Source organism: Hippocampus bargibanti, linkage group LG03 (genome assembly GCF_051943395.1).
Source record: "Hippocampus bargibanti isolate YZ-2025 linkage group LG03, ASM5194339v1, whole genome shotgun sequence".
Lineage (NCBI taxonomy): Eukaryota > Metazoa > Chordata > Actinopteri > Syngnathiformes > Syngnathidae > Hippocampus > Hippocampus bargibanti.
The window spans coordinates 26,776,849-26,848,937 of NC_142736.1; the positions used below are offsets into that span (position 1 = coordinate 26,776,849).

The window sequence follows — 72,089 nt, forward strand, 5'->3', positions numbered from 1 at the left end:
ACCAACAGTCCTTATGGAAGGTGACTCTCCTTCCATAAGCCATCAACGACCATCAAAAAAGTCAATAAAACTTTATTTTACAGCAATTTATTGCTTTAATTATAGTCCTCGTGTAATGCGCCTCTCTTTCCAAACAGCAATTCCCTTTGACCTTCGACCTCCAACGCCATTCAGTCAAGCCATAAATGACCATCACAAATGTAAATAAAGTGACTTTATGATACAATGCAGTGTATTTCTGTCATTACGATACAATAGCACATTTATTATACATAGAATAAGATATGTTGTGTGTAGTTTTAAGGCTTATTTAGTTGAAAAGTATATTTTATGGAAACCCGGGAACGGATTATTCCCATTTTAATGGTTTCCTATGGGATTTTTTTTTTGAGATACACACTTTTCGCCTTACACACCAATTAAGTTTGTAAGTTGAGGTCTCACTGTATATATACAGTAACATGAGCTTGAATGGCCCATTGCTCAACTAAAGACTTTATTTTATACAATTTGTCAAATACGCCCTGCATTTTTGGGGTCCACCACCACCATTACCTAGCAAATCATGACATGGACCATATAGTCAAAGTCAGCTTTATTGTAAAATATGCTAATATGCATGACATACAGCACAGATGAAATTACTGTTCTCTCGGAACCAGCGTGGAGGCACTTGTAATGACTTAACAAACATAATAAACACGTTCATATATGGTTCATATTCCTGACAGAATTTGATATGGTTAGATAAAAAAAAAAAAATCCACGCATTCTGTTCATACAGAGAGATAAAAATGATTTTGATCAATGCTTTCCATTTTCCCATACTTTGACAACATTTCAAACTGTTTATTGCAAATGCAAATGCTTCTCTTGCAATAACTCTGACCAAAGTTGCCACAAAGGCGCACTTCCTGCAGCTTTGCCCATATTTGCACTTCCTGTGTAATTACTGGCCTGAAAGAGATTCATCTGTCATGCTGTCAGGGAGACAGGTATCAAGTGCCGTGATGAGTGTGACGTCAGTAATCCCGCAATAACCATATTGAAACGGCTTTAGGTTGTGGCGCAGCTTTGATTTTAATTTCATTTTTTAATCATCTCGGTCCCTGGAATTCCTAAAGGTGAACTCATTCATGATTACATTTGCACTCATTTCTATTTAGCTTTCTTGAGCCAGCGACAACACAAGTGGGTTTATCATTTAAATTATTCTTCAGTCATTAGCGTCTGTTGTCCTCTCACTCAATGGAAGAATACAGAGACTGAACAAAAGCCCCAGTGCCACACCATCCACTGTTGGATGCATTTCCACATCTAACCCTACAACAGAGACTCTCATTAGGGCCGGCCCATAATTAAACTCGGTTTAGCATATTGGGGCGAGGGCACACAAAGGTTTGTTTCATCACAGAGGGATCACAGCACTTTGCCTGAGCGGGATCATTAAAGGCACCAAGGTACGTCACAGAGGACAAAATAGAGAGATTTGCTGACCGGAATCGACTGGTTCTTGATTGGGAAAAAGAAGGTTTATATCAGGGGTGTCAAAGTCATTTTTTGCCGCGGGCCACATTGTATTTATGGTTTCCTCTCGAGGGCCGTTATGAATTTGGGGAACCATTAGAATGTTTAAATCCCTTCAAATATTACATATGGAGCACACAGCAAATTAATGAATAACTCGTTTTCAAATCAGAAGTCAAGAATAATGACTTTTATTGTGGTTGATATCCAAAAATATGAAAATTTGGCTCAGATTTTAGCAATCACTATGGAATTTAAAAAGTTTGATTTGCTTTCGCAGGCCGAAAAAAATGTGGCGGGCCGGATTTGGCCCGCGGGCCTTGACTTTGACAGCTGTGGTTTATATTGTTCATTTGCTTAACAGTTGAAAATTCGGCCTTAGTTAGACCTCATGTGGAATTTTAGATGATCTTTCTGCTACTTCATCAAAGATTATCCAGGACTTAATGTCAACGAGAAGTTTTGTTTCTCCAAGAAAGGCCCCAGCTCAGACTACAAATGGCCCAATCCCATGCATACGTTCCTGAGATTTCACAGCACGCTTACCACCAAACATCATGGTACCTCTACTTCCGGATAGAGTGATCGCTGGCACGAATGGCTGCCGCTGCTCACCCACAAAAAAAAAAAAAAAAAAAAAAAAAAAAAAAAATCATGTGACTGTAAAGTGTACTTAAGGGTTTTGAAAGGCGCTTAGAAATTATTGTTATATTATTATCATAGCATGTTAGCATGTCAAAAAGCAGTCGATGACTTCAATTCCTTTTGAATGAGTACGAATACCAGGATGGTTACCAGGCTGATACGACATTATAACTAAGGAAAAGTTTCTCATACCAATACCGGTTAGCGATGCCAGTCAGCAGCCCCCATTTATTGCCACTCTCAATTCAGGAAGCAAATGAGTTTTTCACAGTGAACTACATCCATGTCAATCCTCTCAAATGCCCATTCAATTGTTAATTGTTGTATTTATACATCCACTCATACATTTTCCAGACTGCTTTTTCTAAAATACCCAAAACACGCAGGCTGATATTTTTAGTCAAATGCAAAGCACCAATAAAAATGACTTAATGTGTCCCAAAACTACTTTAAATTGAAACCGGAAGTGGCCAGTTTCAGATGGTCCCGCCCCCTTGTTCGTGACGTCACGCCAGGATACTCCAGAAACAAAACAATGGCTTCTGAGAGTTCAGATTTGGAGAAGATGCTTTCTTGTTACTCATCCAGTTATGAATATAATTCAAATAGTTCTTAGGAGGAAAGCATAAATGTTTGCAATCGATTAAAGAAGTCCTTCCGTATCAATTCGAGCCGTCTGGACCCAGAAAATGCACAAGATGGCGCCCAGGCTCCGTTGGAAATGAGCTGATTTGTCTGCTGAGAATTTGTGTCCACTTTTATGGTGTTACTGCAATTTGTAGTGTTCGTCCAACCCACAACGATTCACCATCGCGTTATTTATGTGTTTTCCTTCTAATTCCGCCATCAACATGGGTCAACACAATGTTTTCAGACCTAACAAAGTACCCAAAATGCATTGTGTGTCGCTTTCTCGGTCAGGGGCGTTCCTGATGTGACATCCTCATCATCTCGAAAACAAGACTTTCTGAATATTCAGCGCAAGTCTTAAAACGTAAAATATAGCTATATGCGGTGGAATCTTATTAAAATACGCTCAGTAGAAGTCATTCGAAGTGATTTTACAAATTATGGACACAACTTGTCCCGAGGTGTCGGTTGTCCTTTAAAGTAAAAAAAAATATTGAGGAATATCTGCAATCGGCTGGCAACCAATTATGGGTGTCCCCCGCCTAGTGGTCAAAGATAGCTGGGATAGGCTCCAGAACCCCCCGCAATCCATATCAGAAGTAAGATGTCTGGAAAACGGATGTATGGATTGGAGATGGAGATGTATGGATAGCATAAAAATAATAGCAAAAAAATATAGCAAAAAGTGACAGTTTACAATAAATCCTCGAATTCTAGAATGAACCATATATAAAATAAAATATAACATAAAATACTGAGAGTGCATCAAATATGTTGCGACCAAATATTTTGTATTGATTTGTCCTAATATGGCACAGTGCCATTTTTTCTTCTTCACCGTAATTAACAGTTCAACCTTGATGGAGGTCTGCACTCAACTGAGTGCTATTCTAGTTTGAGTGATAAATTAAAAAAGGCTGGGCGGGGGATGTAACGCATGTACCTGTGTGTCGGGATTTATAATTTAACCTTGCCCCCTTGTCGACTCAATGATGCCCCACAGGATCCAGCGCCGAGCTTCTTCCATCTCATAATTGTGCCCTCAAACAGCCACTGTAATGAGGTGGTGATTCTGCTCCGTGACTGTCACTAATAGTAAAGCAGATTTTTTTATGACCCCTTATTATAGACGCCATGAAACGAGAGTGCGGCAGAAGATTGGTGATGCATTCTGCGGGTGACATTTGACAAAGGTCACGGATGAGATTTAAACGTGCGCAACGGACGGCCCGCCCGCTCCACAGGTAGAAGTGATTTTATTCATATGAGGTGGCAGCTTTTTTCAAGCATCCTGTAATCATTGTTCAAGTGGATGAAAAGGAAGCTGGGTTCACTTTGACTTTAAATTTCTTGTGACGTAATCAGTGGCGGGTGGGCGGAGGAACATGCGTGTCCAATTTATTTTGAATTTGACCTTGTCTCCGTTTATAAACAAAATTGGATAAATTAGCCTTAAAGGACAACCGACACCACTTTTTTTGTTTCCTAACTGACATCAGAAAAACGTTTTATAGCATCTAAAATACCCAAAAGTCAAATGCAAAACACCAATAAAAATGTCTTAAAGTGTCTAAAAACTACTTTAAATTGAAACCGGAAGTGCCCAAGACATTCTTGCCTTGCTCGAGTATCAAAACAATGGCTTCAGATTCGGAGAAGATGCTTTCTTGTTACTCATCCAGTTATGAATATAATTCAAATCGTTCTGAAGAGGAAAGCATGCATGTTTGCAATCGATTAAAGAATTTATTCCGTGTCATTTTGAGGCATCTGGACTGAGAAGTAGCATCCCAGAAAATGCACAAGATGGCGCTCAAGCTCCGTTGGAAATGGGCTGATTTGTCTGCTGGGAATTTGTGTCAGCTCGTATCAAATAGTAGTCTTGGTGCAACCCACAACGATTCACCATCGCGTTATTTATGTTTTCCTTCTAATTTCGCCATCAACACGGATCAACGCGAAGTTTTCACACCAAACAAAGTACCGCAAAATGCATTGACGTGATGAAAGGACTGCTACAGTGTGTCCTTTCTCGGTCAGGGACGTTCCTTCCGTGACGTGACGTGAGGACTCATCACCAACTCAAAAACAAGACTTGCGGAATATTCAGCGTGAGTCTTAAAACGTAAAATATAGCTATATGTGGCGGATTCTTTGTAAAATACGCTCAGTAGAAGTCATTTGAAGCGATTTTACAAATTATGGACACAACTTGTCCGAAGGCGTCGGTTGTCCTTTAACTGGATCCCAGCAACATATGAATAGTCAACAGTATATGTATTCAATACACAGAAATATGTGCAAATGGCAAAAAGGTACCTATTGTCATGCTTTGCAAGGTGGTGGTGTACCCCAAAAAAGCAGGCATGAGGTAAAAAAACTAAGGGTCCAAAGTAGCAAACAAAACCATGATAAGACGAAACAAACCTGGCAGGGTGAAACAAACAATGACCAGACACTGAATGGTCATGTCGGGTGTCCTTTCAACTGCCACAAATTAAAACGACCAAAACTTGTGCAGCCTCAGGCGGGGCCCTACAGTGCCACCCGTTGGTCGCAAACCGAAATGTGACATCTATAAACTTTAGTTGAGCAATGGGCCATTCAAGCTCATGTTACTGTATATACTGTATCTTAAAAAGTGTCAAAAACAAATATAAATAATATAATACCTGTATCGTTCAATATTGATATGTCTTTTGTCAATGGCAAAACTATGCATGGATACAGGAAACAAAATAACACTCTTTATGCTGCAATGAGGGGATCATAACAACCAGTGATAATTTACATCTATCATGACAACATACACAAACTCTAGTACTTTATTTGGAGCCATTAAAATGTGTTTTTATTATTCCTACCAAGATATTTGGGTCAGATTGTTCGTCAGATTGTAAGGTCACCACCTGGCTACAGTGTATATACTGTACGTACAAAGCTGCACCAATATGTTTTTGAAAGGTGATCTGTCATGATCTGAGGCTTTTTAGCGACATCCACTGCTGTTTAAACATCAACCACGTTATGATTTAGAAATGCGGCGTGCTGAAAGACATGTGTTCATTATGGTAATTTAGTCAGTGTGGATGCATTTTTAACAGATTATATTTTATGTTTTGGGGTCAATGTGTGTTACAATTACAGGCTGTGCTCGTCGAGCAAAAGAAGTCAGGTTAAATTTTTAATGGCAGGGCAATGCGGCACATTGCAGCGTGAAAGTCATAATCATTGGCAAGTTTTGACAGCAAAGTTTAGATGTTAATTAAAAATTAATGTTGTACTTTAAAATATCGACCATTCAGCTGATTTTTATAATGCTTGTCATCATTAGTTACAGATGAGATGAAGCCTCTTCAAAGCTGACTATGCGTGAGAGATGAGATACACCCATGAGTAGCATCATTTCATACTCCTCAGCGCTCTAAAAATATTTTTTATAGTTGTCTATTGATGACTAAAGTGTCATTATTTGCGTTTCAGTTGATATAGTTTGATGCGTTTTCCCATGTTTTCCTCAGGTGCAAAATTTCCCTGAAAAAGAGAGATTGCTCCCTCCCACCGCAACAAATAAATACATACATACATACACACACACACACACACACACACACACACACACACACACACACACACACACACACACACACACACACACACACATACATACATACTGTTAGGTTAAAATATTACAGGGTAATATTAGCATTTTACGGTTATCTTTAAAATTGTAAATATTCATATTTACCATACATACATACATACTTTGTTTATTTATAAAGAAATAAATAAACAAATACATAAATACTAACAAAATAAATATATAAATAAATGAATAAATAGTGTTCTGAAATATAGAAAAAATGTGTTCAAATAAATAAACTTCTTTATTTTAAATAAATAAATAAATAAAATAGTACATAAATAAATACATACACTCATAAAAATGAATAAATAACAATAAAGAAATAAATACATACATACATACATACATAAATGAATAAATAAAAAATAATCAATAATAAAGAAATGAATACATACATACATACATACAAAAATAAATACATAAATACATTAATGTGTAAATACATAAATAGTGTTTTGAAATATAGAAAAAAATGTGAAGAGGTGTATCGTGAAATCCACCCGACACTCGTTGTCTTTGTTATGGTTTCATTTTGACACTTAACTTCAAAAATGTTATAAGTCCTGCCACCATACCGCACTCTGACCTCCATGCAATAAACGAAACTGCTCATGTCCTGAAAGGATGGTATAATAAGTTGGATTGGCAACCACTGTCTGTATATTATTCATCCCGATTTCTTGCTCATTCATTTTTTTTCCTTTTCCTGGCCCCCCTGAGTCATACTAATTGTCATCTAAATTTGAATTTCTTCGGAGGGAAAGTTGAAGTTAATGGTTCATATCGAGTTCCTGCAAGGGCTTTTAATGTGCTAAATGCAGCAATGTGGATCATTTTGTTCACGAAGCACAAAATTTCATAGTCACATGTGCCTTTAAACTGTCCTCGGGGTGTTATCAACAGGCTGTTTCAAAGAAATATTCTTGCCTTCATCTGGATATAGCCAATAAAGAACACAAATAGAACTGCTAATCTTTGCGACATGACAGATGAGTGGTCAGCAGATCCATCCACCTTCTCAACCTGAGGTTGAAGGTTACTCGGACTTCCTCCTACATTACATCAAATGTCTGAAGACACCATATTGGGTGAATTGTGGGCTAGAAATAATAATAATAATAATAATAATAACAACAATAATAATATTAATAACAATAATAATAATAATAATAATAATAATAATAATAATAATAATAATAATAATAATAATAATAATAATAATAATAATAATAATGGATTTGGAATGGATTTAGAATTGAATTAATTTACCTTATTAGTCTTGCAGTGGAGAAATTTACATTTAACAGCAAAAAATTATGAAAGGAACATGAAAGGAAAGAATAAAAAAAATAAAAAATAATAATAATAATACATTTTCGTGTCTTAATGGCAGTTGCAAACTGATTTGGTACATTTTTGCCACTTATTGACATGGAATGGTAACTATAAGGGACTTGTGGAATGTGGACAACTCAGTTTTACATTATTGCTTGTTCTGTAGCCACAAAGGGACATATGTCTTCTTGTGCCGGTCCCAAGCCCGGATAAATACAGAGGGTTGTGTCAGGAAGGGCATCCGACGTAAAAGCTTGTCCAAAACAAACATGCGGATCAAACTTCTAAAAATGGAGGCCACTGATTTGCTGTGGCGACCCCTTGAAGGGAAAAGCCGAAAGGAAAAGAAGATTTCTAAGCGCCTTTGAAAACTCTCAAGGACACTTGAAATAACACAACTAATCCATTTCAGAAACAAACTAATAACTTATCTGGTTCAATTTGAATTGGTGTATAAAAAGGCATTTTCATCATTGAAAATCAAAGGATAAAAAAAGTTTTTGTGAAGGACAACTGCAATCATAAGAGTCCATTTAAGGTCTGAGACAGCAAAACAAAATCGGATATGAAAGAAAATGGTTGACACATGGACCTGTAGTGTCAATTCCACTCTTGCAAGACCACAAATTCAGGGTTTCCGTTGTTGTGTTTCCAAAACAAGACGTTTTATTGAATTTATATTCGACAAATCTGAGCGCTTTTGAACGGTTTAATTCTGAAGCGCAACCAGTTTTACACCAAGTACTGGACAATGGTGCCCTCTGGTGCTTCATTTAACTCGGTGACAGTTCCACCACGTTTACTGTGTTTTGTCATTTTCATGTCAGCTTTGCGCTCGACCTCATTTGGTTACCGACTTGCAACAATACAGTGTTGTGACTACTATGAAAATGGCTGCCTTTGCAATCAAATGTATGTCAGTTTATCCCAGTCTTTTGGCTCATTTGAAATTTGGTTTCTGCTCATGATCAAACTTCCCAATATATGCAACGCAATAGTCTCAATCACATTTTTTACGTTATTTATTCCAGCAATAGTGAATAAAAAATACCAGTAGCGGACCGTCAAGGCCTGCAAAGCCTTCTCTGCCGGCCTGAAATATCTGAATCACAGACTAATGTGAATTATATTTTGTCCATGAATTCTTATTAAATAATTCCCAATTGTCTTTTATCTTCTTTTCATTGCTTTTCCCCTGTTGTGCTGCTTCCACGTGTTTTTTCGTATTTAAGCATTTAACCAATCACATTCCAGCTATTATTTCTTAACAGGGTCAGAAATCTACCGGTACGACTTCGCAATCAGTTCTGCAGGCATTGGAGCATAAAATAAGTGTTGATGAAACTGTTGCTTTAACCAATCAGATTTTGAGTTGGCAACCCAAGGCCTGCTCGAGTTTTCGCAAACTATGATTGGCTAGTCACATGATTGTCAAGTCACTAGCCAATCATAGTATCTGGCCAGTATGCTCTTATCACTAGCTGCTAGTGATAAGAGCATACTGGCCAGAGCTAGCACACTGTATCTGTAGCGAGCTGCATAAGCAAATATATTGTTGTGTTGATTTAATAGAGGTTTTTTCTACCCACAATGCCTGAAGGAGTAAAATAAATTGATTTGGTTGCTGATATACTGTTCAAGCCATTTTTAAGAAGGACTTTTCAAAAATACATGGACATCATTTAAGAAAGGTTGGACAGCTCTGAATCTAGTAAAAATAGCAAATGATATTGCAATTTTATGAGGTTATCATGAATCCACACATTCATAGTTAAAAATACGAAGTGTTTAATGACAGTATTTTTAGGTTTCTTCAAATGACAAGTTATTTCCTGGCCAACGACATCCTCTAGTGGACGTGTAGTAATATCCCACCACACTTGTAGCTGTGGAGTGATTCAGACGTAGGACTACTGAAGGCCTAGGAGTAACATGCGCGACCCACCATTGAAAAATTAATTTGCACTCCTAAACCAAAGTGTCACGTACATTCTTATATAATGTGAATGGACTGACATGTGCTTCCCTGCAGTAACCCATGACTCATAAGCAGATACTCATATACAGACTAACAAACCAATTAAGCCAACTTTACTTGTCACTGATCTAACTTTCATTGCCAAGAGTGCCGTCCAAAATATGTACCGACTGACCAGTCCAGACCAGAATGAAGCCTGCTTTTCGCCTTAATAATAATAATAATAATAATAATAATAATAATAATAATAAAAGCGCCTTTCAAAACTCTCAAGGTCACTTTACAGTCACAGGATCAGTTTTTCTGTGGGTGAGCAGCGGCAGCCACATGCGCGAGTGTTCACTCAACCTGGAATAACTCAGATAGAAAGTTAGCTGGCTGGCTAATAGCCAGTTATAAAGCCAGATAGCTAATAGCTAGTCAGCTAATTGTTTGTAGTTAGTCGGTTGGGATGGCCTCCACCCGACCATGAAGGTAAATCACAATCTGTGCTGCTTTTATTTAAATTATATTTGGCTAATCTGGAGAACTTCATCCATGTGTTACTCTCCATGAGACTTGATAACTGTTATGGTTCTCCGTCTGGACCCCCCTCAAAAGAGCATCAAACACCACAGCTCATTTAGAATGCTGCAACTTGGATTCGGACCAGAACAAAGGCTATTGACTGGCTCCCAATCAACTGTATAATAGATTGGTCAATAAATCACGGAATGGATTTGAAAGAAATCCAAATGGAAGATAAACAAGGTTGGCATATTTGAGTCCATTTGTAGAGTCTGGGTTTCAAGGCAAACATGGTGAAGAGGCATTTTGGTGTTATGCTGCACAAACGTGCCATAAAATGAAGTCGAAATGCTTTTATTTTATTTTTCTTATTTTAACTTGCTCTCATCATCCGAGTTCTTTGTTACGCATATTACAAATTTGACAATATTTTTTTTTGGTGGGGTGCCTGGGTGATTCAGTACAGAAATGATAACCACATCCACCTAACAGAACAAACGTGGTGAGAGCCAACGTTTGTTCCCAGGAATGTGTGCACTCTAATCCCAGAAAAAGACACAAGATGTTTTAGCAGAGCTCCTCTGGTCCACATGAGTGGTCCGGGCATCCGACGCTCCTGCAAACTCCGGAACTGGTTAAAGAGAGGCTGACGCCTGTTTGCATAGCAGCAGCCATTTACAGCGACGAGAGCAGGTCAACTAAATAATCGACAACAATGCAGGCAGAGGCGCTTCCAGCCCTTCCTGTCTATGTGGTATGCTAAGACATCACGAGAAGTTAAGAGCACACTGTCAAGCCATGTGGAAATGGAGACGCGTGTTTAACTCTTTGCTGCCTTGAAAATGTCTAAAATTTGGTTACAACTTCACAATCAAATGAAATGCAGAACAAAATGATCAATTTTGGCTCGAATTGTGTAGAATTGGATTGGATTAGCCTTTATGAGTCTTGCAATGGAGAAATTTACATTTCACAGCAGCAAAGTAATGAAAGTAAGTGCAAAGGAAAGGAATATGTAGAAAAACAAAATACAGGAGCTTCTGTAAAGACAGCCACTCTCCCGGCGCCTTCTTGAAGTCCAAACAACAACAACAAACTAACGTCTGTGTAAGCTCTCAGTCGTACAGGAGTGGTCCATCGATGAGAAGGTTTCTTCAGCCGTCATCTGTACAAAAGTGAAGGTTTCGGACGTTTCGCCTCCTATCCAAGAGGAAGAGGAAGAGCCGGACACAGCTATCCTGTGTCCGGCGCCACCATGTCTGGACATTAGGGATATATAAATGGGGCCGATACGACCAGTCAGACTTTAGTTCGCTGACGAAGCCTCTTGGATAGGAGGCGAAACGTCCGAAACCTTCACTTTTGTGCAGATGACGGCTGAAGAAACCTTCTCATCGAACAACAAACTAAAGAACAAATAATGTGACACAACACAAAAGACACACAATTCAATCTTAAGCACTTTCTGCACTCTCTTTGTTGTATCAAGCAGTTCTAGATTAAAGAAAAAAGGATTAAAGCATCTTTTTCACCAGTGGATCTGGGACATCATACAAAACAATACAATACAATACAATACATCCTAATTCATATAGGAATTTCACAACATCTTCAGCTGCAACAAAGCGCTTCACATAATAGTCAACACAAAGCAAAATAATAAACACAGGAACATAAAAACATGGACAGTTATTCAATCTTAACAACTTTCCTCATGTACTCTATGATGTTTGAGTACAAGAGAGGATCAAAGCGCCCTTTTCACCAGTGGATCAGGGACGTCATGGTGGAATGTGCAAATCTACTATAAGCAATTCAAGGCGTAATTCAATAACTCCCAAAAATTGAAATAAAATCAAGAGTAAACTGTAAGTTATAGTAAAGTATTGAAGGAGCGTCAGTGCAGAGCGCCAATGTATATGTGGAACTGTCGTGGCTTGGAATTGAAGCGGATTTATGTGGGACAGGTGATGTGAGACAATCTCTTCGCGTCAATGGATGCTACAGCTGCGTGTTTGCTTTCAACATTTAGCTTGTAGTAGACGTGCACATTCCACCATGACGTCCCTGATCCACTGCTGAAAAGGACACTTTGATCCTCTCCTCTTTCATCTAGAACTGCTTCATGTCACAACAAGAGGGTACAGAAAGTGCTGGAGAATGAATGACTCTCTGTGTCTTTGTCTTGTCATATTATTTATTTATTTATTTATTACTTTATGTTACTTGAGTGAACGCTGGCGCAGAAAAATATATATATATTATTATTATTATTGATGAGAAGGTTTCTTCAGCCGTCATCTGTACTTTTTGGCACAGATGACGACTGAAGAAATCTTCTCATCGATGGACCACTCCTGTACGACTGAGAGCTTACACAGACGTATTATTATTATTATTATTATTATTATTAATATTGGATTGGATTTGCCTTTATTAGTCCCACAGTGGAGAAATTTACATTTCCCAGCAGCAAAGTGATGAAAGGAATGAAAGTAGAAAAACAAAGTATTTTTATTATTATTATTAAAGTCTATACTCCTCTTTGTTGAAAATCCTATAAAAGATATTTAATCTTTTGTCTCTACTTGTCTTAGAATCATACAATAGAATCTTTTGATTCTATTGTATGCCTTGTAGAAATGTCAATTTGCCAGTCAACATGACTTTGAAAGTGCACTAACTTGAGAAGCCGGTGGGAAGTATGCTCCACGTTCAGAGCGGGTGCGGAAGGTCAACGTAGCGTGCGCTGAATGGATGTGAAGGCCGTCTGACTCAGCAGCTCCTATGCTGTCTGTGTGCTCGCTCCACAGTGTCTTTATCCCCGGTGACGGGACATTGCCTCGGGCCTGCAAACACACCTCGCAGTCAACCCCAAATCCGCCCAGACTGAGATTTGGATTTGTCTCATTGAGCCAAATGGATCGCACCACCATTTGTTTGCATCGCACTAAAAGTGAATGATGAATGATGAATCAGGCGACATCACCGGTATGGTCTTAGTTTTCCCCCCGAAATTTAAGAAACATGGAGCTATTTGACTTTTAATTCATATAGGATAGACTTGGAAGAAAGGGAATACAATAGACAGGGCTTCCAAATTTTTGTGCTATGATAGTTTCACTGAATTGGTTCAAAATGTATTTTGTTGGACATATCTTTGTTTCTTGACGTGTGGTATCAGGCAAAACAATGAAATACTTTTGTGGCAGAGGGTAAACGAAACCTGTGTGTCCACTTGTTGCTTTCACCACGAAGGTGTAATCATAGCTTTGCGTTCAACTCATCACTACAGTGACACCTTGGCTTACGAACTTAATTGGTTCCCAGACAGTGTGTAAGGTGAAACATGTGTATCCCAAAATATAATTTCCCATAGGAAACAATTAAAATGAGAATAATCCATTCCCAGGTCCCCATAAAACATACTTTTCTACTTTCCAATTTTCTAAGCCTTAAAACTACACAAAATATACCTCATTTTATGTACAATAAATGTGCTATGGTATTATAATTAAAGAAATAAACTGTACTGTTGTGATGGTCGTTGATGGCTTGATGGAATGGAGTGGCCGGTTTCATCAGCATGAAACACTTGATGAGGAACGTAGCCTTCTTCTTTCACCATCTTGAGGAATGATCCCTTGTAGGTGATAATTGTATCTAGTTCCTCATCAATTATTTTCTTTTTAGCTGGGTTGATAGCTTTTTGCATCAAGTGTACAGATGGCTTGTGCGGGTTGTTTGTGGAGCCTGATTGATAGGATATTTTAACCTTGCAGTCTACACTCTGCTTTTGAACTATCAAAGTTGAAACTCTATACATGAATATGAATACAGTGAAATCTTGACTTATATCCTGACTTTCATTTTGTCAAGTTATGGGGGAACAAACGAAGGTCTTTCAGCGCTGTTCTGCAGGAAAAACTGTCAGACACACAAATCCAAAACACTCGAGGAGCATAAAGAAGAGGGAACGGCACGGGAAATCTAAGTTCCTCATTATGTCTGTGTAGGCTCTCAGTCGTGCAGGAGTGCTCCATCGAGGAAAAGGTTTCTGCAGCCGTCATCTGTACTTCTTTGAAGGTTTCGGACATTAGCTTAGAGCAGGGACCTATCAGAGCAGAGGATTACTTTTGCTAATTTGCCTTGATAATAGTAGCGATCGGCAGCAGCATTGTCGTTGGCTATCAGCAGTTGAGACGAACTGGATTTGAGCCAATTTCACAATAAAAAAAAAACAAATCCCGTATAAAAGTAGTAATACGCCGTACATTAGTTGAAATGATAACAAAAACGTATAAAATATGTGGAAAACTTATAAGTTGACAGGTATGATTGAGGGGAAGATAAAACTCACGGATATGCTTCTGGAAAGACAGTGTTATATTAAAAATATTCATGTTATAAATAAAATAGGTTTTCATTTCTCTTTATATTTGGAAATAAATTTTTGAGAAAAATTAAGAAAATATGGTTAAAAAAAGGTTTATAGGAAGATGAGTTGACTCGTTTTTGCCGACAAAGGTATTTTCAAGGTAAAGTTATAAAGTGAAACCACGAAAATGGGAAGAAAAAATAAATACAAACTGTTTTCATAACCAACACTTCTTCTTTTCCTTTTGGCTTTTCCCTTCAAGGGGTCGCCACAGCAAATCAGTGTCCTCCATCTTTAGAGGTTTGATCCGCATGTTTGTTTTGGCCAAGCTTTTACGTGGGATGCCCTTCCTGACACAACCCCCTGTATTTATCCGGGCTTGGGACCGGCACAAGAAGACTTATGTCCCTTTGTGGCAAAAGAACTACAGAACTCGCTCAGTAAAAGGCTCCCAAACACAAAATGGTCGTCGGCACAGCAACATTCAAAAAAAGCAAAAACTATACTCACCATTTGATGACAACCAACACCAAAAACAATATACAGAACCAACAAATTTTAAAAAATAGTTGGAAAAAGAAATGTTTTTAACAAAAAAACTGTTGGGGGAGGTTTCAATTTACCGCCAACGTTGAATAAATGGGACCTGACTGTGTGTAAAACCATGCGTGCCAGACAGTTACCAAAGCAGTACGACAAGACCAGTACAATAAAGTACCAAGTGGATTGTGGTATGAGGGTGTGTCCGTGCCCATAGCGTATTAGGCTAAGAGGTACAAACAGGTTCTGAGAGCAACATGTTCTGTCACCCACTTCCCTCTTTGGGCTTAGTCACTGGAACCGCTCTGATGGAGCTCCACGCATGCACAGGCTAGTCCCGCAGTCAAGACAACCACAACGTCTGCACTTTCTGTTCACCCAGAAGCCCGTGAATGCAGGAAACCTGCATTCCCGCACCTGCCTCGGGCGCTCATTGCTATGCTCAAAGGACGGAAAAAGGGCAGGGGGGATATTGAGAGAGGAAACCATGCAGGATGGACAAGAGACTTGGACCCCTTTAAAAAATGGACATAGTGAGGAGGGAATGCATACCATCGAGGTAGACAGGACAATCCTTGCCTTCACGCACATTCTCCTCCAAACATTATGATCCCTCCAGAGACAAGCATATATTCGTGGTGGAGAGGAAGGGGCAAATCGCATGCCACTGCCTGCACTTGTACACCACTTAAAAATGACGAGCATAAACGTACTGTATAGCTGTCCATGTTAAGCGCTTTGTTACAGCTTCAGCTGTTGTTAAAGCTCTATATAAATCATTATGTATTGTATATTTGTGCTGCATGGAACTGAATAGCATCTATAAACTATATTTTTCTTTTGACGTGACATCACGTCAGGAATCGTCACCAACTCGAAAACAAGACTTCCTGAATATTCAGCGCGAGTCTTAAAACGTAAAATATAGCTATAAGCGGTGGAATCTTTGTAAAATACGCTCAGTAGAAGTCATTTGAAGTGATTTTACAAATTAAGGACACAACTTGTCCATAGTCGGTTGTCCTTTAAATTGAATCGAACTGTACATGAGCAGTGATTTTATTTGGTATCATTTCTTACTTAGTTTTGGTGGACTAACAAATGATGGCAGTATGAAAGACAATAGCAATAAAGCACTTGTACACGTGCTCAGTAGTTGTAAAGTACTAAAAGTATGCGTCCACTCCAGTGTGGCTGGTACACATAATGGCTAAAGATCTGTGAAAATGACTCACATGTGTTTACACTTGCAAACTGCCCCGAAGGCACAAAGCAAATATTTTCAATGACATCTCTTCCTGTGACGCCGAGCTCCACCTTTCCTAAGCTCGCGTTTGAGAGAAATAATGCAGACAACATGGCTATAATATTCCATATGCGTGCAACTGGACCTTGCGTGGGCTTAGAAAAGCCGGAAAGCAAAAAGAGCGGTGCCAATGGCCAGGATGACAGCGCGGTCTCACTTGGTCAAACGGTTGGAATAGCTGACAGTTGTGCGCATATTGGAATTCAACGTGCACACCTGTGAGGGAAACACACCCGCCTAGCCTGTCCTCTCTGATCCCGCTGACTTGCACACGTCAGACTGAAAAGGACTGGAGTACTTTTTTTTTGATAGCATGGGGGCAGGTTGGGTGACCCTTTGGACCAATAGCATGGAGTAAACGTTCTTACATAGGAGCAAGGCGGGGCCATGCTGAAATAAAACTCCTGAGTGGGGTGTGTCTCCAAAAAGTTTGTCGGCAGTCAAACTGTGAAGAGCAGAAGACTTTTTTTTCATTCTATTTTTTTTTTTAACCGGTGCACCCCGACAGCCTTGAGGAGCTTCTCGACAGGACTCCAAAGCCTGAGATCGGACCATTGAGAGCAGATATGGTGGCTCCAAAAGGGCCTCTGATTTGGGACGACATTTTCCACACTTTTATTTGTTACTTTCTCATCACATGTGTGACGTTGCCGTTGTTTTTTTTTTTTTTCTAGTCGCTCACATCTCCTTATCACTTTTCCAGCCCAGCTATTGATTCTGTATCCGTTGGACGGAGAACTGATAAGGGCATGTGCATGACAATCCCATCATCGAGACAACATCAGGTCCTAATCGCTCACCGGAATCACAATGACACAAGAACCACAACATTATTTTGTTTGTGTCTTGTTGAAAAGGATTTTATAATGCGTTAAATGCTGCAAAAAAAATTGATTATCACGCTTTCAAGGCGTGTTCAGTTGTTCGTCATTTGTATTATGTACAGTATATATTGTTGTAATACCAAAACGTGATCTATTTTACTGTAGTATGTTTGAGTCTCTTTGTACACAGTAAATTTTAACTACTGCTCAAATATGCTCTAACTGCACTCGGTCATTGAAATTGCTTGCATTTTTGCACTGAGAATATGATTTGAAGGGGTGGGGGGAATCCCTTCAGGCAGTTCAGGACACACCTGGCGCTTTGCTCATATTTGTCCCAAAAATGCGAGCGAAATTCAAGCAATTCCCTGAGTTTTATTGTATTTTTTTAAGCTGAATTTTGCACGGTGCTTCTTTAGACTTGAACATATCATTGGCTCCCCCCTGGGACCAAATGGGATGCTAAAACTTCACCGCCGTGCCACCTTAATGCGACTATCACAATGCACTAAGGGCAGTTGATGCAACAGGAACAGTGGAGTGCAAAAATTAGGTGAGTCACGTTAATGTGAGATGCAAAACGGCAACTTGAGTGTTGACAGCCAAACGCGCAGTCTTTGCATAGTTGTGCTTTTTTAACGAGCGTGCATTTCATACTTTACCTAGCATGCAAGAGCGAGCATGTTAAATGGGTTAACTGACATGTGATCTAACTCATATGTTATGTTTTTTTTTGGTGGGGGGGGGGGGGGTTCAAAAAGGAATCATAATTTCTAGTAAGGCCCGGACTACTCCACTGAGTTTATATCAGTGCTGTCAAAAGTGTAGCCTGGTAATGATTTATATCCCGTGTGACAATTTGTTACTGCTTTATTGTCTAAAAAGAAAAAAAAGCAAGCATCACATTTCAAAAACAAAAAAACATGGGACTAGAATTCATTTTTATACAACAATCATACCTCGGTTTACGAACCCCTTGGCTTACAAACTTTTCGGTTTACGAACGTTACATTTATGACAATTTTACCTTGGCATAAGAAGTATTTTTCGGGATACACACGGAGCTGCCACAATGAGTGATGTGTCATTCGCGTACGAGCCCGTTCTCCTAACAAGAAAATGGTGGCCGACTGTTTTGCCCTCTGTTCCCCAGCCTTCGGTTAAAGCCACGTGATTGGTCAAGAACGCAGCAGTGAGGGGGGGGGGGGTGTTAAACATTAAAGAGACAGGCAACGACAGAGAGAGACTGAGAAAACACACACACACACACGAAAGGGAGACGACAGAGCTTAAAACAAAAAACAAAAGTGGAAAAAAGTGAAATGGTGAGAAAATGGATAGAAAACAGTGAAATTTGGACTACTTTCAACTTTGATACTTTCCCCCCATAGCTTGACAAAATGTGAAAGTCAGGATATAAGTCAAGATTTCACTGTATTCATATTCATGTATAGAGTTTCAACTTTGATAGTTCAAGAGCAGAGAGTAGACTGGAAGGTTAAAATATCCCATCAATCAGGATCCACAAATAACCCTCCACAAGCCTTCTGTACACTTGATGCAAAAAGCTATCAACCCAGATAAACAGAACACAATTTATGAGGAACTAGATAAAATGATCACAAAGAAAGCACCTACAAGGGATCATTCCTCAAGAAAGAAAGTTACGTTCCTCATCAAGTGTTTCATGCTGATGAAACCGGCCACTCCATTCCATCAAGCCATCAACGACCATCACAAAGGTCAATAAAACGACTTTATTATACCGTAGTTAATTTCTTTAATTATAATACCATAGCACATTTATTATCCATAAAATATGGTATATTTTGTGTAGTTTTAAGGCTTAGAAAATTAGAAAGTAGAAAATTATGTTTTATGGGGACCTGGGAACGGATTATTCTCATTCTAATGGTTTCCTATGGGAAATTATTTTTTGGGATACACACTTTTCACCTTACACACTGTCAGGGAACCAATTAAGTTCGTAAGCCAAGATATCACTGTACTTGATTTAATTAAAAAAAAAATCAGACAAAACACTAGTTTGCTCTAAGAATGTTTTGTAAACTCAAGATGACGTTGCAATTCTGATTTGGACACTTGAAGTACCGGTATTTAAATCATTCTCACAAGAGAAATAGCCGGCCGTCTTGTCGTCACACATTTTGTGTCTGATTCAAATTTGTTGAGTGTCTTTGATGGTCTCCATCATCAATTCGGAATGTTATGTTTGCAACAACATCCATCTATCCATTTTCTATCACATTGGTCGCAATTAGATTCACCTGTGAACTAGAGCCTATCCCAGCTGAGGTAGTGCACACCCTGGATTGGTCACCAACAATGTCATATTCACACCTCTATCCAATTTAGAGTATTCACAGTGATCCTCACATGCATATTTTGGGAAAATGAGAATGACAAGAAGTTGGAGAAAACCCCCAAAATTGGTAGTTCAACCTAATGAGGATGAGTACAACCGAAAATAGATTCATGGAGGGCTCCTATAAGCTTAGGAACCATAAGTATGCACACGCCAAGCATGGCACCTCCACAATGGTGTTGTTGAAATAAAAGTGTGTTTATTTCGAAATTGAAACCTGTGAACTGTCATAGCATGAAGCCATTACAGCCTGTACAGACGCTCCCCAACTTACGAACATTCGAGTTACGAAAAACGGTACAGTACCTGTATGTCGAAAAATGTTCCGTCAGATGTAGTATGTGTAGATTAGATTTTGTATTGCTCGCCTTTTTCCGGCCGAGCTCGCTTACGGTTGGCTGCGTACTGCGCACACGTAAGCACACATTAGATTTCAAGGGCTGGATGTTTATGTGACGGGCACCAAGGCTGACCAATCAGCGCCCGGTTATGCTCAAGTGTTGCCAACGGGTTCAGGCGCCAGTTGACGTTATGAGAAGCCACCGAGCTCGTTTACAATTGGCTGTCTAAACTATGTGGGCGGGGAGGAAATCCCTCTTCCAAATTGGCGTTGAGGATCCCGCGATACATAACAAAAAGTTTCACGCACACGCATGCGGACACATTAGAGATTTCAAGGGCTGGATGTTTGTGACGGACACCAAGGCTGACCAATCAGCGCCCGACAATGAAAAAGTATTGCCAACGAGTTGAGGCCCCGATCTGCTGAGATCGCTTACGATTGGCTGTGTAGAGTATGTGGGCGGGAAGGAACTCCCTCTTCCAAATTGGCGTTGTGGAGCACGCGATGCTTAACAGAAAGTAATGGCACGTAATTCGGTAATGACATTACCAGCAGCTTCAGTAATGGCTTACTGAAGACGCAATGATATGTGGTCGTACGACAGTAGGTGTGAATTTATTTTACGACTGTTCGAGCGTGTGTTTTATACTTCCCCGTTGTGTTTGACTTCCGTACAAACACTGAAGCACCTTACAAATTCACCTTACGGACGGACGACCACTCGGATCGTATCACAAGTTAATTAAAGCTGTAGTTTTGATTGTTACAACTTTTAAAGAGTCTTAGGAAAACTTGAGGCAAAGTGGCTGCAAAAGTGTCCACACCCTCTTAACTGGTTATGTGGTTGTGTTCAGAATTCAACAGTCACACTTATTCTCATTATAAATGTCAGTCAGCACACACCTTTTCAAGAACCTCTCATTCAAGTTCATTAGTTGTTTGTTGGCTTTGGCGAATTGCTTTCGACAAAAGGCCTTTGGCTCCTTGCTCACACATGCTGCTAATTAGAACTGTTCATAATTCCCTCCACCAGGACTGAAAGCCCAGTGCCAGCGAAAGAAAATCGGGCTGCTGCCTGACAACATTTGCTTGACCAAAGTCCTTTAGCATCTTAACTGTGACCCTCCGCGCAGCATTTGACCTCACATCAGTTATCTTTTCATACTTTTTTGATGGCAATGACACACCATTTTTCTCCTTACCTGATCACCTTCTTCAGTGTGATCTACGATGTCTTTTTTACACTTCTCGTTAAATGTGTGCTGACTGCCATTGAACATGAGTTTGATTTGTAAATTATAAACACAGCTACAAAAGAGGGTGTGACCCTTGTGCAACCACGTGACCTCGGTTTATTTTCACTTCCATTTTCTCACATTTTGTTATTGTATGTTAAAGGACAACCGATGCCTCTGGACAAGTTGTGTCCATAATTTGTAAAATTACTTCAAATGACTTCTACTGAGTGTATTTTACAAAGATTACACTGTGTATAGCTATATTTTACGTTTTAAGAATCGCACTGAATATTCAGGAAGTCTTGTTTTTGAGTTGGTGATGATTCCTGACGTCACACGTCACGGAGGGAACACCCCTGACCGAGAAAGCATCACACAGTGCATTTTGTGGTAATTTGTTTGGTCTGAAAACTTTGTGTTGATCCGTGTTGATGGCGAAATTAAAAAGAAAACACATCAATAATGTGATGGTGAATCGTTGTATGTTGCACCAAGACAACTATTTGATATTCGCTGACATAAATTCCCAGCAGACAAATCAGCCAACTTCCTTCATCGATTGCAAACATTTATGCTTTCCTCTTCAAAACTATCTGAATCATATTCATAACTGGACGAGTAACAAGAAGGCATCTTTTCCGAATCTGAAGCCATTGTTTTGATTCTCGAGCAAGGCAAGACGTCTTTGTGTGATGTCACGAACTGGGGGCGGGACTTTCTGAAAATGCCCAATTCGCAGCTCAATTTTTTGCAGTTTTAGCACACTTTAAGTAATTTTTTTGGTGTTTTGCATTTGACTAAAAATATCAGCCTGCGTGTTTTGGGTATTTTAGAAGCTATAAAACATTTTTCTGAAGTCAGTTTGGAAACATAAAAATGGTGTCGGTTGTCCTTGAAGAAACAACTGTTTTAACTCATTCACTGCCAGACATGTGCAAAAATATGTCCACTCCAGTGCCATGGCTTTTGTTATTTTCACTCAAATTGCAGGACCCACAAAATATTGTGTTTTATGACTGCATAAACATTCAATACAGCATTAGAAACCTTAGACGCTCTTCTTTCATCAGAAAAAAAGAGTTAATTCCAAAATTATATGGGTCTGGAGTTATATGACCTTGAAATGAGGGCGGCTGTCCAAAATACAATGCAATACATACATATCGGTTTATATAGCGCTTTAACAACAGCTGAAGCTGGAACAAAGCGCTAACATGGATAAAAGGGAAATGCAGGCCCCTTTTGGAAAATTAAAAAGAAACATTGCCGGAGGCCATGGTCAGCGCTTTATCGGCACTCAATCATGAATAAATTCTACGTCATATTTTCTATTCCCAAATAAATTTGTGAATGGTAGTGAATGAGTTAATAGTTTCCCGAAACTAAAATTTTGGGCGAACTCTTTTTTTGTCTCCTTGTGTTTTGGATTTGTTCCAAATAATACTCTGGATTTCTTTACATACTATTTACACTTCAATCTGTGTTTATTATCTCATCTTTTCTTTTCATTGTGACACAAATAATAGCACACATCCCTGCAAAATTTAAATGCGTGGGTCTCATTAAAATGGCAAATTAAAAAAAAAGGCAGTACACAATAATAACTGAGCATCATGGAGACACCAACTTCAGGCCAATTTGACCATGTTGCTGCTGAGGGCCCACAGTCGCTTGCCAGCACTATCATCCATGGCTGCTGAGGCAGGAGTCTTGAGGGCACAGTCACTGTTGAGGATACAAAGGGGAGGACTAATTACGCAAACAATAAGTATTCTTTTTTTGGCTTGCTCTGTTACCTTGAACAGACGCTCCCCACCTTACGAACGAGATACGTTCCGAGCGGTTGTTTCGGAAGGTGAATTTGTTCGTAAGTTGCTTTAGTGCAATATTTTGTATCGAATGTATGTTTAAAGGACAACCGACACCATTTTTTTTGTTTCCTAACTGACATCAGAAATAACGTTTTATAGCATCTAAAATACCTAAAACACGCACGCTGATACTTTTAGTCAAATGCAAAACACCAATAAAAATGAATTAGTGTCCCAAAACTACTTCAAAATGACCTTGGAGATGGCGAGTTTCAGAAGGTCGCACCCCTTGTTCGTGACGTCACGCCAGGACGTCTTGCCTTGCTCTGGAATCAAAACAATGGCTTCTTGTTCTTGTTCCATTATGAATATGATTCTTCCGTCTCAATTCGAGCTGTCAGGACTCCAATGTAGCGTCCCAGAAAATGCACAAGCTCCATTGGAAATGGGCTGATTTGTCTGCTGGGAATTTGTGTCAACTCGTGTCAAATACAGTAAAGTCTCGTTATATCGATATTCAAGGGAGTCCGAAAAAATATCGATATAACCGGGACTATCGATATATCCGATCCTGCGCCTAACTGCATTAAACAAAAGCCGCCAAAAGAGGGCAGCCAAGCGCCATATAAGAAACGGAGCTGGCCATTAGCTCCCTTTTTTTTGGGAGATGTTCCCCCAATGTTGCCTCAAAATGGCACATATAATTCTTTAATGATTGTAAACATGTATGCTTTAATCTTCAGAACGATAGTGTATTTGAAACATATTCATAACTGGATGTGTAACAAGAAAGCATATTATCCGAATCTGAAGCCATTGTTTGGATTCACAAGCAATGCAAGACGTCTTGGCGTGAAGTCATTTTTATTTGCATTTGAATAAAAAGTGACATCGACTGTCCTTTAATACACAGTATGGAATGTTAATAATTTTCAAAATCATCGCGCTTCAGCAGACAAAACAAGAAACATTGTTGCAAAAAACGATTGCATTCATATACAGTACAGTGGGCATGTACATAACACAACAGGGAAACTGCAACGCTTACATCTTACTGTATTATGTATACAATTTAAAAAAGTCATCAATCTTCTTCTGCTTCCCATTTTTACCTTTTAACACAAACACTTCAATCTCGTCTGCTACACATGAGCTAGAGTCTGAAAATGAAAATGGCTCTGCTACACGGGTGCTGGGCACGTAACAAAGTCACCTGACCAAGTCGACCAATGGCGCGACTGATGGCGTGACACGTAACCAAGACACGTGACCAAGTTGACCAATGGCGCGACCGATGGCGTGTCACGTGACAAAGTCACACGGCCAAGTCGACCAATAGCGCGACCGATGGCGGCTCATGTGACCAAGTCGACCAATGGCGCGACCGATGGCGGCTCACGTAACAAGACACGTGACCAAGTTGACCAATGGCGCGACGGATATATCGATATAAACAACAAAAATGGCCGGCGGGGGATGAAAAGGAGCACCGTAATAACCGGATTATCGTAATAACCGGGTATCGTACTAAACGGTACTAATTATACATAAAAAGACTAGAAATGTGCAAGGGAAATGAAAATAGTATCGTAATAAGCGGTACTATCGATATAACCGATATCGATATAACGAGACTTTACTGTAGTCTTGGTGCAACACACAACGATTCACCATCGCATTATTTATGTATTTTTCTTCTAATTTCGCCATCATCACGGATCAACACTAAGTTTTCAGACCAAACAAAGTACCCAAAATGCATTGTGTCGCTTTCTCAGTCAGGGCCGTTCCTGGCGTGATGTCACGTCAGGAATCGTCACCAAGTCAAAAACAAGACTTCTTGAATCTTTGTAAAATACGCTCAGTAGAAGTCATTTGAAGCCATTTTACAAATTATGGACACAACTTGTCCGGAGACATCTCCGGACAATTGTGTCCATGTTTTCTTTTTTTCACTTGCCTGTAGTAGAGGCCAGTGACATTGGCCAGATTCTCATCCACGGCACAGAAGATGGAGGTCTGAGCTCCTTCCCGAGGACTTTTTATCATCATGAGAAAAGGACAAAGGAGCGGATTCTTCCAGAGGGACGTCGGAAATGTGTGACGGCCCAGCTCGGTACGGACGACGCCAGGATGGAGGCAGTAGGTGTTCACACCGGTGCCTGATGATGGAAATCAAGTCTTTGTTAAGAGCAAGATAAAAAAAACACCTAGTGAGAAAATGGTTCAATGGGGATGTTTATTTAAGCGCACCTTTCAACCTGATGGCCAGTTCCCGGCTGAAGAGCACATTGGCCAGTTTGCTTTGGCGGTAACTCTCAACCGGGTGGTAGTCCACATCCAAGTTGATGTCTTCAAAGTGGATGCGGCCTGAAAGAAGAGACTCTTAGAGTACATTACAGTCATCCTTCATTGTTCGCAGTTAATGGGGACCAGGATGCCATCGACAAAAATCCGCGAAGTAGGGTTTGGCCCACCACGCCAACCCTCGCCCCCACCAACTTTGTGTACTTTGTGCTTTTACGTTGGATGCGCTTCCTGACACAACCCTCTGTATTTATCCGGGCTTGGGACCAGCACAAGAAGACATGTCCCTTTGTGGCTACAGAACAAACAACTCACTCAGTAAAAGGCTCCAAAACACAAAATTGTAATCGGCACAGCAACATTCAAAAAAGCAAAAACGATACCCACCATTTGATGACAAAGCTCTGATCCTAGTGTACAATCGTTTGTAAATACAGTGATACCTCGGTTTACGAACCCCTTGGCTTACGAACGTTTCGGTTTACGAATGTTAAATTCATGACAATTTTACCTTGGCATGCGAACTTTACCTTGTCTATGAACTTTTTTCATAGACAAAGCTGTCCCAATGAGTGATGTGTCATTCGTGAACGAGCCGTTCCTCTAACAACAAAATGGCAGCCGACTGTTTTTGTCTTCTATTCCCCTCCCCCAGTCTTCAGATAAAGCCACGTGATTGGTCAAGAACGCAGCAGTGAGGAGAGGCGGGTTAAACATTAAAGAGACAGGCAGATGACAGTGAGAGAGTTTCAACTTCGATAGTTCAAATGCAGAGTGTAGACTGCAAGGTTAAAATATCCCATCAATCAGCCTTCACAAACAACCCGCACAAGCCATGTGTACACTTGATGCAAAGAGCTATCAACCCAGATAAACAGAACACAATTGATGAGAAACTAGATACACATATCACAGAGAAAGCACCTACAAGGGATCATTCCTCAAGATGGTGAAAGGTTACGTTCCTCATCAAGTGTTTAATGCTGAGGAAACCGGCCACTCCAAGCCATCAACGACCATTACAAAGGTAAATAAAACCACATTATTATAAAGTAGTTTATTTCTTTAATTATAATACCATAGCACATTTATTATACATAAAATAGAAAATTATGTTTTATGGGTGACCTGCGAAAGAATTATTCTCATTTTAATGGTTTTCAATGGGAAATTAATTTTTGGGATACACACTTTTCGCCTGACACACTCTGTCTGGGAACCAATTAAGTTTGTAGGCCAAGGTATCACTGTACCAGTATGATTAAAATATGTCAACAGTATTTATACTTCATATATTTGAGACAAGGACTATATCAGTACACACGGCGCGTGAACACGCAGCGGCTCCTCTCTCCTGTAAAATTGCTGTTTTCGTGTTTATTATGTTTGTTAAAGTCATTATAAGTGCCTTGCATGCTGGGTCAGAGAGGACAGTAATTTCATCTGTGCTTGATGTCATGTATATTAGCATATCTGACAATAAAGCTGACTGACATTTACTTAAATCACAGGTGTCAAAGTCAAGGCTTTGACACATCCGGCCTGCCACATCATTTTATTCAGCCCGCGAAAAGCAAATCTAACTTGTGAAATTCGATGATGCTTGTTGAAGTCCGACCCAAAAATTCAAATTGTCCCATGTAAAAAACATTTACTTAAAATTTGCAAACTAGTTATTCATTATTTTGTTGTGTGCTATGTATATAATACGTGGAGATGAAACATTTACATGGTTTCCCAAAATTCATAACGGCCCTCCAAGGGAAACCGTAACTACGATGTGGCCCGCGACAAATATGAGTTTGACACCACTGACTTAAATGTTTAATTATAAAACCGGATACATGACAGTCATTCACATTCTTGAGTATTGTCTTTATGCAGCTGTGACCGTGTAGCTACCATTAGCCTCCAGCGACCTACTGGACAGCTTTCTCTCTTTCACTCGCTCTGTCTGTCTCTTTCTCTCTCTCTCTCTTGCGCTAGCAGCACACTTCCCCCAGCCAAATGCAAACACACACTAAATGGCAAAGTAAACACGAGACTGTCTCAGCCACCCCAATTTCAAGCTCATAACACTCCAGAATCATATAATTTAGGAATTAACTTTTTTTCTCATGAAAGAAGAGGGTCTACGGTTTGGAACGCTGTACTGCATGTTTATGTAGTCCTAAAACTCAATATTCTGTGGGTCAGGTAATTTAAGTGACAATGACAAAAAAACAACACTGGAGTGGACACATTTTGCACATGTCTGGCAGTGAATGAGTTAATATATGAAGGCCAAATGATACTTTTAGGAATGGTTGTACTTTCAAAAAGTCCAGGAAACTTGGGAGTGATGTATGCAGTGCAGAACTTCGCATTCTCCTCCTAAAATAGTGGTACAGTTAGTCCACTTCCTTCACATTCATTGTTGACTAAAAGCATTTGGGTGGGATCATTTGAAAAACGAGAAAAGATCCTCCTTTTAACTCAACTGGTTCTTTTGTTCGGTAGAACAACAATTTTGGGGGTGGACCAGTTCGACGAAAATTGTTAGATCTAAAAATAAATAAAAGTACCCTTCTCATGCGCCAAGCTGGAGACAATGACAATCCGACTCGGCGCAGACTTTTTCAGAAGGTCAACGAGAAGGTTGGTGAGCAGAAAATGTCCCAGGTGGTTGACGCCGAACTGCATTTCATAGCCATCATCAGTCTTCCACTTTGGACACATCATGAGACCTGGCATATAAACAGGAAACTTGAAAAGTACTGTTGTATTAAACAAGGGCATTCAAGAATCTCACTATATATATATATTAAGCCTGGCTCTGATTGCCCCATTAGATCTGCTATCACCTCATCAACACGATACCCCTCAAACCTTAGAGCAGGGACCTATCTGAGCAGAGGTCTGGCACTGCAATCTCTGTACATTAGGGATATAGAGTTACCAGCACAACTTTCGTTCTCTGACGAAGCTCTTTGGATGAGGAGTGAAACGTCCGACACCTTCAAAGAAGTACAGATGACGACTGAAGAAACCATTTCATTAATGGACCACTCCTGTACGAACGACTGAGACTCCACAGACATACTTGCCTTTTATGTTTTCATAACCTCAATTTTGCACCATATGCACCATTGAGTGGCAATAAAAGCTTTCTAATTGTACCACACTTTCTTCTGGGTTATGGTTAATTTAGTGGCGCATAAACAAATTGAAGTTCAGCATTTCAAAAAAGGATGTGATCCTTAACTCATTCACTGCCATTCACAAATTTATTTGGGAATTGAAAATGTGCCATTCCCCAATTTGTTCGAGTTCTGTTTTTTCATTCCTGGATATAATTTAGGAATTAACTTTTTTTTTCTAATGACAGAAGAGAGTCTAAGGTTTTTTTACACTGCATTGAATGTTTATGTAGTCCTAAAATTCTATATTTTGTGGGTCCTGGAATTCAAGTGACAATGACAAAAACCCTGGCACTGTAGTGGACATATTTTTGCACACATCTGGCAGTGAATGAGTTAACTCAGATAATAGATGCTTTGATTGCTTCATTTGACTGCAGCTCAGTTGCCATGATTTCCAGAAACAACAACTATATCTTCAAGGCTTTGATGCTGTCATTATTATTGCTAGTGTTAGCCTAGTGGCCAAAGGTTAGCACACCGTCATAATTTAGATGTATTCAGTGTCAATATTTTGTCATTTTGAAAGGCAATATGTTTAATTTGTGCTGTATGTTGTACATACAGCACATTTAACTTAAACTTCAGTTGGTCACTTCATTGTCGTGACTCTAGTTTGAATATTTCAACCTCAGAGTAAGAAAGTCACACCTGCATTGTTAATGAGGATGTCCAAGCGGTCCTCGTTGATTAGAACATCATTGGCTAAGTCCTTGACTGACTGCAAGGAGGCCAGATCCAGCCTTTTCACCACCACGTTGCTGTTGCCACTCTGCCGGCGGATATAGTTGGCCGCTATTTGGGCTTTGGTCAAGTCCCGGCAGGCGAGGATTACTCTGGCCCCTTAAAGAAAAAGAGGGGTGAAATAAAAAGAAAACACGTAATTGTTAAGAACAATCAACAGATGGTAAACACTCACCCCGTCGTGCCAGATCCAGGGCTGTCTCCTTTCCGATGCCTGTGTTGGCACCTGTAATCAGCACTGTTTTACCATCCAGCCTGGCCTTGCTCCTACACACTCCTCCCGCCATCCACCTGCGCAAGGCCAGCAGGCCTGTCCCTGGAAGAGGTAAAACACGCGCTTAAATGGTACAGCAATGTTTGTAAGCATTTGGACATTTTATTGTATTTTTATCGACAATAATCAAAGGTGAGACTAGCTAGAAGAATACACAGTGAGACCTCAACTTACAAACACCTTATCTTACACACTTTTCGTTTTACAAACGTCAAATTTCTGAAAATTAAACCTTATAATAAGCACTATTTCCATAATACACACGCACCACAGCTGGCCGAGTGATCTTCGGCGGAAGCACACGACCGAACAGCACCAGAGGTTAAGTTACCAACAGTCCTTATAGAAGGTGACTCCCCTTCCATAAGCCATCAACGACCATCAAAAAGGTAAATACAACTTTATTTTACAGCAGTTTATTTCTTTAATTACAGTCCTCATGTAATGTGCCTCTCTTTCCAAACAGCAATTCCGTTTGACCTTCGACCTCCAACGCCATTCCATCAAGCCATAAATGACCATCACAAATCGAAATAAAGTGACTTTATGATACAATGCAGTGTATTTCTTTCATTACAATACAATAGCACATTTATTATACATAGAATAAGGTATGTTGTGTGTAGTTTTAAGACTTATTTAGTAGAAAATTATCTTTTATGGGGACCTGGGAACGGATTATTCTCATTTTTAATGGTTTCTTATGGGAAATAAATGTTTGGCAGATGAACTTTTCACCTTACACACACTTCGTGGGAACCAATTAAGTTCGTAAGTTGAGGTCTCACTGTATAAAGCAATGATGTGCAAATGATGTCACAACAACAGATGGAAGATCAGATCCATTACTCTTCTGATGTCACCGCTTTTAAAAACAGCGACTTTACATCTGGGTTAACAGAAATTGTTGAAAGCGGTGTTGTGTCATTATTATTGAAAAAGTGTTATTTACCCATAAGAGCACAAATAAAAATGCAGACTGTGTGGAGATTTGCAGTGTCCACGATGTTTCTCAAAGCTCTACATTGTATTTGGAGATTGCTATGATGTGCTGTGATGTCCAAAAATGTGCTCCTGGGATCTTTAAAGCAAGCCCATGCGTATTGTATAGAATATTTTATTATTTTATAAGTTGGTTTTGGTCTTTATCTTGCGTTTGCTGCTTCTAAAGCGAGAGAACAGGTCCACTCTTAAATCCGTTTTGCTCCCCGGTAACCATGGGAACGAATTACTACACGATATTAAGCAACAAAAACACTTGTTTTACCTGTAACAACTGCAACGGTGATACCAATGGCGTGCGCCTCAACAAAATCTCTCGCTGCTTCGACGTAGTGTTGCATTTTGTTTGTTTTTAAACGAACTTGCAATTAAACGATAGAATAAGTATTGTAACTCATTTACGGTTGAAGAGACTTTCGTTAGCCACACTCCTGAAACGCACACACATCAAATCACTACTTGGGACACAAAACACGATATATCTGTAGGAGCTGTAATTTGACGTGATGTGTCATTAATACATATTGACACACGAAGCGGAAATGACGTTGTAAACATCTGTTTCGGCGAGAGGCTTTTGTTTTTAACACGTTATCGTTGGAAGTTTTTAGTAGGTTTTTAGTAGGTTTTTTTGTTTATTTCATTTTTGCATGTTAGGAGCAGTCGATTGAAGCTGAAATAGGACACGCAGGACAAAAATATTTCCTTGTATTTATTTGGCTTTATTTCCTTTTCCTGCTTAAATGTAACTTTTAATGTTATTATTCACGATTTTTATTATTGAAATGCATATTTTATGTGGAAATATTATTTTGCTGAAGGGAAATACTTGTCAAAGGTTGTAAATTGTAACCCGGAAGAGTCGAACAGCTCTGCCACGTCACAGTAAACAGACACGCGGTTGCTCTGAATGATCGCTAAATTCGTGGCTGAGTGTTACTGTAACAATGCCGCAGCTGGTAGCGCTGGTCTGTCTGCTTCTCCACGTTTTCCTGGTGTTCGCAACGGAGTTCACGTTTGAGCTCCCCGATAATGAACAACTATGCTTCTACGAAGAGATGGAGAATGGTGACAAGTTTGACATAGATTACCAAGTAAGTATTGGATCTCAATCACGAACTGTTTACCGTTCTGAAGCTGCCTTTCATCTCCATTTTTGTCATACTGTATTTTATGTACTCATCACTGTATCTGCATGGATCTATGTTAAGCGTTAATATAAAATATAATATTTAAAAAAACTTGACCAAACTTGTAGAGTTTTGTGAGATTGTTATCTGGACAGCTGTCAGGTTGGTTTAATTTACCCGATAAAAATCAATACATGGTGTTTTTGGTGTACGACAGAGCGACATACTCAATGAATGTGGATGTAAATTGAAAGACGTTAAGAAGTCATAAATAACATTTAATATTTGTATGAAAAAAATATAAACAAAAGGGTGGTACCTGAGCTTCCCTCCTTGTGCTGGGGAACAAACCATGCAATGCCGTAAAAAAAAAGCTACAACTGTAGTAAAGTCACCATAACCGTGTATATTTGGATTTGTAAATATATCCTGTTATAACTAAGCATGTATTGCTTTTCGTACATGCTGTGCCAGAGTCAAATCATTAACATAACCCAGTGGTTCTTAACCTTGTTAGAGGTACAGTACCCTACAGTTCATATTGGATTGGATTGGATATGCCTTTATTAGTCTCACAGTGGAGAAACAGCAGCAAAGTGATGAAAGGAATGAAAGTTCACATTCACCAAACCCTTCCTTTAAAAAAAAAAATCTTTTTTTGGTTTTGCACATTCAAGACACAAGAAACATGTTCATTAAAAAAAAAACAGAAAAAATATTCACTAAGAAGACAAGGGTATAATTTTTTCAACTGAGGTGATGGCGAAGATGGCGTGTCATAACGACTGGAGATGACGGTTTGAGTCGGGTGTGCCTTAAAGGACAACCGACGTCTCTGGACAAGTTCAAAGTCAGCTTTATTGTCAAGTATGCTAATATGCAGTATAAGTTGTGTCCATAATTTGTAAAATGGCTTCAAATGACTTCTACTGAGCGTATTTTACAAATATTCCACCGCACATAGCTATATTTTACGTTTTAAGACTCGCGCTGAATATTCCGGAAGTCTTGTTTTTAAGTTGGTGACGAGTCCGTACGTGACGTCACTGAAGGAACGCCCCTGACCGAAAAAAAGGACACATTGTAGCAGTCCTTCCATCACGTCAATGCTTGTTTGGTCTAAAAACCTCGTGTTGCGCCAGAAGAGGGCGTCCAAGCTTCATATAAGGAATGTATCAGCCTGTGGAAATGCAATACACTGTCATGTCTACAAGAGGTCGCCATTTTCTGCCTCTTTTCTGGACGCTACATTGCAGTCCAGATGCCTCAAAATGACACTGAATAAATTCTTTAATAGATTACAAACATGTATGCTTTTCTCTTCAGAACTATTTGAATCATATTCATAACTGGATGTGTAACAAGAAAGCATATTCTCCGAATCTGAAGCCATTGTTTTGATTCTCCAGCAATGCAAGACGTCTCGGCGTGACGTCACGAACTGGGGGCGGGACTTTCTGAAAATGCCCAATTCACAGCTCAATTTTTTTGCAGATTTTGGACACTGAGTCATTTTTATTGGTGTTTTGCATTTGAATAAAAATATCATACTGCGTGTTTTGGGTATTTTAGATGCTATAAAACGTTTTTCTGACGTCAATTGGGAAACAAATAAGTGACGTCGGTTGTCCTTTAACCTCCATGGCAGACATTCCGTCAGACCTCGAAAATTGATTCACAGCTTGGATTTGATCACACCCAGGTTAAGAACCACATACCTGACACATTCATAAAGACTGGAAACATTTGGATGACATTTTAAACAAACAAATGAAAACCAGTTCCTAAGTAAATAGCACATGCCAGCATCAAAGCCTTTTTTTGCTAACTTTTTGCTAACTTTAACGTTATGCAATGGTCACTCATAATCGCTTCTGTTTTCTTCTTTTGAAAAGGTGATATCAGGAGGCAACTACGACGTGGACTGTTATGTGGCGGATTCTAACAATAACATCTTGTACAAGGATGAAAAGAAGCAGTATGGCAGCTTCTCACACACCACCACCATGAAGGGTGTCTATAGGGCCTGCTTCAGCAATGAATTTTCCACCTTTTCACACAAATACATCTATCTGGATTTCCGGCACGGTGACGAGAATATTCTCCTTCCCAGCATGATCAAAGACACAGCTTTAACTCAGGTAGGCAGTCTCCTAAAGGAGATACTAAAGGGCTAAACCCCCAGAAACAAATGAGCTGAACGAGGCTGCAAGAAAGGCCTGGAAAAGCGTTTAAAACGAACAATGCAAAAGTATGTTCCAATACCTCTTCTCACTTGAAAACTGGGTGGCTTCAAACAAAAATTGCACTGTAGTGAGTTATTTGATCCATTTTCCTCAATCGGATACCCAAGTGTCGAAAATACACAACAAACATCAGGATTTAGCTATTCCAATACTTATTTATGGACTGGACTGTAATAGAAGCACTGATAACGATACAGATTAACAATTCTTGACAATACGTCTGTGTAAGGTCTCAGTCGTACAGCAGTGGTCCATCGATGAAAAGGTTTCTTCAGCCGTCATCTGTACTTCTTTGAAGGTGTCGGACGTTTCGCTTCTTATCCAACAAACGTCGTCAGCAAACTAGAGTCTTACTGGTAGTTTAGGCTCTATATATATATCCCTACTGTCCAGACATGGCGGTGCCGGACTCTGCTATGATAGATCGGCAGTACATATGCACCTAAAAGCTAGCAACCACTCATTTGACGACAATGAGGTTAGAATCTTTTTTTTTTCCAAGATGGCGCCTGAGTAGGCAGCAATCAGCAAGTGCTCTCACGAGCCTTGCTTTTTTTGCTGGTTTTTTTTTTTGGTTTTGTCTTCTTATTGTGTTTTCTTTGGTCACTTTATGTTGTGCGTCACGTGGAACGGATACATATTGTTTTTCAGCATTTTTGGCCACGACAATCATCAAGGAGGAGACTGCTGAGCGGTTGCGCCTTTAGGCAGCATGAATATGCCAGTACTGTTTTTGAATGGGAGGAATGTCGGAGCCATTTGACTGTCATCGCTGGACAGCTCTGGGGCCATTGTGGCTTTTTTTGCGCCTGTAATGGGCAGTTGGAATTGAAGCGGATTTATGTGGGACAGGAGATGTGAGACAATGTGTTTCAGCTTCATGTTTGCTTTCAACATTTAGCTTGTAGTAGATGTACAAATTCCACCATGATGTCCCTGATCCACTGCTGACATGGATGCTTTGATCCTCTCCTCTTTCAACTAGAACTGCTTCATGTCTCACAAAGACGGTACAGCAAGTCCTGAAGAATGAATGACTCTGTGTCTTTGTGTTGTCATATTTGTTATTATTGTTTTTTTCCCAAGATGGCGGCGCGTGAACACGCAGCGGCTCCCCTCTCCCAGCAAATTGCCGTTTTCATGTTTATTATGTTTGTTGAAGTCATAAGTGCCTTGCATGCTGGGTCCGAGAGGACAGTAATTTCATCTGTGCTGTATGTCATACATATTAGCATATTTGACAATAAAGCTGACTTTGACTTTGACTTGAAAGAACATAGATGGTTTGAAAGGGGAGTAAAAGAAGTGATTTTCATAAAACAGCTAAATCCTTCTTTAAACCGATATGGTGGGGTGAGGTTCAATTTGAATCGTTCGTACAACAGCCTACTTAGGCAAAATAGGATTAGGAATACTGATGAGGTGATACCGGTGGAAGTGGGGCAATCAGTCGTTAGTCAGAACAATAGGAACAATTAGTGGAGCGGCTGGGAGTAGTCCTCTGCTCCCCCCAACCTGAGAGCAGGGACCTATCATAGCAGAGTCCGGCACCTCCATGTCTGGACAGTAGGGATATATATATATATATATATATAGAGCCTAAATTACCAGTAAGACTCTAGTTTGCTGACGAAGTTTCTTGGATAAGAAGCGAAACGTTCAACACCTTCAAAGAAGTACAGATGACGGCTGAAAAAAACCTTTTCAATAATTCTCGACAATTCAATTGTGTTAAAACAAAATATTTCTTAAACATCGTATTGTTAAAATCAATAACAATCACAACAATGTTAATGTTTATTATTCTTACTATTATTTACAATATTTTTGTCTTCACAGTTGGAATCAACATGCGTGTCCATCCACGAAATCCTGAAGGTGGTATCTGAGTCGCAGACCTGGTACCGGCTCAGGGAAGCGCACGACCGCCTCAGGGCGGACCAAATCCACAGCAGCGTCACTCTCTGGTCCGTCAGCGAAACGGTTCTGCTGTTTGTCATCGCTGTCGGTCAAGTCGTTTTGCTCAAGAGCTTTTTCACTGATAAAAAAGGTCCGGTAGCCGTCCCAACTTAGTACACTTTTCTTTCCTTGCCAAATGAGTTCAGTTTTTCTTTCCTCAATGTTTTGCCAAAAATTGTTCTTGCCAGAAAGAGATAACATTCCGACGTGCTTAAAATTAAATGTTTGCAGCTAGATGATTTATTAGTCCTTCGCAGTGCCGCAAAAACATATTTATTATCCCCTTTCTTGATTTCTGTGTACCTTGCATATTTATCACAATAAAAGATTTCAGTTCATCGAAACTGTTTATATCACACAGACATGCCAAGAATATATAACATGCAGTTTTTAAATGCCAATTTAGAGGACAACCGACATCAGTTTTTTTGCTTTTTAACTGACACCAGAAAAACGTTTTATAGCATCTAAAATACCCAAAACATGTAGTATGATATTTTTAGTCAAATGCAAAACACCAATGAAATTGACTTAAAGTGTCCAAAATCTGCAAAAAATTGAGCTGTGAATTGGGCATTTTCAGAAATTCCCGCCCCCAGTTCGTGACGTCACGCCAAGACGTCTTGCATTGCTTGTGAATCAAAACAATTGCTTCAGATTTGGAGAATATGCTTTCTTGTTACACCTCCAGTTATGAATATGATTCAAATAGTTCTGAAGAGGAAAGCATGCATGTTTGCAATCGATTAAAGAATGTATTTGTGCCATTTTGAGGCAACATTGGGGGAATTTCTCTCACCCAAAAACAGAGGCACAAAATGCCGACCTCCTGTGGCCACCTCCGTTTCCACAGGCTAATAAATTCCTTATATGGCGCTTGGACGCCCTCTTCTGGCCTTCTGGCGGCTTTTGGGTACAACACGAGGTCCCCAGACAACACAAGTACAGCAAAATACATTGACGTGATGGAAGGACCGCTAGAATGTGTCTTTTTTACGGTCCTTTAGTGACGTCACGTACGGAGTCGTCACCAACTCAAAAACAAAAGTTCCTGAATATTCAGCGTGAGTCTAAAAACGTAAAATATAGCTATTTGCGGTGGAATCTTTTTAAAATATGCTCAGTAGAAGTCATTTGAAGCCATTTTACAAATTATGGGCTCGACTTGTGCCTGTAGACGTCGGTTGATGACAGTTTCGGGACAGCTGAGTGGAATTTTACAGGCAAAACCCTAAAAATTGTCTGCTGAATGGAAACCTTTGTATGTGATAAATATGCAATGAACTCAGAAACCAGGAAGGGGCAAATATAATTTAATGACAGTGTACCTATTATGACAATTTGGAATGAACCAACTGAATGTTTAGTACAGTATATCACATCATGACATTATGCAGTCATAACCCATTAATTTGAACTGTAAAAGATACTGTGACAAAAAAAATTGCAATTACAAACACCGCTTTTAGGTTTGTTTCTCCATGTATAATTAATTTGTTGAGTAAGGGTCTAGATATGCGTTCCTGCTTGTACGATGAGCAAGATTCTGAGTAGGTGTGCGTTTCATTTCATGATTGTGAACGGTATGATAAGCTCTCATCCACATTCTTTGGCAGCTATAATATCAAAATAATGGATTTAGTTGACATTGACTGTGTGAAGCAGAAAATGTGGATTCAGACGTGACTCCTAACCATCACCGGCAATGACATATCTCAGCCATGATGTCGAGCAGTTTACTTTGCTACCTGTATCATAATCAATTGTGGAGAAAATGGAAGAAAATTTTGAAATTGGGTCCACAAGATACCAGCCCTCCAGGCATTTGGTCTCTCTGCCAGATGGCCAATTCAGTTCTGAAAAAGAGACTCTAGTAGAAACCAATAACTGTTCGTTGTTCGTCCTAATTTATATGGGAAAGTTTGTTACAAAATTTAAAATAAACATGTCTGCGTTGTTTTCATCAGTTTCTAGATGTTTTATTTTATTGTATGTTGGTACCTTTTCCTTTATTTCCATATTGTCAATCTTGGTTTCCTGCCTCTTCGAAAAAGCTATTCTTAATTATTGTTACACAAGGGAATCTCTTAAAGGACAACCGACGTCTCCGGCCAAGTTGTGTCCATAATTTATAAAATGGCTTCAAATGACTTCTACTGAGCGTATATTACAAACATATCACCACACATAGCTATATTTTACGCTTTAAGACTCGCACTGAATATTCCGGAAGTCTTGTTTTTGTGTTGGTGACGAGTCCGTACGTGACGTCACTGAAGGAACGCCCCTGACCGAAAAAAAAGGACACATTGTAGCAGTCCTTCCATCACGTCAATGCATTTTGCTGTGCTTGTTTGGTCCTAAAACGTCATGTTGCACCAAAAAGAGCCAGAAGAGGGTGACCAACCTCCATATAATGAATTTATCAGCCTGTGGAAACGGGCTGATTAATTCATCACAGGAGCTCGGTCGCCATTTTCTGCCTCTTTTTTTGTGATCCATTTCCCCCCAATGTTGCCTCAAAATGGCACGGAATAAATTCTTTAATCGATTGCAAACATGTATGCTTTCCTCTTCAGAACTATTTGAATCATATTCATAACTGGTTGTGTAAAAAGAAAGCATGTTCTCCGAATCTGAAGCCATTGTTTTGATTCTCCAGCAATGCAAGACGTATTGGCGTGACGTCACGAACTGGGGGCGGGACTTTCTGAAAATGCCCAATTCGCAGCTCATTTTTTTTGCAGATTTTGGACATTTTAAGTCATTTTTATTGGTGTTTTGCATTCGAATAAAAATATACTGGGTGTTTTGGGTATTTTAGATGCTATAAAACGTTTTTCTAATGTCAGGAAACAAAAAAGTGAAGTCGGTTGTCCTTTAAATAGAAATACAGTAAAGTCTCGTTATATCGATATCGGATATATCGATAGTCCCGGTTATATCGATACTATTTCTAAGCACGCACGGAGAAAATTACATGCAAACAAGGTCGGATATATCGATAGTCCCGGTTATATCGATATTTTTTCGGACTCCCTTGAATATCGATATAACGAGACTTTACTGTATTACAAATGAACAATTATCTCCATATTAGTCAACGTAGACTGGCTAAAAGGTTCTCATAAGTATTCCGTAGTCAGCATTTTATTTGCTGCAGGATGCATTGCTTTTCTGCATCTCATGTGGAGTTGGGGTAGCCAAAAAAGTGATGAGAATGGACGATGGACAGATTGACCCCAAAAAATAAATTGTTGCCGCGAAAAGTCATCCAGGTAGTCAGGGCATACGATGCATTATTTTAGGCACTACGTAATTGAATGCTGAAACTGGTTGTTTTTGAAAGTGCAAAGTACAACGGTGATTATACACACACTACTTCCGTTTTCTTCATTTCGGAATCTGTTTATATTTTATTTTGGAAAATCGGGAAATTACCGGATTCTCTGCTACATCCATCTACAATATGTGTCTTTTGACGCAAAGGAGCATTTTAAGGTCACGTGGTAAGTAACCGCTAAAATTAAACCAAGGAGCTAGTTAGCACAATCGATGAAAACCAAACGTCTTTACTAATGGGTTTGAATAAACCCAGGCAAGAGATAGAAGAGCAGCCGACGACTTTCAAGAAAAAAGGTTCCAGACATTGACATGTCTGTCGCAAATAAACAGTATCAGGAATCATACGGATTGATCTCACGGGAGATTCCCACGCATAAAACCCACCCTGCCCAATACCTGTATGCGGCGATGGTGAGTCGTATTCTTCATGCATTTTTTTATTTGTGATTTGTCTTATTTTGAAGGCACTTTGAAACGTTAGCAGAGAGCTAGCAACGTACCCAAAGTTGGATTTTAGTGTATAAATAAATGACAAATGCTTCACTCGTGTGTTCTGTGGGTGCTCTCAGTTTGGCCATGACAGCCTTGAACTAGGAACCTTGGCATTGCCAAAAGTGCATCTTACCCAATTTTTAAAATATGTCCCCCTCCTGCATGTGAAATCCATTTAGTTGCCTCTCAAAAATCTAATTCACCACAATTTAAATTCAGTCATTAATATTACACTACCCTTGGTGCAAGAGGTGAATAGACTGATGAAATTGATTTTATGACTTCTATAACTTGAAACATGCAATTTATAAGTCAGCAATACTGTTATACAATTACATGTTTGCATAAAACGCAGTTATTTGTCTCACATTGGTTGTAATCTAACTTTACAAATCGTATATTTCTTTTGTATGATTACAATGTTATTTGACTAATTGAATGTTTTATTTTCACCATTTACTTGTATTATATTTGACACTGGTATTCTGACGTTACAAACTACATTTGTTATGTTGTCAATTCACTTTATTCTTATAAAGATGTGACCTTCAACAGAAGAATCAAATTTAAAAAAGCATTATATCCAATCCCTTTATTTAACAAACCCAGACATTATTTCGAATTGACAGTAGAGAAAATGCACAAACATATTGTGAATCACTTATTGGCTTGTTCTGTAGCATGTCGTGTTCAGCAAAGGATGTGGTACAGCACACAGGCTGATCTCTACTTGGCTGCAGACTGCAAAATACGGGCTTTACAGACCGGCACTGAATGGCATTGATCGACGAAGCTGATACTACTTTCCATGATCACAGTAGGTGCCGATTGATCAGAATATCACATTTCCACTCATTTTTAAGTGTCTTTTTAAATTAACTTGACTTGCACCTGTGAGTACGTATGAAGAGTGGATCTTAATTTATCAAGGGCTGTATAGTCTTTACTAATACAACTCCAAAAATAAAGACTAAAATATAGGAGATAAAGAAAAGTCATTTCAACTAGTTTTTTTGGTGTTTTTTAATTAAATAATCCATAGTCAGTTCCCATGATGTTTGCAATTCTTCATTCACTAGTCCAGTGATTCCCAACCACAGTACCGTGGCACACTTTTGTGCCTTGTGACATCAACAGGCGAAGCTGCAGCAAGTTGTCAGAAAATTATTTATTAATTACAAATAAGTATCAAGGTCTTGTAACAAGAAGAAAAATTAACTGCTTTTACATTAGTTGGATAAATGTCAGAAGGTACAACACACGGTGTATCCATTCGTCCCATTTACACAATTTCCACTACTAAATCAGATCTAGATACGTAAATTTGTCCGAAAATTGAGTCAAGATTGTTATTTCAGTATTCATGTGTTTTACAACATTTTTGATTAGCGGCGTGTCATGAGATATCACAAATATGTTAAAAGACGTGCCTTGGTGCAATCAAGGTTGGGAAACACTGACCTAGTCTGCTGTTGTGGTTTTGTGTGCATATCAACGTTGACTGACCTGCATGGCAGGACAGGGGGAGCCCATCTCCCCACAACAGAATCGTCAATACTGTACAGTATCAGCTAGACTTTCCTCGGTTCACTTTTAACCAACAACACATTTTTTTTAACATGTACACAATCCACATTTAAGGAGCTATTTCAATGAAATATGTTTCTGGCGGAACTGAAAAGTTTAAAACCAAAACAAATAACAAGCCTACTGAAAAAAAGACCTCCTTCCAGAATGGCTCCAAACCACAGTTTGACCAAAATTTACAGTACAGCAAATCATATTGCTGGAACTTTTTTTTTTACAATCTCATTTCCTCCAGGTCAATGAACACCACCTCCTTTCTAACAGAAACAAATAAGAAAAACGTCATGTGATGTTTGCTCTATTATGAAACAAAAGTTAAGAAAACAAAACCAATAAAAGGTTAGACTAATCATGTCATTCTAACCTGCATATTTACTTTCTGGGTTGAAGATTGGTGGAGAAAAATAGGAAAAACAAGGTGCTGAAAGTACTTCATTTCAGTCCCGACACCACAGCGATTCCTGGACCTCTCAAAAGTATGAGGAGAAGCTCGAACAAAAAAAATATGTTGAACTGAAAGGGGGCACCTTGTAGGAAATGAACTAAAATATTTACAAAGGAGCGGGAGAGGTTCCAGGACAGAAAAAAAGACGATGACTAGTACTTTCCAGAGGTACAGGTATCTTTGAGGTGTGGTAAATTTACCCGATTGGATTCTCTCAGTGCCGACAATTACCGGTACTTACTGTAGGTTGAGGCGGAAATGCGTCGACAGAAGTGCGCATAAAAACCGCAATGTTAAGTGCATTCGCACCTAAGAATAAGTGTTGACTATGTGTTAAACATCTACTATATGCCGTGAGTACATAACCGTTTCAGTCCAGACAATAAAGGGTTGCTTGTGCATGACATGAATCACATCGAATGTTACTGATGGATGTGGATTTTTTTTTTTTTGTTTGTTTGTTCATTATTTCTTTTTTGTAACAAATCCACACACAAGAGACAAAGTTTGAGTCGGTGGCATCCCAAAAATGAGCAGCTCAAAGTCAAAAGTCATTATTAAACCTCGCTCACAACACTCCATCCACACGCACGCGCGCACCCTTTTGTCCACTCAGGGCGTGGAGTAGGTGCCGGTGTCCTTGCCAAAGTTGTAGTACTCCTCCATGTCATCCATGTTGGCTGTGGTGAGCTTCGTGAGGTTTTGCGAGCCATTATTGTCCATGTTGTCGCCTGATGTGAAGCTGAAGTTCTGGCCTTCATAATCTGCCTGGTTCTCCATTTCAGGAAGTACTTCTGTGTAATAGAGAGTCACACTATGATTGGCAACGTAACTACTCGCCAGGTTTATGTTTTGTTTTTTTTTTTGTGGGGAAAAACACGTTATCTGCACTTAAAGGACAACCAACAAATTTTTTTTTGTTTCACTGCTCTGTCAAAACAAAAAGCAGAGTCATATTGAATGATTTCCGTCACAAAACGGTTAAGGTGGCCCAGGTCAAGCGTCTCATTTTGGTGTTTCTTTCCAGTGCTTGTTCTATTAGTTTTAAATGGGGCTTCCTCAAAAAGTCATGATTTTACAGAGAGCGCGAATTATAATATACTTTACTGACACATTATTTCAGATGAGCTGGCTTTAAAGGACAACCGACACCATTTTTTTGTTTCCTAACTGATATCAGAAAAAACCTTTTATAGCATCTAAAATATCCAAAACACGCAGGCTGATATTTTTAGTCAAATGCAAAACACCAATAAAAATGAGTTAAAATGTCCCAAAAACTACTTCAAAATGACCCCGGAAATGGCAAGTTTCAGAAGGTCCCGCCCCCTTGTTCGTGATGTCACGGCAAAACGTCTTGCCTAGCTCCAGAATCAAAACAATGGCTTCGGATTCGGAGAAGATGCTTTCTTGTTACTAATCCAGTTATGATTATGATTCAAATAGTTCTGAAGAGCAAAGCATACATGTTTGCAATCGATTAAAGAAGTCCTTCCGTATCAATTCGAGCCGTCATGACTTCAATGTAGCGTCCCAGAAAATGCACAAGATGGCGCCCAAGCTCCGTTGGAAATGGGCTGATTTGTCTGCTGGGAATTTGTGTCAACTAGTATCAAATAGTAGTCTCAGTGCAACACACAACGACCATTGCGTTATTTATGTGTTTATGTATGTGTGTGTTTTCCTTCTAATATCGCCATCAACACGGATCAACACGAAGTTTTCAGACCAAACAAAGTACCCAAAATGCATTGTGTGTCGCCTTCTCGGTCAGGGGTGTTCCAGACGTGACATCACGTCAGGCATCATCATCAACTCGAAAACATGACTTCCTGACTATTCAGCTCGAGTCTTCAAAAGTAAAATATAGATACAAAGATATGCCGTGGAATCTTTGTAAAATACGCTCAGTTTAAGTCATTTGAAGTGATTTTACAAATTATGGACACAACTTGTTCGGAGACGTCGGTTGTCCTTGAAGAGTACCAGTAAAATCTACCATAATTAAATTCATGAAATTGGATTGCTGAAGGATATGACTAATTCTACTGCCCACACCGTTGTTGTCATCACTAATAATTTTCCAAATGAGCAAATTTTAGAATTTTTTTAGAGTAGGCTTCAGTGACCAATGGTATCAAACTCATTTTTTGCCGAGGGCCACATTGTTGTTAGGGTTTCCTCTCAAGGGGCGTTATGCATTTGGGGAAGCAATGAGAATGTTTAATCCCCTCCTCAAATTACATATAGAGCACCCGATAAATTAATGAATAACTCGTTTTCAAATTTGAAGTAAAATAAAAAACTTTTAATGTGGTTTACATGAGACAGTTTGAAATTTTAGTTCAGACTTTAGCAAGCATCATGGAATTTCACGTTTGATTTGCTTTCGAGGGCCGAATAAAATGATGTGGCGGGCCAGATTCGGGCCCCCGGCCTGGACTTTGACACCTGTGTTGTAGACATTACGGACATTTGTAGATCATCTTTGTGCGCCCCAAGAAATGCGTTTGAGAAACGAGTTAATTTCTAGGCACCTGCCTTGGCTTTGGGTGCGAGCGTCACTGCTGAAAGACGGCTCGCATTCGCATCTCACTTCATTGCCCTCATCGACAAGTCAGTTTAACTCCGGATGTATTGCTCACCTCGTCCTTCAGGTGACACATCCATGCCGTGCTTGACCTTCATGTGCCTGCTTAGGTTACCCTTCAGATTGAACTTGCTGGTGCAGTAGGGACACTTGAAGGGTTTACTTCCAGCGTGTAGATGCATGTGGCCCAGCAGGTTGTACATTCTGTTGAAAGACTTGCCACAAACCTGAAACCAAAGCACAAAAAAATACAAATATTACTTCATTAGGTAGATTACTGAACGAAAACATGTTACCGCTTTGAGCAGATACTAGCCTTGCATTTGAAAGGTTTGACAGGCAGGTGGACGATCATGTGAGTCTTGAGCGTCTGCTTCTGAATGAAGCTTTTGAAGCACACGTGACATTGGAAGGGTCTCACGCTGTTGTGGATCAGCATGTGTCTCTTTAGGTTGGCCGACAGCGTGAACTCACGTGAGCACACTTCGCACTTGTGTCCTTTCATACCCTGCAAAACCCAGAAAAAAATAGGGGTACAATAACACCGAGCCAGTAGCGAGACAACACAGTCACATTTTGGTTGACTCTTATACTAGCTTCAAAAGCTGGGTGGGCTATTTTTAGGTGTACACTTTCAAAAGAGAGTGAGTGAAATGAAATAAGACTGTTAGAGGAAATGGAGGAATTAAAAAAAGAAAGAAGCAAGGAAGACTGAAGGAATGAAGAAAAAGGTGATATGAAAGAAATGATTATGAAATAAGGATGTATTAAAGAAAGGAAACAAGGAAGTTAGTAAAGAAGGGTGTATGAAGTGACAGAAAGATACATCTTATTTTTCTCTTCTCTAGCCTCAGCATTTCCCTTAAAGGACAACCGACGTCTCCGGACAAGTTGTGTCCATAATTTGTAAAATGGCTTCAAATGACTTCTACTGAGCGTATTTGACAAAGATTCCACAGCATATAGCTATATTTTACGTTTTAAGACTCGCGCTGAATATTCCGGAAGTCTTGTTTTTGAGTTGGTGACGAGTCCGTACGTGACGTCACTTAAGGAACGACCCTGACCAAAAAATAGACGCATTGTAGCTGTCCTTCCATCACGTCAATGTATTTTGCTGTACTTGTTTGGTCTGAAAACCTCGTGTTGCACCAAAAAGCCGCCAGAAGAGGGCGACCAAGCTCCATGGAAGGAATTTATCAGCCTGTGGAAACGGGCTGATTAATTCCTCAGAGGGAGCTTGGACGCCATTTTCTGCCTCTTTTTGGGTGATACATTTCCCCCCAATGTTGCCTCAAAATGGCACGGAATAAATTCTTTAATCAATTGCAAACATGTATGCTTTCCTCTCCAGAACTATTTGAATCATATTCATAACTGGATGTGTAACAAGAAAGCATATTCTCCGAAGCCATTGTTTTGATTCTCCAGCAATGCACGACGTATTGCCGTGCCGCGGCACTTTCTGAAAATGCCCAATTCGCAGCTCAATTTTTTGCAGATTTTGGACACTAAGTCATTTTATTGGTGTTTTGCATTTGAATAAAAATATCATACTGCGTGTTTTGGGTATTTTAGATGCTATAAAACGTTTTCTGATGTCAGTTAGGAAACAAAAAAGTGATGTCGGTTGTCCTTTAAAACCTCACAGATTAAGTTTGTGACCAAATTGAAATGCCTAAAAATGCCACCAGGTGGCAGCAAAACTCTGTCTAAATTGGATGGAGGACAGTCAGTTTTGCAAAATACTACATTGAAGTGATGCATTTCAAAATTAAATGGGAAGTCTAGCCAAATATTCGACATTTTTTTTCTTCTGCAGCACCACTAGTCTAAACACAGCATTCTGATTAACACTGCTTTTGTGCAGCAAAATCCAGTCATGCACACATAACAGAATTGATTTCTCCACTGTGAAAATTCCCGCGTGGCGTACGGTTGTACCAATAAGGCGAGAAGCAAGACACACAGATTTAATTGATAATAAGGCAAATATAATTATTCTCTTCTAAGATTTATCTCTGAATGCTTCTCAAAAATTCATTTAAATTATGTTGTTAAAAACACAGACAATGAAAACAAAAGAAAAGCCCATTGTGAAATGTAAACCAAAGGTCTGTTATAAATGTTTTACAATAATGGCGTAATATCTGAACGCTTGCTTGAACGATGCAGAGTGAAATTCATTCCTCATTACTCCGTACGGGGATCATATCGTCAAACATTGAAGACAGTGCTTCAAAGAGAGTGAGGAAAGAACTTTAACAAATGGCAATGTAAGATGGCTGCCCACTGGCTTCAGCTAAGAGAGTCATTGCTAGTCCGACTGTGTATAGCCTGGTGTGTCAAACTCATTTTTGCAATGAGCCACATTGTCGTTATAGTTTCTTCTCGGGGGACGTTCTGAATTTGGGGAAACCGTTAGAATGCTTCAACTCCTCCACATATTACATACAGAATGAACAACAAATTAATGAATAACTAGTTTGAAGTCAATACTACTGAAGTCAATAATGATTGTTATTGTGGTGTACATGCGACAATTTGAAATATTGCTTCAGCCTTTAGCAAGCATCATGGCACTTGACAGGCTTGATTTGCTTTCACAGGCCGAATAAAATGATCTGGCGGGCCAGATTTGGCCCCCGGGGCCGTGCCTTTGACACCCGTTGTGTATATACTGTAATGTTGCAGCCATTTTGCCACTTCCTGTCGCCTGAAAATGACATGACAGTGTCTAAGGGCTGAGCTTGAGAACGTCACATGCCCATATAATGAAAACAGGTGAGGCTCGGTGAGTCGTTACCTTATGGGTGAGCGAGTGCTGGCGTAGGTGGTGCAGCTGCACAAACTCCAAGCCGCACTGGGAGCAGGTGTAAGGTCTGGGGCTCTGGTGCTTCAGTAGATGGTTCTGGAGCTGACTGCGGTAGGCAAAGGACTTATTGCACTCAGAGCACTGAAAGGTGTGAGGACCCTGGTGGCTGGTCTGGTGGCGTTTGAGGTGGGCGTAGGTGGGGAACTCCAGGCCGCACTGTGAGCAGACGTGGCAACGGCCGCGCTCGTGCTTGACCTCGTGCGCCCGTAACTCGCTGGGGTAGGCGAAGCCGCGGCGGCAGAAGCGACAGCTGTACGGCTTAACGTCGGTGTGTTGCAGCATGTGGCGTTTCAGGTGACTGGTCTGCGTGAAGCCCTTCTTGCACACGGTACACTTGTGAGGCCGCGTGCCCTGGTGGGTCAGCAGGTGAGTCTGGAGGTGGCTCGGCTGCTTGAAGAGCTTGCCGCAATGAGGGCAAGCGTGGGGCTTGATGCCGTTGTGACCCAAGATGTGCGTGACCAGGTTGTACTTTGACGTGTACGACTTGTCGCACATGCGGCACTTCCAGCGCTTCAGGCCGTCTCCCACGTCCACGCAGTACGACTCGTCGATCTGGATATTGATGTCCAGACGGTCAACTCTGCGGCCGCCGTGTCGCCTGGGGGGCTGCGGAGGCTGAGGCTGCCCGCCTCCGCCGCCGTTGCTTCCGTCTGTCCAAATCATGTTTTGGCCACCATCTTCGTACTCGGGCGCCATTGCCATTTCCCCCGAGTCGTAGCTGCCCACTTCGCTTGTTTGGAAGTAGCTGCTGATGGCTTCGTCTTGCTGGTTGGGCTTCATCATGTTGGTGCCCTGGTGAGCTACCTCCTCCTCACCCTCGCCGGCGCCTCGATCGTGGCCTCCCAGGGGGCGCTGGCCCTGCAGTCCTCTGTGCTCCGCTCCTCGGTGTGCCACTTGCGCCGCGGGAGGAGTCGGGTGCACGTGGGTGCCAGCTTGATGCTGGTTGGACGCCTCCCGCTCACACTCGGAACAATTCTTGTTTGTTCCTCTCAGGGTGGCCGGGTCCACTTGAACCAAACCCCCTCTGGGGGCCATATTGTTTAGCATATGGACGCATGAGGTCAAGACAGAGTTCACCACTTCCCCTTTGATGTGAGGCACGGTGACGTCACCTCCTTGGCGATCGGGGAGCACCATTTTCACGTCAAGGTGCTGAGGTGGCCCCTGCTGCCACCTTCTCTGACTGCAGCTGGGTTGCATCTGTCCGTCTTCTCCCAAGTTTTCCCCGAGGTAGTCCCCGTTGGCGCCAATGAGCTGGTCCGCGTACTCGTAGTCCACTCCGTCTACTGGCGGCGCCGGTGACTCCTTGGTCTCACCCGTGTAGAAGCCATTGGGTGCGATGGTTGCGCCGAAGACCTCATTCTGGGAGATGAGACCAAGCACGGCTGCCTGGGCCAAGGACAGCACAACCACTGGATCTGTTTGTGTGCCTGTGTCCATCAGCCTGGCCATTACCTTGGGCTCACATCTACCCAGGCGCCGGCTCGCCTCCTCCTGTAATCGCACAGACCCAGATGGCAGTTATGACAGTCTTGTGGTTATGAACAATGCGCAATGAGCTAGCATGTGCTGCAAAAGGGCCACAAGTAGAGTCTTTTTGTGTTATGGTTTCTCATTTCGTTGTTTTTTTTTCCGGTGCGGAATACACACCCATAATCTACTTCACCGATCCTGGTTACCAATGACAATAGTGACATTTTTCAGCACAACAAATTAAAAATCACAGCAGGCCAGGTTACATTGACACAAGTAGGACTATTGAAGAACCCTTTAACTTTCAGGATCTTCAATCCTGTTCCTCACGGGCTGCTGTCCTCGCTATTTTCCGTCTCTCCTTGCTGCACCACACCAGATTCAAATGATAAAGATAATCAGCAATGCTTGCAGAGGTGCAGAGTAATGATCCGGATTCTTTGACTCCGGTGTGTTGAAGCAAGAAGAGATGGAAAGCGTTCAGGGAAGTAGCGCTCAAGAAACAGGATTGAAGACCCACCCTGTACTCGTTTTGTGGCCAACACAGCAATGAGTCATGCAGGGTGGCAATTTGCGGTATTTGGGGATTTAAATGAAAAGGACGCTTTGATCCTCTCCTCTTTCATCTAGAACTGCTTCATGTCACAAAGAGGGTACAGAAAGTGCTGAAGAATGAATGACTCGCTGTGTCTTTGTGTTGTCATATTATTTCGTTTTTTTTAATACTTTGTTACTTCAGGGTTGAGTGAACGCTGCCACTGGTCACCCACATAAAAAAAATCCGATGACTGTAAAGTGTCCTTGAGACTTTTGAAAGGCGCTTATGAATGAAATGTATTATTATTATAAGCAAAAAAAATCTGTAGGAACCCCATGTGCTGTGGAATAAATCCCAACTCACCTTCCACTTTGAAAATGTGAGCTAAAAAACTGCCCCCCCCCCCCCTTGCTGGTTCTCCCTGGCCTACAAAGGATGCACATTCCAAATAAGAGGAAATTTTCAATCAACTAAAACGACTGACAAATTTCATTCATTTGGGTTGTACGGGCATCAAAAGTCAGGAAAAGTTATGGAAATGACAAATGCAATTTTTGGGGACGTGAAAAGTTACTTGGGGGGGGGGGGGGGGGGGTATCTCTGTAAGGTTTTGAATTTGTTCCCACCTGCCCACAGTTGCCCTGTGACAAATAGTGTGATTATATTGGCCACATTGGATTGGATTTGACTTTATTAGTCTCGCAGTGGAGAAATTTACATTTCACAGCAAAGTGATGAAAGGAATGAAAGTAGAAAAACAAAATACATAAGCTGCTGGAAAGGCAGCCACTCACGGTGCCGTCTTGAAGTCAAAAGAACAAAAAAACAAACTAAATAACAAATAATATGACAAAGACAATATCACAACACAAAGACACAGTCATTCCTTCTTTGTTACATATAGCAGTTCTCGATGAAAGAGGAGAGGATCAAAGCATCTTTTCACCAGTGGATCAGGGACATCATGGTGGAATGTGCACGTCGACAACAAGCCAAATGTCGAAAGCAAACATGCAGCTGTAGCATCCATTGACGAAAAGAGGTTGTCTCACATCTCCTGTCTCGCATAAATCCGCTTCAATTCCAACCCGCGATAGTTCCACATTCGCATCGGCGCTCTGCGCTGACGCTCCTTTCTTCTTATCGCGGGCTCCTCAAGCCATGCATCGCCTTCCTCTATTGGTTGCGAGGATGTCCTGGTCAATTTTACTGATCATAATTTTTGCACTTGCCAGAGAGGATAACAACCTTGGGCTCATTCAGGTCAACGATAGTAATGAAGACATGCATATAGTAGATATTTGTAGGTGTACCAATACACAAGATGACAACCTCCATATATAAAGACACTCCCCTACTAACACCAGCACAACTTCCAACCAAGACGCCGTCCCAAATCCATCATCCTGGTAATGTGTTTAATGTGTTATGCATGTGTTGAGAGGGAATTAAATGACCCACGAGGTACACTAATAAACAAACAGCATATGTGGGAATGAAGGGAGATGTTGATAAAAAGTATGAAAAAAAAAAAAAAAAATAGATGGGATAGGAATGATAGAAGCAGACGGAGGAGGGGGTGGAGAAGAGAGATAAGGAAAGCGAAGGGGGAAGGGCAGAGAGGAGGATGAGATTCATGCCAAAAGAAAGATAGATATGAGGTGAGTGATAAGCAGGAGGAGGATAAAGACAAAAAAAGGAGGAGCAGACTGAAAAAAAGCTCTGCTCAAAGACCAATTCGAACAAACTTTGAATAAAACCTCAGTAAAAAAAAGCAGCCATTAATGAAGCCACTGTCAACTCACCACAATCCTCCTGCTATGCGACTTCAGGTGCTTTAATGATCTCATCCTTGAAAGCGAGAGTATCGAGTGAGATGAGACTCGATTACACGTCAAGGCAAATGGGAGGCAGGACCTGTTTTGGCCTGCCTCCCTTCATCCCAGCCAAACAAATGAGCCGCCCGTGTTTAAAAAAAAAAAAGAAAAAGAAAAGAACAAACCAGAAGTAAGACTGAAGCCTCAAGAAACTGGCAGAGTTGCATTTTCTGTGTTGCTAGCATCCATCGCGTATCAGTGTGGAAATGTGTTGGGAGGGCGCGGTAAAATAGGAGAAAAGGAGATGCTGTCAGGTGACTGACATGTGGAAGAGCAAATGAGGGATGAAGCAGAAAGGAAAAAGACTGAGGGAGAGGAAGGCAGGAGAACAGGAGGAGGGGAGCAGGATGTAGTGGGGAGAAGAAAAAAAGACAACCAAAGGGAAGATTCCTGCATTCACACCAAATTCATGAGCAACCGTCAGCCAAATAAGGCAGAGATGAAAGTAAAATGTGTTCAAACTGCTAAATAGTGCCAAATGTAGGCCGAGAGGTTTGTGTTTATCCTGCCAGTGATGAGAGCTGAACCACAGCCAAATGCTTCAAACGTTTCTCTTGTCTGAGTGGCTCATGTGAAATTGTAAATACCGTTAGGTACTACTGTTTAAAAAAAACAATACATTTATGGCTGGTTCGGTTTCAAACTACTGTCTTATATTAAATAATTGCTCATTTAAAGTCCCCTTTTTACTAACATGTGAGGTGTCTTCAAATATAACCAGGTATTTTCAAACTATTGTTGCAAATCTAGTTGTCCTTACACAAAAATATTTGTCCAGTCTCTTCATGAGTCGAAAGCTCCCGTTTTCCAATTGGTCAACAAACAGCAAAGAGCTAATCAAAGGACGACACAGCACGTCACACTACATGCCAAGACGAAGTAAAATTCAGACTTGACAATCATTGCTACATTCGTGGAGAGTGACGTGGGCATTAAACACACTGGATAAACCCCAATTCTCAGAATGATTCCATTTGGATTTTTCTCTAGACACTTGTTGAGTGCATGTGCAAACGGAAGTCATATTATACCACAAAGGGTTAAATCGGCATATATATATATATATATATATATATATATATATATATATATATATATATATATATATATATATATATATATATATATATATACATACACACACACACACACACACACACAGTAAACAGTAAAGTCTCGTTATATCGATAGTACTGCTTATTACGATACTATTTCTATGAACGCAAGGAGAAAATTTACATGACGCAGGATTGGATATATCGATAGTCCGGTTATATCGATATTTTTTTCCGACTCCCGAGAATATCGATATAACGAGACTGTGTGTGTGTGTGTGTGTGTGTGTGTGTGTGTGTGTGTGTGTGTGTATATATATATATATATATATATATATATATATATATATATATATATATATATATATATATATATATAAAACTTTCACAAGGTTTCTAAATGTATGTATTCATCAAAGTTTGTATTTTGAATGTCACATATTGCGGTGGGGGAGGAGGGGGAGTCATTTCAACAAACAACAAGAGAGAGAGAACATGGAGGAAAAACGAGAGAAGGGAGGAAGGCTGCAGAGGACAAAATGGGGGCACAATAGCGGAAGCAGGGGAAGAGAGCAGATGACTGCACGGAATGAAAGAGGGATTGAACGGGGAGGAGATAAAGAGAACAGGGCTGGGAGGAGGGGGAGGGAGAGAGAAGGGGGGGGGGGGGATAGAGAAACCGAGACTGAGAGGGAGGGGGGAACAGATAGTGAGAGAGAGAGACAGAGAGTGAGAAAGAGAGAGAGAGGCGGCAGTGGGGGAAGGGAGGACAGAGAGGAAGGAGAAAAAAAAATAAAAAAAGAAAGAAGGAGGGTGGGAGATTGGAGAAGAAGTGTAGTGCTGGAGAGAAGGGTGACATGATGGAAATGGAGCGAGAGATGAAGGGAGAAATGAAAGAAGGGAGTTGAAAATAGGGGGAGGGAGAGTCATAAAAAAGAGGAAGAGGGTGAAAACATGAGCGAGAGAGAAAGAGAGAGGGAGGGAGAGAAAACAAAGCAAAGCCTCACTAACCCCCCAAAAAAACATGGCTGCAGTGAAACGGGGAGGGGGGTGGTGGTTTGGGTGTTCTTTCTTTTTTTTTCTCTCAACACACATTACAATTAAGCATGTGTCACCTGTCACCACCAGGCTTAAAGGACAACCGACATCTCCGGACAAGTTGTGTCCATAATTTGTAAAATGGCTTCAAATGACTTCTACTGAGAGTATTTTACAAAGATTCCACTGCATATAGCTATATTTTACGTTTTAAGACTCGCGCTGAATATTCCGGAAGTCTTGTTTTGAGTTGGTGACGAGGCCTCACGTTACATCACTGAAGGAACGTCCCTGACCGAAAAAAGGACACATTGTAGCAGTCCTTCCATCACGTCAATGCATTTTGCTGTACTTGTTTGGTCTGAAAACTTTGTGTTCCACCAAAAAGAGGCAGAAGAGGGTGACAAATCTCCATGTAAGGAATTAATCAGCATGTGCAAACGGGCTGATTAATTCCTTACACTGAGCTTTGTCACCATTTTCCGCCTCTTTTTGGTGCTACATTTTCCCCCCTATTGCCTCAAAATGGCATGGAATACATTTTTTAATCGATTGCAAACATGTATGCTTTCCTCTTCAGAACTATTTGAATTATACTCATAACTGGATGAGCAACAAGAAAGCACATTCTGATTTTTTTCATATTCATATTTTGATTCTCCAGCAAGGCAAGACATCTTGAGGTGAGACAACGAACCAGGGGGCGGGACCTTCTGAAACTGGCCACTTTCTGGTTCATTTTTTTGGTGTTTTGCATTTGACTAAAAATATCATACTGTGTGTTTTGGGTACTTTAGATGCTATAAAACTTTTTCTGATGTCAGTTAGGAAACAAAAAAGTGATGTCGGTTGTCCTTTAAGTGCCATTGGTTGCCATGTATTCAAACACCTTCAATGGACATACCATCAGCTACACTGGCACAATCGAAGAGGTCCAACAAAGAGCAAAACGACTGTCTGATTTGATGACTGTCACAGTTTATCATACACACACTTTTACCATAGTTTTTAAAAAGATATATTTCCACAATTACTACCACATACACACACTGCACTATTTTAACATTCTGTATCTTTATTGGAGCGAAACCTGCATTGTCACAGTATGAGAAGCACACATTGTAAACGTAGCAAAAATAAGTTTTGCTAAAAACAATGTTTTTCCCCCCTTTTAACAGCTAGGCACTGGACTTTCCAAAATTCACAACTTCATTAATGTACTGTTCCATTCCAGTCCTAGCGGTGGCAGTAATGCTAATTACAAAGTGCCCAAATGCTAAGCAGAAAAAAAGATGGAGACTATGTTCACCATTTTATTTTTTACCTTGCCCTGGATTCTTCAACAGTAGCCAAAATGGAACTGTGTAGTGCCACTTAGCAGTTTTTTTTGACAACGATACTTTTTCTACCTTGTGTGTTCTACATACTTGGCAATAAAGATGATTCTGATTCTGATTCAAAATGGAATGTGTTCTCAAAGATAAAGATATTTTGCTTGCTATCTTGCTAACACTTACCACATAGATTACCTCCATGGCAACAATAATCAGGCAGCGCATCCATAAAAAACAACAAAATTAAACCAAACAAATCCCATTCAATAACCAATTAAAATCGGCCATCCTGCTATCAAACGACATCAAGTTGGAATCTCAACTTGAAGCAAATTTAACCAATCTCTGAATGGGTGTCAACAAAAACAAACAAAATGTTACCAACCTAAGTCAATATTACATTTGGTGGACTAGATGATTTTGAAAAGAGGAAAAAAATAGCAATGGAAAGGTGTGGGTGAGTAAAAACAGTTTAGCACGGTCCATGCCCTCACACTTGCACACAGACACACACTCAACCTAAAATGATATTGAAGAGGGCACAATGTGGGCCAGGCAAGCAGGGTGACCAGAGGCTAAAAATACTGAATAAGGTTTTGTCATTGGGAAGTCTAATCCAGACACTGCCTCTACGTAACAACCAACCACAAAAAAAATGCCATTAGTTTTACCCAAGTGAACTATAATGAAAAAAATAACATAATTCAGTGAGCTGTCCCGAGTAGCAAGGCTGAAATGAAACCGATTTGTTGGTGGAGTTTGCTACATGTATTCCTTTTAATAATGACACAATTATGTTCAAGATGTATACTGTCGCATTTGTTTGACTTTAAGGCCTTCCTAAGCACTCATTAAATAGTGGAGGGTGCTCGGCTTGCTTGGAAGCCACAGACCGTCACCCGACACATTAGGTTTGTCCTCTTCCAAATTCATCAGCCTCGTTCGTCTCTTTTTTTTTAACTCTGCCTGCAGCAAAGCAGAGCACCACAATGTGCTGACACCATCACTAGCTATTCTCAACCTCTTAGCATGGCTACATTCCCACACAATGATAAAGAACCAGCTAGTTCACGATAGGAAAGCATTCATTTATTCTCACCCCAGTTGTTTGTAAGTAGAATATAGTCATGTGTGGGTTTGGTCATGGTCGGTAATAATAATAATAATAATACATTTCATTTATAAGCACCTTTCAAAACTCTCAAGCTGCCATTCCAGAATTCATTCCGTTTTGGGCTGATGCTTCTGTTCCAGTGATTTTTCCAACTCTTCTAAGTGAAGTTTTTTTAAATCAAGAAAGTTTTTTACATTTTTTGGCTTCATCTAAAATTTCCTGAGATTTAAAAACTTTATTTACACCTCTACACCCAGACAGCAATTTAACTCATTCGCTGCCATTCCCGAATGTATTCAGGAATTGAAAAGTGTGACGTGGAGCGCCATTCCCGAATTTGTTCTGGTGATGTTTTTTTTTTTTTCTTGTGAGGAAGCAGATAAAGCGCTGGTCAGACCTCTGGCAATGTTTTTCCTCTTCCACGGGGGGGCAGGATTTGCCTTTATTCCATGTTAGTGCTTTGTTACAGTTTCAGCTGTTGTTCAAAGCGCTATATAAATCAATATGTATGTATCGTATTTTGTACCGCCTCCCCCATTTCAAGCACAGATAAATCAAGACCTATATAACTTAGGAATTCACTGTTTTTTTTCTGATGAAAGAATAGCGGCTAAGGTTTCTAATGCTGAATTGAATGTTGACATAGTCCTAAAACTCAATACGTCTGTGTAAACTCTCAGTCGTACAAGAGTGGTCCATCGATGAAAAGGTTTCTTCAGCTGTCATCTGTACTTCTTTGAAGGTGTCGGACGTTTCGCTTCTTATCCAAGATGCTTCTTCAGCGAACTAAAGTCTTACTGGTAGTTTCAGCCCTATATATATATATATATATATCCCCACTGTCCAGACATGGCGGTGCCGGACTCTGCTATCTACACAATCTAATAGATACTCATTGGGACTTAACAACGAAACACTGTTAATTCAAGTCACAAGCCTCAGTCACTATACGGTGGTCATTAAGCCCTTGAGCGTTTTCTTTTTTACAGTACTATTAAGAACATAAAGGGCTCTGGTTAAGATGTCAATAATGCATGAGTCTGCAGTAGATTAGAATAATAGCCATATTTTTCATCGCGCTTTTCCAATTCGCTGTGGTACTTTTAAAATAAGACACCCAGTTGGGAGTTAGCTGCACCAGGTATGTCAAACGGGTGACATAATATGTAGCACAGCAGGGAGCCAATAGGAAGTCCAATTGAATCCATCTGAAGAAAATATACACATCACTCTACAGTGCTTCTCATTGTAACTTCAAAGAGGGCGGCCAATTCTTTCTTGAGCAATCAACAAACACCACCGTGGTGAGCTCCAGTCTTCAGATGTACCGAGCATTCCTCTACAACTGGCACCCCAATGACCAGGATGCTAAAGAGTAGCAAAGTTTTTTTTTTTGGGACCTTTTACATTGTCAATGCAAGAAAATGTAAGGGATAGAATTCATCATTTTGGTTTTGGAAGCACAATCAGCAGTTAAACTAAATCCTGAACTACATAGAAGCATGAGTTTAGAACATTTTCCAGTTCCATTAAAACTTGATTCTTACCCCCCACCCCAATACAAATGTGTGAAGGTAATTTGCTGTTCTTGCACTACTTTATGGGAAAGGTGCATATGCTACACTGTGACAAGGCCGTGCATCACTTTTTATATCGAAGCCAGTTAATGAATATTTAGGCGCATCGATCAAAAAATGTCGTGTTATCATCAACCTCGACTGCGTTGCAGCATTGTGGACTCTCGTAAGCAGAGGTGTCGACACTAGAATGAGTTTGGATGTGAAAACTAGGAATACAAAAGACTTAAACTGTCTGGCAAACAAAAATACATTTGATGGTAGCAAGCTTCCTAATCACTGGTTGAGGTGATTGTGATGGTGGTTGGCACCCGACACCCCATATCCGCACCTTCCCCACCCGCTTTGAACGTTGATAGAGTGGATGAAAGTCCAAGTGGCATCTCAAATGGGTCACTTTTGAAACATGTGAAAAATGCAACAAAAAGGAAATTCTGCACTGTGTTGTTACCACACTGACATTTTAATATAACCATCCATGACTCGTACAAAGACAGGAAGAGGAAGTGTACTTTTTTCAGCAGTCATCACTTGGTTACAAGCAAAGCACTCAAACAGCGTAAACAAGGTGGACAAATACTTATAATAAGGCCTAATTTTTCCTCGTTTGTGTGGATCAGATAAGCCCCGTTTGTCAGATGTCTCGAAAGACTATCCTGAGCAATTGTCCCATTTCGTGGACTCGGTTAGGAGATTTTTTTTATCCTTTCATTTTGAGGACATCGCAACCCCTAAGAAGTCACTCACCAATATTGTAATGTTCTGATCTCTATCAAACTGATATTAAAAATCATGACAGGACATAATCTGCCTAATAAGTAGCATAACCCCGGGTGGAAATTTCTGGACCTTACAATACTCACATGGATGAACACACAATTTAGAAGGCATAGTTGTTGTTGTTGTCCAGAATATGATCAATTCAATCATGATGAATTCACCCAAACCGATAAAAAAATGAAATAAAAGCTGACACTACTTTTCACCTCAAATAAAGCTGTGGTCTTTTCGGCACATGAAAACATTAAAGGCAGATGGGGGCTTAATGATACAATTACTACTAATAGCAACAAATGGGATACAGTTAGAGTCTATGCACTGATACCACTGCGCACTATTTAATTTCTTGTACACGGTCAACACACTGAGCTGATCACAGAGTGAAAAAAAGACATAAAATAAACACAAACATTGACATTGCTACAGTTCACGGTGTGGATTCTGTAGTATTTTACTCCATAGACTCCTGTTGAAATTTCTCCTAATCAAGTGAGAACTATAAAAGACTTGTTTGTTGGCACTTTAGCTCATTCAGACAGATATGTATGATGTAGCAGTTTTGTAATTTGAGTTTTGATCACCCCACACGAATGTGCTAAGTGCAGTGGTACAAGGCAAATATGCTCGTTTTGCGTGATGAGTCAACTATCTTCTACATAAAGTAGTTTGAGGCCTCTGTACGACAAATGTGAGCAATGCACAGTAAAAAGAGGCCCCACTTCCACTTTGCAAAGAACCAATATGCGTTTCCTTTAAAATGCAACACAGTCTGTTCTGCTTCATGCTATATATTAGGCTACATTGTTCGTACCAGTTTCAGGACGACTAATGTCAAGTGCCCAAAAGTGACTGATACTACCCAAGCCTCAGTGACGCAAAAAGCACGATCGTGTACTTGTAAATGAAACTATTCATTCAATATCATACAGCAAGAGACAAGGGACATGAGCACCAAGTTAGTGCAGTACAAGACACGGCCTGTGTGTGAGGCATCCCCATGTTGCGAGGCAGGGATGGGCAAAGTCGGGCTAATGTGGCCTGGTAGCCCCGGCTTCTACTCCAGCATGCGGCACGTACACGCCACTCTCTCACTCGTCTTCCTCACATTATAGCACCGCATAACATACAAAAGTACAACAAAAATGCACTCTAAATGACATTTGGTCGATTGCAGTTGAGCTACGCCGCTTGCTTGGGGCACAAAACATAAAGAAGCGGAAGACGTGACTGCTCAATCCCACGAGCGGGGAATCGAACCAAGTTACCGTTGAAGCAGTTAGTTTTCAACCGAACACCGCGCTTCTACGTCCGAGTAGGGGGAGGGACACGGAAGCCTGGTTGCTCACCTGGTTCCAAAATGGGTTTATGGTGGCGACGAGACTGGAGGTTGTTTTTGAGCGGAACGAAGAAGAAGCGATTGGAACGACGGACGGCGGCCCTTGTGTGAAGCGGGAGGGAGGGAGAGAAAGAGGAGGAGGGGAGAGGAGCTGACGTGATGAATAAACAAGAGGGCTTCCTCCTTTCTCGCCTGTAAATCAATATCCTCACCACGAAGTGACATTTTTCGAACGCCGTTGTAGTCGCCAACAGAATTTTCAGATCTAACAGTATATAAAAAAGCTCACATTATTTGGATTGTAGTATATAACTCACATCGACGCAAATGTGTTTTTACGTGAGACAGATACGTATAATTGTAGTTATCTACTGAATGATTAATGGTGACCATGTTACGTTTATGATGTTTACGATTTGACGTCACTTGCATCATATTGGCATATGCCACAAGATGGCGTGATTTCTCCTCTTTGATTTGATTGATGCCCAGCCTTCATATTACAGGACTGTACTTGTCAAGTCTTCTTTTCCTTTCGGCTTTTCCCATCAAGGGGCGCCACAGCAAATCAGTGTCCTCCGTCTTTAGAGGGTTGATCCGCATGTTTGTTTTGGCCACGCTTTTACGTCGGATGCCCTTCCTGACACAACCCTCTGTATTTATCCGGGCTTGGGACCGGCACAAGAAGACCTATGTCCCTTTGTGGCTACAGAACAAGCAACTCACTCAGTCGACTACAAGCCAAATGTTGAAAGCAAACACGTAGATTCAGATATTCGGAAAGTTCAAGCTGTTTCTCCCTCCACAATTTTGTATTGGGTTGAGATGTGGATACTTTCAAGTACACTCCATGAATACTCCATCAATATTTTTGTCCATTCATTGTCTTGCTGTATAACCCAAATGATGACATTATTGCAGTACATGGTGGGATAGGCTCCAGCACGCCAGCAACCCTCCTGAGGGTAAATTTACTGCTCGGATCATGGATTGATGTATGGATAGATTTACCTTATAACACGTTCTGCCAAATCTATCACTAGAGGGCAGCAACAGCTCGCGTTTAACTCTGACCAGCAGAGCCTCAAGTACATCTCCACAAAATAGCCCCCTGAATATAAACACCCCAACTATTCTTTACTTTACTGATAAGGAAGGATAGTGTCGCCATTATACGCCGAGGGTGTGGGGGCTAAGAGTTGTCCAGAATCTTAGCAGTGAATCCAACATTTTCGTGCTCCCTGGGTTCACCTTTAGGAAAGATGGTCATCTGCATATTTATTTTGGATTGCTCGTAGGACAATAAACAAAGAAAAATGTGCACAGTTATAAGAGAAAGGGTGGTCTTAGAGCAGGGGTCGGGAACCTATGGCTCGCGAGCCATATATGGCTCTTTTGATGATTGCATATGGCTCGCCGATATAACTAAATATATATTTTCGTTTTTTCGCCTTTCATTTCCCGTTGCGGCTGCAGTTGGCGGAAAGCGCAATTTTGATTGGATGTCACTGAGCTGGGTTGGCAGAAAGCGCAATTTTGATTGGATGATAGTGGCCGTCAAGTTGAAACAGGTAAACACCCCTTTAAATGGGCCTAACTAGTGCACTTCAGCGTTAATGCACCGGAACATTAGAGGAGAGAAAATGTTCTGATTCTAATTTGCAATGAAACAATACCATCGATGAAACAGTCGAATGTCAGTTACATTTTAACAAGCCCCATGTTAACGTTAGCATCAACATACTTCTGCGAGAAGTAGATTGCAGATAGCAAGTGTGGAAGTTTATGAGCCGTGTGCAGGCTAGCTAGCAGTAACTTCGCCTCTGGACCGGCAAATTGAATTTCATTCCGATCGTTTGCCTGGATTTTTACCAATCACGAGGAACGGAAAACCATTCATGTTAACGGTGAGTACTATCACAAAGTTATTTTAAATAATACATTCTGATATTTTGTTGAAAAGTGGCCGCGCGCGCGTATGTACGCGCGCACGTGCGTGCGGCTCTCACTGAAAAACATTTCTAAATATTTTACTTTTATGGCTCTCTTAGTCAAAAAGGTTCCCGACCCCTGTCTTAGAGGATTGCCTTGAATTGAATGGATTCAAATGGATCTAGTCGGATGGTACCGCTGCTATTTTGTGTCCCAAAACAAATCTTACAATCTTACAATGTGAACAGAAACAACTGTTAGCGATTATGTACATTCAAAGTTTAGATTGGATGAAATGATTCACCTGAAAGGGGTCAAACTAATTTCATAAAACACACAATGAAACGTGGTTTTAAAGGACAACCGACGTTTCCGGACAAGTTGTGTCCATAATTTGTAAAATGGCTTCAAATGACTTCTACTGAGCGTATTTTACAAAGATTCCACCGCATATAGCTATATTTTACGTTTTAAGACTTGTGCTGAATCTTCAGGAAGTCTTGTTTTTGAGTTGGTGACGAGATCACTGAAGGAACGCCACTGACCCAAAAAAAGACACATTGTAGCAGTCCTTCCATCACGTCAATGTATTTTGATGTACTTGTTTGGTCTGAAAACCTCGTGTTGCACCAAAAAAGCCGCCAGAAGAGGGCGACCGAGCTCCGTGGAAGGAATTTATCAGCCTGTGGAAACGGGCTGATTAATTTTTCACCGGAGCTTGGTCGCCATTTTCTGCCTCTTTTTTTGTTTTTTGTTGCCTCAAAATGGCACGGAATAAATTCTTTAATCGATTGCAAACATGTATGCTTTCCTCTTCAGAACTATTTGAATCATATTCATAACTGGATGTGTAACAAGAAAGCATATTCTCCAAATCTTGGCGTGACGTCACAAACTGGGGGCGGGACTTTCTGAAAATGCCCAATTCGCAGCTCAATTTTTAGCCGATTTTGGACACGTTAAGTCATTTTTAATGGTGTTTTGCATTTGAATAAAAATATCATACTGTGTGTTTTGGGTATTTTAAATGCAATAAAACGTTTTTCTGATGTCAGTTAGGAAACAAAAAAATTGATGTCGGTTGTCCTTTAAAATGTCATTGTCAACCAGGAGGCAATTTTTCATCTGTAGTTTCTGAAAAGCATGACAGTACAACTTCAAGGAATACCATACATATGAATAGGAAGCCATTAGATAAAACTTATTTACACATGTCACATATCTTAAATAAAATAATGTAGAGATATTGCAGATTTGTATTTCTTTTCCCTACCAACCCCGTTTTATGTGAGTTGTTTTCGTTCGCACATCTGTATCATAGTTCTGGGGTTAAAAGATCGAATCTGGGTTTTGGTGGTCCTATGTCGACCTTGTAAGGAATGTTCTATATTTAAACATAATGATATACTCGCCTAACCCCACGAAGTTGAGTTTAATGTGAAACGTACCAATACCGTACTGATAATTAAAGAGACAGAGCTTGCTGGTTGTGTTGACTGAAAATGTGTTTCATAAGTCATTCGGCACAATAAAAATGTATAGAAAGAAGAGTTTTCAAGTTTTCAAGAGTCTTCAAGAGTTTCATCGTGCTATGTGGTCAACATAGACTACAACCTTATCAGTAACCTCGGATCTTCAATTTCTTCTTCTACTACTAGTCATTATTGTTTTCCCTGCGTTGCCATGCTGCCTCATACAGGAATGTCTTGGTACTACAACAACTTCTTGTTTGTGGGAGAAGGCTGGCGATTTTCAGTGGACATACAGTACAGATATATGCGGTGTGCTGTGTTAGTCATCATAAGTGATGCACACTACAAGGGCAGCTCATATATGTCCACTTGTTCCTCTTTAGGGTCTCGTGCATTTTAAAAATAGGTTAGGTTGTTAAAAACGGAATATGAGTACCCCCAGTTAAGACAGTAAATATCGGATTGTCTGTCCAAAGGAGATGTGCTTTCGACATCTGGTTGTGGGGAAAAGAAGCATGTTGCATAACAGTGAATGAGAAACAGACTGTGAGAGGGGAGGAAGAGGCAAGAATTAGCAGAAGGCCTTTTGGCTTGCAAGTACTATTGGTCATCAGGTTGACTTTTCTTTAAAAAAAACATAGCTGATTCATGAGCATGTGCATGCCTAGAATACCTCATGTCTAACTTGTTTCAAATATAGTGAGCAACTATAGCTAACTTGGTGATATAAATATTCAATTGGATTTCTTTATACACTGATGCCGTATGCTTTTATGCTCATTTTTTGTCAGTTGTCAACATTAAGGATCACTCTGTTTGAAACAATGGGGGTTTCTTTACTCACCCACACCAATTATTAACCACATAATATAGGAAGCAACATGCAACTGAGGCTTAAACGGTGTTTGTCCAAATGACTCTGTTTTCCTGTTGGATCCATGGTGTGTTTTGGTTGGGCGTAACAGCATGAGCTCATGGTACTCATGTACTTCGCTGAGACTTACATGTTGGGCGTGTTGAGGCAGCTCAAGTTCACGTTCACATTCAAAACATATCCCCAGACAATTCAATTGCATGAAATACTCATTCCAAGGGGGAAAAAAAAATGTATTTTCTTGTCTGTCATCATGCACGTTCCTGTGCAGCTGCACGTGGTAGCTTGCACACAAGGGCAAAAATTCTACTTAATTTGTTGAAATTGATTCAGTCTGCTTACACATGATTCATAGAATTGGAGACGCCACCTCATGGAGGAGTCGTGCGTGTGAGTTGATGATAAACGTATCCAAAGATAGTTGTGTGGAATGTTAAATCGATTGAGGTTGCAAAAGAGTGTGTCACATTCAGCTAAATAAAAACACTGACATTTTTTTACTTTATCCAGAGTGTGTTCTTTCCTACCAGAAGGTAAAAGAACTCCAGAACAGCACGTCTTCATGAGGACTTTTCTGGACAGTACGATGATACCTTGACTTTCGACCATAATCCGTTCCAGAAACCTGTTTGAAAACTGATTTGTTCTCAAACCGAATCAGCACTTCCTATTACAATCAATGTCATTAAAAAAATGTTCCAAGTCTAGAAAACAACTTTTTAAAAGCACTTTCGACTACCTAACAGCATAAACTGTACAGACACATACTAAAAGAGCAGGTCATTTGTAAAATACACTATAAAACAAACTGTCATATATTTTATTTTCACCAGTTTTAACATGAACATTAATATTGGAACATAAAAATATCTATCTCTGTCTGTCGCAGAGTGTGTTGGCACCTATCCCAGCTGTCTTGGGCAGTAGGAAATCCTGGGCCAGTTGCTAGCCAATCACAGGGCACACAAATCTTTTCAAACCATCCTCTGCTTGCTTTAAAAGCATACTTTTCAGGACCAATGCTATGATCTTTTTTTCCAAAATCTTTCTGCATTTGCTTTGATGTAAATTGAATCTTGGCTCAGACTATTTCACCCTCCTTGCTTCTCTTTGATGAAAATAAGCAAACGTTTTCCACGTCATATATTTAATAATAATACATTTCATTTATAAGCGCCTTTCAAAACTCTCAAGGACACTTTACAGTGGCCTTTATTTACTGAACACACAGATCCTTTAGCCACATCACCGACTTTCTATTGTCTTTCTTTTTTAGAATGCTGCTAATGGTCAATTTCAGCATCACAAACTCCTTAACGAACAAAGACATATTACAAGATCAAATCCATCTTAATTCTATGTTTTTGCAGACTATTTTCCTCTTGTCTTCACCACATTTCCCACTTCCATTTGCTTTCTTTGGTGCCGTGATGTGGGGCTGATGCACCGAAACCCCAATTTTTTTGGTTGAAAACCAAATTGGACGAGAACCGAGACGTTCGAAAACCGAGGTTTGACTGTACCTTACTTTTTAACTACCATAGTTGGTATGACTGGCAAGGAACAAATGTGACACACTTTCATTCATTTATCTTACACTTTGCGTGCTCCTTTTCAGGCATTGGCCTTTTGTGTTATACGATGCAACAAAACAACTAGTTTGTCAGTCATACTTGTAATCATTCGTCGTTTTTTTTTTTAACACTTGGTGAAGTCTTGCCCCTCTGGTGCATCCATTTTTAAAGGTGTTGAAAAGAGTCCCCTCGATTGGCCGTGAAGCAAGTCGATTGTTTTCAACAGCCCGAAAAAAAGCCACAGTTAATTGTGTCAAGCGCGTCTGAATAGACCAAACCCAATCTAGCCTACCCCTGTGCAGATTGACACCATCCTTTGGATTGGATTGGATTTTCCTTTATTAGTCTCACAGTGGAGAAATTTACATTTCACAGCAGCAAAGTTATGAAAGAAATGAAAGTAGAAAAAGCAAAACACTTTGACTTGCCATGAAATTAGAGTACCAACCTAGTTTATTTCTTTAATTTCTCAGTAATACTTGAAATTCAATAGCAAAATGCATGCATATGCATAAGATAGTTAAAAATATCATGTATAAATTTGGTGCTGCCTTGAATTAAGATTGTTTGGCCTTGGCTACTCATTGTTTGACTACTTGCCATTGCAGTCTTCATTTACATTTATAGTGTATATGTGGAGCTTATGCCAGAAAAAAAATGCAGAAATATGACATCAAAAAACTGGCTTGAAGTTAGTTTGTTTAGTCCCAGGATTGTCGCACAGATGTGTGAAATCTGGCAGCAATGTGAATACCACAGTGTGTTCACACGGTGAGAATTAAGGATTGGGTTAAACCAGGGGTGTCAAAGTCATTTTTTGCCGGGGGCCACATGGTTTCCTCTCGAGGGCCGTTATGAATTTGGGGAACCCATTAGAATGTTTAAATCCCTTCAAATATTACATATAGAGCACACAGCAAATTAATGAATAACTCGTTTTCACATCTGAAGTCAAGAATAATGACTTTTATTGTGGTTGACATCCAAAAATATGAAATTTTGGCTCAGATTTTAGCAATCATCATGGAATTTAACAAGTTTGATTTGCTTTCGCGGGCCGAAAAAAATTGATGTGGCGGGCCGGATTTGGCCCGCGGGCCTTGACTTTGACACCTGTGGGTTAAAATGAGGTTATGTGCACCTCTCTGGAAGAGACCGACAATTAACAAGGGCAACTTCCCTCGCCGACTCGACTCAGTTTCCCAAAGCTGTGTGTCTATTTAAGGCTACAAGGCTCAGATTTGGTCTCATTGGGAGTTCGCAGTGTCAAAGGTGACTGTGCTGACAGGCCCTCCAGGGGCAGGATGTCTTCATGAGAGGCCGTCGAAGTGATCCTTTCCCTTTTGCAGCTATTGCCACTTTCTTTAAACGGCCAAAAGCATACATTGGCCAGATTTGTTTTGAGTACTTTTCAGGCTTCAGAAAAAGTACATGAAATGGTTTAAAAGTCAATTTAGTTGCAAATGAAACCATGAATTACCCCGAGGTAGGTTTGCTTTCCTTTTCCAAATGTGATGCTGAAAATAGAAATGTCATTGACCAGTCGCATTTCCATGGCAACGCTTGGTTGTTCCACTCTTGCCGTTCTTTTGTCGTCAGGCTTGACTTTCTTCTGAGCGGTGTTTTGAAATGGTAAATAATAAAATGCAACTGATATGAAACCCAAAGCAGATACAAGTGGGATAATAGAATACATTTGGTGAGTGATGTCATCCTCCACCAGCATGACAATGGACGGTGATTTTAAATATAACGCTTTTGGCTGCGGTATTCATCTGAATAATATTTGGTGCTTGGGGGGGGGGGGGGTGCATGTATATAATAATAATATTAATACATTTCATTTATAAGCGCCTTTCAAAACTCTCAAGGACACTTTACAGTCACGAGATATTTATTTTCCACGGGTGAGCAGCGGCAGCCACATGCACCAGCGTTCACTCAACCCGGAAGTAACATAAAGTAAAAAAGGCAAAAAAACTAAATAACAAATAATACGACAACATCAGAATCATCTTTATTACCAAGTATGTAGAACACACAAGGAATTTGTTTCCGGTCAAACACGCTGCACTAGTATCATCATCAAAAAAATTGCAAAGAGACACTATACAGTTCAATTTGGGCTACTGTTCAAAGAGTTAATGGCTTGGGGGAAGAAGCTGTTTAAATGTCTGCTGGATTTGATGCTCATGGATCGGTAGCGCCTGCCTGAGGGGAGTAGCTGGAAAAGATGGAGGGCAGGGTGCGGAGGGTCCAGTATGATTTTCCGCACCCTAGTTTGGATTCTTGCAGTGTGCAAGTCTTCGAGAGTGGGTAGGGCGAAGACACAGCGAGTCATTCATTCTTCAGGACATTTATTTCATAAATTCCTAAAACTCTGGTAACTATGCTGCCCACGACAAAAAAAAAAAAGATATACTGCAAGTTAAATGGCTTTGTACTTCCTGCAATTGGAGATTCCAAATTACCCCTGGCTTGTCCTTGAACCTAACGAAGGCAAGAAAATAGGTGCATGGTTCAAAGATTTATTAGGATTAGGTCTAGTGTTGTAAAATGAGCAGAAATAGTTACAGCGGTACATCACATACTGGAATGCCACTCCAGGAGTTTTTTTTTGTGTCAATAAATTCACCTTTTATTCAGTTACTTTGACTTTTATTGTTCGCGTTTTACTTTTAGACACTCTAATAGAACATACATTCAATAAAATATATCTTTTTTTCCATACTCCCATGAGGCTTTTTATCTGAACCTTACTATCTAAACCGGTTATCGCTGTATTTTTTTTCTTATGAATTCAAAGGAAATGGAATCCATGGTGCAATAATGAAACATTCCCTCAGAAAGCTCAAAGTACTTGCATCAGCAAAGTGCAGGTCACTAAATTGTGCCTCTTCCGTCTGATGCATGTGTCATTGATACGTGTTCTCAAGTGTCCATTAGATCTAACAGTCAAAGGTTATCCTCATATCTGTAGTGTGACAAGATGAGCAACGATGACTATTCAGTCGGCATATGTTGTTTTGGTGGTAGAACAGAGAGTTGTATTCATTAAAGAAGCCGGATATCTCTTTGCGCTCATTAGACTTAATTGCCAATAAGGTTGGTATTCATGTGGTCCATTTTCAAAGACTTGTTTTTATTCCACTTTTCTGTGATGTTTAATGTCATATTTTTGAGTAAAGCCTTTCAAGGGTTGATTTTTTTAGGACACATATGGCGTTTCGTCATCATGTCACTTGTAAATAAGATTAATTTGTGATCAGCACACCATCAAGAAAAGGCTTATTCAAGTGAGCTTCAACTTTTTAATAACTAACCACCAACAATTTTCACCTGGTGTCATGTTGGCTTAACAGCCAGATCCCCAGAATTACACGTCGCTTCAATATGAACACGTCATCATCCTGAAAGTGGTTGGATTAAGTGCAAAGGAAAAGAAGTGGAAAAAAATACAGGGCTTGCTGTAAAGGCAGACACTCTCGCTGCACCATCTTGAAGTCAAAAGAACAAGGAAAAGAAAAAACAACAAATAACGTGAGTCATTCAATCTTAAATAATTTTTGCCCCCTCTTTGTTGAATGAAGCAGTTCTAGATGAAAGAGGAGAGCTTCAAAGCATCCTTTTCACCGGTGGATCAGGGACGTCATGGTGAAATGTGCACATCTGCTACAAGCTAAATGTTGCAAGCAAACATGAAGCTGTAGCATCCTTTGACGAAAAGAGACGGTCTCACATCTCCTGTCCCACGTAGATCCGCTTCAATTCCAAGCAGCAACAGTTCCACGTTTTAATCTATTTCAACCCTATTTGAATGATTTCAGAGCGAAATGGCAATATTGACCTCTGGAACTCACCAAATGTGGTTACATGACACTGACAAATGTTATAGTTTTCAGAAAAAAAATCTAACTTCAAGGACAACCGACATCATTTTTTTGTTTCCGAACTGACATCAGAAAAACGTTTTATAGCATCTAAAATACCCAAAACACACAATATGATATTTTTATTCAAATGCAAAACACCAATACAAATGACTTAAAGTGTCCAAAATCTGCAAAAAAATGAGTTGCGAATTGGGCATTTTCAGAAAGTCCCGCCCCCAGTTCGTGACATCACGCCAAGACGTCTTGCATTGCTGGAGAATCAAAACAATGGCTTCAGATTCGGAAAATATGCTTTCTTGTTACACATCCAGTTATGAATATGATTCAAATAGTTCTGAAGAAGAAAGCATACATGTTTGCAATCGATTAAAGAATTTATAGTCATTTTGAGGCATCAGGGGTGGGAAATGTCGCACCCAAGGGAGGCAGAAAATGGCGAAAAAGCCATGTAGGAAATTAGTCAGCCCGTTTCCACCGGCTGATAAATTCCTTCCACGGAGCTTGGTCGCACTCTTCTGGCGGCTTTTTGGTGCAACACGAGGTTTTCAGAGCAAACAAGTACAGCAAAATACATTGACATGATGGAAGGACTGCTACAATGTGCCTTTATTTTCGGTGACGTCACGTACGGAATCGTCACCAACTCAAAAACGAGACTTCCTGAATATTCAGCGCGAGTCTTAAAACGTAAATAGCTATATGCGGCGGAATCTTTGTGAAATACGCTCAGTAGAAGTCATTTGAAGCCATTTTACAAATTATGGACACAACTTGTCCGTAGACGTCGGTTGTCCTTTAATTGTTTATATTAGCATAAGCATGTAATCATCAACAACCAGCGGAATGTTTGTTAGCAACATTTGGGTGCTTATGAAGGCACCTCTTATTTCACAATGAACCTTGAATCTCCCCATTTCAGCCTTTTAATGCACCATCTTTTCCACTGCAGTATAACGTCTGACAACATTTCACATCACCCTCCTTGGAGGCATTTAAAAAGTCTAACTATATAGTGTCTGATGGTTGTTGTGGCACATCAGGAGGTGAAGGATGACGTTAAAGGACAGGATGTGAGCTATCACTACGAACTGACTTTGTTCGTTAGTTAGACACAATGTCACACGTATGCATCATGTCCTCTGACTATTCACTCAAGTGAATGGGGTGGCCTCAGCGGGCTTGGCCCACTATGACAGCCCTTCGTCTTGAGAGAGGAGTGTTTGTTCTCTCCGTCTGACTCTTCACATGTGTCATTGCATCAATGATTGATAGTCCTCGCCTTCTTTCAACTCGACTCATCTTTCACCTGCAACTCACCTCCCAGTGGCTCAGTCAACCTCGGGTTTTTGGCACTTGTGCTTCAATGTATGACTTGACCAGCATCCCGTGGCACTTTTTCTGCTTAAAGAAACCAAAAATATACTGGCGATACTAATTCCAGACTCATGAAAAACGTATCTTGTTATTGTAAAGTGACCTTGAGAGTTTTGAAAGGCGCGTATAAATGAAATGTATTATTATTATTATTATCATGAAAATTGCTAGTGACATTTTATATTACCATTATAATAAAATTGATTTGCATTTAGTCAAATATTAACATAATGAATACATAATAGTATAAATATTGATTTGAGATGAAAACATGCATTGGAACTCTTATTTTTTTGTTGCCTGCTTCATTGAAGACTCTTAATTGCCCATGGGTGTGAATCTCATTCAAAGTGGCCGTTTTTTTGGCAATCGGTCCAGGGTATGGACACATGGATTTGTCACTCGCCACAAGAGAGATTTTTTTTTTACTTTATTCACAGCTTTGGCAGAGATCCGCGCTTCAATGAGTGCTCTCATATTTTTTTTTTTAGAGCAGAGTGACACGTTTGTCCACAAGTTGCCATGGTGTTCTTGTATAAGGGCTGGTGATTATTCCAAATGTATAGCCCTGCCCCTGTCTGACCGCCATTCCGAGCTGCAGGGAAATAAAAAGGCCAATGCGGAGGCAGTAATTCCATGTTGTCACACCCTATTGTGCTGAAGCAGAGGCCACGTCTATTCTATTCTTGTGTTGTGTGTTCAATGCAAGGACGGCTCTAGAGGCTCTATTATGTTGAGTATTATCAGCGACAATACATTTCATGTCGAAAAATATTGCTAACATAATCATGTATATCTCTAATATCACATGCTATCTAGCACATTGTATTCTAACATGATTATTTGTTATAATTACGACATACTGCCTAAGCACCAGTCTATCCTAAAGGACTCCGACAATTTCTGCAGACCGTATATTATTATAGACCAGCGGTTCTCAAAGTTTTTATGATGAGTGCCACTGTAAGAAATACATCCAGTATTTTTCCAAGTGTCACCACAATGACAAACTTTAAGATACGGTGACATGGCCTGTTTTCAGAAAACAAAACAAAACAGGATTAATTTCAAAAAAAGTACAGTTTGTATTATCACATACAGGTGTCAAGCCCAAGATCTGGCCCACCACATCATTTTATGTGGCCCGCCAAAGCAAATCCAATGTGTCAATTTGCATAATCCTTGCTAAAATCTCTTCTGAACTATGAAATTATCATGTGTTATTAATAATGTTAAAATTTGACAAATAGTTTGTGTTCTGACTGACATAATGGCCCACAGAGGGCAGATGTAACTCCAATGTGACCCGCGACAAAATCTATTAAAACAGCTAGCTAGCTAGCTAGCTAGTTAGCTCGAACGATAGCTAGCTAACTAGCGCTCTGAGATTTATCACTGCCCATTCTAAATTACTTTCAAAATACAGATGTCATTCTATAAAATGGTCACCCTTATGATTTTAACAGTGTCTTTAGTGAAATGACAGTAAAGGAGAGTCATGTTGTAACTGTTTTTGTTGGTCTAATTTACAATAGTTCTTTTCTTACAGACAGTGGCTTTTTTAGGTGTTCAATTATCT

At 40.2% G+C, this 72,089-nt stretch overlaps 3 protein-coding genes and 1 long non-coding RNA gene across 4 annotated transcripts; 1 reads left to right on the forward strand and 3 right to left on the reverse strand.

Moving 5' to 3' along the window:
• Nucleotides 1-13,798: 13,798 nt before the first annotated feature.
• On the reverse strand, nt 13,799-15,305 carry LOC148900859 (uncharacterized). The gene is made up of 2 exons (XR_016114370.1): nt 15,157-15,305; nt 13,799-14,382 (listed from the first exon to the last, which is right to left on the reverse strand). It is a non-coding gene; the product is annotated as an uncharacterized LOC148900859 (long non-coding RNA).
• Nucleotides 15,306-22,722: 7,417 nt separating this feature from the next.
• LOC148900860 (retinol dehydrogenase 13) lies at nt 22,723-31,114 on the reverse strand. Its single transcript, XM_088992872.1, has 7 exons — nt 30,866-31,114; nt 29,500-29,640; nt 29,232-29,423; nt 27,966-28,127; nt 25,348-25,464; nt 25,055-25,256; nt 22,723-23,008 (listed from the first exon to the last, which is right to left on the reverse strand). Exons 1-7 carry the CDS (start codon nt 30,939-30,941, stop codon nt 22,912-22,914), a joined length of 987 nt encoding a protein of 328 aa, XP_088848998.1. The 5' UTR covers nt 30,942-31,114; the 3' UTR covers nt 22,723-22,911.
• Nucleotides 31,115-31,483: 369 nt separating this feature from the next.
• tmed3 (transmembrane p24 trafficking protein 3) lies at nt 31,484-37,898 on the forward strand. Its single transcript, XM_088992874.1, has 3 exons — nt 31,484-31,694; nt 33,626-33,871; nt 35,816-37,898. The coding sequence occupies exons 1-3, from the start codon at nt 31,548-31,550 to the stop codon at nt 36,047-36,049; spliced, it is 627 nt and encodes a 208-aa protein (XP_088849000.1). The 5' UTR covers nt 31,484-31,547; the 3' UTR covers nt 36,050-37,898.
• Nucleotides 37,899-40,777: 2,879 nt separating this feature from the next.
• On the reverse strand, nt 40,778-59,506 carry znf710b (zinc finger protein 710b). The gene is made up of 5 exons (XM_088992873.1): nt 59,402-59,506; nt 47,201-48,763; nt 44,711-44,902; nt 44,450-44,621; nt 40,778-42,598 (listed from the first exon to the last, which is right to left on the reverse strand). Exons 2-5 carry the CDS (start codon nt 48,719-48,721, stop codon nt 42,417-42,419), a joined length of 2,067 nt encoding a protein of 688 aa, XP_088848999.1. The 5' UTR covers nt 48,722-48,763; nt 59,402-59,506; the 3' UTR covers nt 40,778-42,416.
• Between the last annotated feature and the right edge of the window lie 12,583 nt (nt 59,507-72,089).

Coding starts and splice junctions, on each gene's coding strand:
- LOC148900860 (XM_088992872.1), bottom strand. CDS start 30,941: ATGCAACACTACGTCGAAGCAGCGAGAGATTTTGTTGAGGCGCACGCC. Junction 25,257..25,347: donor ACTGGCCATCAGGTTGAAAG/GTGCGCTTAAAT, acceptor TTCCATCATCAG/GCACCGGTGTGAACACCTAC. Junction 23,009..25,054: donor GTCACTGGCCTCTACTACAG/GCAAGTGAAAAA, acceptor TATCCTCAACAG/TGACTGTGCCCTCAAGACTC.
- tmed3 (XM_088992874.1), top strand. CDS start 31,548: ATGCCGCAGCTGGTAGCGCTGGTCTGTCTGCTTCTCCACGTTTTCCTG. Junction 31,695..33,625: donor AGTTTGACATAGATTACCAA/GTAAGTATTGGA, acceptor TCTTTTGAAAAG/GTGATATCAGGAGGCAACTA. Junction 33,872..35,815: donor AAGACACAGCTTTAACTCAG/GTAGGCAGTCTC, acceptor TTGTCTTCACAG/TTGGAATCAACATGCGTGTC.
- znf710b (XM_088992873.1), bottom strand. CDS start 48,721: ATGGCCAGGCTGATGGACACAGGCACACAAACAGATCCAGTGGTTGTG. Junction 44,903..47,200: donor AGCACTCGCTCACCCATAAG/GTAACGACTCAC, acceptor TGGGTTTTGCAG/GGTATGAAAGGACACAAGTG. Junction 42,599..44,449: donor TGTGTCACCTGAAGGACGAG/GTGAGCAATACA, acceptor TCTATTACACAG/AAGTACTTCCTGAAATGGAG.